General features: G+C 42.5%; 1 protein-coding gene across 1 annotated transcript; it reads left to right on the plus strand.

Moving 5' to 3' along the window:
* Positions 1-11,667: 11,667 nt before the first annotated feature.
* On the plus strand, positions 11,668-31,251 carry CRLF2 (cytokine receptor like factor 2). Its single transcript, XM_065400688.1, has 8 exons — positions 11,668-11,743; positions 18,556-18,667; positions 19,611-19,786; positions 21,110-21,249; positions 22,299-22,458; positions 25,095-25,209; positions 29,596-29,680; positions 30,994-31,251. Exons 1-8 carry the CDS (start codon positions 11,668-11,670, stop codon positions 31,249-31,251), a joined length of 1,122 nt encoding a protein of 373 aa, XP_065256760.1.
* The last annotated feature ends 40,838 nt before the right edge of the window (positions 31,252-72,089 follow it).

Genomic DNA, 72,089 nt, shown 5'->3' on the forward strand with positions numbered 1-72,089 from the left:
GAGCCCCCATGGGATGAGATAGGTGTGGAGAGGAAGAAAGAGAGGTTATTGCTGCTGTATCTTGTTCTATCACTTGTTCTTTCCCTTTGATAGCGGAAACACTGGCTGCCATTTTCACATTATGTATTTTCTCCTCTTAGGTTTTAGGATGTGGTGGAAGGTGCAGTGAAGATGGATTAAGTTAGTGCTGGTACAACATTTCTTCTCCCTGACTGCCGCTGATTTTTCACATTGTTTGGTTTCCTTTCATCTCCCACGTAGTCTGTCATACTTTCCCACAACTGTTTCCTACTCATGTTCTCTGCCACACAATCACAAAACAAAAATTATTATGAAGCTGTTCTGCCATAATTATATGGCTTGGTGATTTATCACCTAGTCCAGTTTAAACAGATCAGCCTCTATTCTGGGCAGCATTCCTTCTAACCCAGTGGATCTCAAACTTTTGTACTGGTGACCCCTTTCACACAGAAAGCCTCTGAGTGCGCCCCCTCTTATAAATGAAAAACACTTTTTACTAAATTTAACACCATTATAAATGCTGGAGGTGAAGCGGGGTTCGGGGCAAAGGCTGACAGCTCGCGACTCCCCATGTAAGAATCTCGCGACCCCCTGAGGGTTCCCGACTCCCAGTTTGAGAACCCCTGTTCTAACCCCTTTACATTGTTCCTTGCAAAAGTGAATAAAGTTCAGTCTCTCTTACAAGCCCTCCGCTGTGTCACATTCGGTCAGAAGGAAGCTACATCTTTTACAAAAACAGAGCAAGTGAAGCTATCTGAATTCATTATTCTGGAAGAGAATAGGGCAGAGAATTGGAAACTTTAAAACTGTATCAGAGTACTAGCAACTGATGTGAAAAAATCCTGCTTCAGCAAACAGAGCAACTGGATGACCCAATAGGTACTCTTAGGGCTTGTCTTCACTACCCGCCTGGATCGGCGGGTAGAAATCGATCTCTCGGGGATCGAATTATCGCGTCTAGTCGGGACGTGACAATCGATTCCCAAATTGATGCGCGTACTCCACCAGCCCAGGTAGGAGTAAGCGCCGTCGACAGGGGAGCCGCGGCGGTTGATTTGCCGCCGTCCTCACAGCGGGGTAAGTCGGATCGGATAAGTCGAATTCAGCTATGCTATTCACGTAGCTGAATTTGCGTATCTTAAATCGATCCCCCACCCCCAGTGTAGACCTAGCCTTGATCTCCAACATCAATGATTATATGATTAAAAGGTCATCATAAATACACGTATACAATTACTCCTTTGTCTCTCATAGGTTAATTCTTAAGAGGACCTTGTGGTTAAAACGACATTGTCAGATGTATTTAATATGTTGATTGTGCATTTTTATCTAGAGATAGAACTAAATTGCAACACTTTGGTCTGGATTTCAAATACCCCAAAGATGTATAGTGTTTGCTCAGCCAGTTTTAGACAAAGGGGACAGAAGCAGAATTTGTATCCAGACCTGCTCTCAGCAAATGTTGGTGAAACCCCCAAGCAAAGTGTGTTTCTCATCCTCCTCTAGTGATGGTCCATGTAGAGGATGACAACCTGTTACTGCTATCATTCTGCCATTAGCTCAGGTGTCAAAAGCCTATGTGGTAGATCTGAAGTTAGGAATGTCAGAATTGAGGTCTCTTTGTGTGTATGCATTCTGATACAGTCTATAATTACATGGTCACATACTATTTTTTCCATAGGATCCTATCTCATTCAGTACACAGGATGGACGTGCTCTGGGGCTGGAGCAGGGTAATGCAATAAAGGAGACTTGTCTGTAGGACCCTGTCTTTATTTGTTACAGAAAAGAGTGACTACAGCTATGCAAATAATTGTTTTTTTTGGCTCATTCCAGTTCATTAAAAAAAAAAAAATGTTATAGGGCACCCAAACCTGAATTTGTAAAAGATTTTCAGTGCACTGAAAAGTCAGACTTTGTTTGTTTGTTTTGGGTTTAAAAAATGTTTTGTTTCATTTTGTTTCCAGGCATTTTTAACTTTTCATTTTATAAAATCAACTAAAATTTCAGGCTAGATTCACAAAATCGAGGGGGATGTGTCCCACTTATAGCCAATAGCTCATCGGTTAGGACACTCACTGGGATATAGAAGACCTGCTGCAGAATGGGGATTGCAGTGAGTGGGCTATTGGATACAAAGGAGCACCACTGCCTGTGTTTTCTGAATCTAGCCTCACATTTCCCCCCATTTATTTTGACAAAACAATTGAGCAAAACCTGTATTAATTCTCAAAATATTTCAGTCAACCAAAGTCTGCATTTTTAGGTGGAAAAAAGTTATGGCTAGAGACAAGGGATTGTGGGAAGAGAAAGAATGTGCTTATAGTTAAGACAGTGAAATGCTTCCCTGGAGAACTGGATTCTATTCCTGTCTTTGCCACAGAGTTCCTGTGTGATGCTGGGCAATAGGGTAGCCAACCCTCCAGGATTGTCCTGGAGTCTCCAGCATGGTCGGCGAGTTCTATGGGCCCATGGTGCCTGGGCACCAGGAATATTCCTGGCCCGGGGCCCGGCTCCAGCAATGTTTGAGGCTGGGTCTCTCCCTTGGCCCTGCCTTCTGCCCCCACGCGTCCCCCGGGTGATTTCAAATGGCCCAGGGCCCCCACCCACCACAGGCAATGCAGCGGAGCTGAGCAACTTCCTGCCTGCACACTCCACGTGGCTGCCGGCCCCTCCCTGCGGCCCCTGGGTGGAGTGCGTCGGGTCTGTGTCCATGCGTGCTGCTCCCATCCCAAGCGCCCCTGTGGCCAATAGGAAGCTGCGGGGGCAGTGCCTGGGGGTAGCAGCACGCAGAGACCCCCAGCCCGCCCTGCCTAGGAGCCCCAGGTAAGTGCCGCACCCCCACACTCCCTCCCAGAGCCTGCACCCCTCACCCCCTCCTGCACCCCCACCCCCAGCACAGAGCCTGCACCCAGCACCCAAACTCCGTCCCAGAGCCTGCACAACCATCCCCTTCCCACATACCCCCTCCTGTCCCCAAACTCCCACCCAGAGCCTGCACTCCCAGCCCAGAATCTGCACCCAAACTCCGTCCCAGAGCCTGCATCCCTCACCTCCTCCCTCCCCCAAACTCTCCCAGAGCCTGCACCCCACCCCCTTCCCAAACACCCCCTCCTGCCTCCAAACTCCCTCCCAGAGCCTGCACCCCAGCCCTCCGCACTCATCCCCAGAGCCTGCACCCAAACTGCCTCCCAGAGCCTGCATCCCTCACCCCCTCCTACACACCCACCCCTGCCCCAGCCCAGGGCCTGCACCCCAGACCTCCTCCCCCCACGCAAACTCCCTCCCAGAGCCTTAGGCAGGTGGGGAGCGGAGTTTGGGGGGGGCCCTCTGGGCATTCTGGGCACCACCAAAATTTCTACAAACCTGCCACCCCTGGTCTTCAGGAATTAAAGATTAATCTTTAATAAAAGATTACGTCATGTGATGAAAATTCCAGGAATACGTCCAACCAAAATTGGCAACCCTACTGGGCAAGTCACTTAAACCAAAGACTTTACAGTTGGCCACTATGCGTTCCTCATTTTCTGTGTACCCAATTTGAGATAGCTGGCATCTGATTTGCAGAAGAGATGAGCACTCACAGCAGCCACTGAAATCAATGGGAGCTGAGTTTGAACATATAAAATGCAGTATAATGCTAATGACTCTCGAAAATCAGGTCCTAAACATCTTAGATTGGAAACCTAGAATAAGTGGATACTGTTGACCTTAATCTCTGTGTGCCTAAATTCCCATCTGTAAAATAGGGATTATACACCCCACTGCCCTCCCCTCAGAAGCGCATTGTGAAAATAAATTTATTAATGTTTTGAAGCATTCAGATATTGATGAATGCCATAGAAAAGCCCATGAGAAAATGAATAATTCTGTATTCAGAGCAGGGTTTGAACTGTGTGCAGGAAATAAAGCCTGGAGCCACACCTCGAATATTTTGTGTAAGCAAAATATGGAATAGCTGCTGATTAAGTGAACACTGCCCATCCTGTGAACGAGACAGGAGTCTTGTAGTTGGAAAAAATAGCATATGATCATGTAATTAAAGACTGTGTCATAAAGCATACATACAAGGGGGCTGAATTAAGGTTTCACAAGAACCTTAATTCGGGCTGTGACGGTACCTCCCATAAGGCTTTATGGAAATATGCTTAGAATGCGTTTTATGCTACATATTCCATGTAACATATCTCAGAGGTTCTGGGTCTGTGTTGGAGCAGATGGGAGTGTCTGGCTTAGCAAGACAGGGTTCTGGAGTCCTGAGCTGGCAGGGAAAGCAGGAGCAGAAGTAGTCTTGGCACATCAGGTGGCTGCTCCCAGGGGGTTTCTGTGATCCAACCCGTCTGCTCCAACACAGACCCAGGGTCTGAATTACTTGCCCCAAAGCTGCAGGTTTACCTGAAAGCAGCTAACAGAAGTGTGCTTGTCTCTAACACTCAGATGCCCAACTCCCAATGGGGTCTAAACCCAAATAAATCTGTTTTACCCTGTATAAAGTGTATGCAGGGTAAACTCATAAACTGTTCACCCTCTATAACACTGATAGAGAGATATGCACAGTTGTTTGCTCCCCCAGGTATTAATACATACTCTGAGTTAATTAATAAGAAAAAGTGATTTTATTAAATACAGAAAGTAGGATTTAAGTGGTTCCAAGTAGTAACAGACAGAACAAAGTAAGGCACCAAGCAAAATAAAATAAAATGCGCAAATCTATGTCTAATCAAAGTGAATACAGATAAGATCTTCACCAGTTCCAGAATGCTCCCCTTTACAGACTAATCTCCTTTTAGCCTGGGTCCAGCAATCACTCACACCCCTTGCAGTCACTGCCCTTTGTTTCAGATTCTTCCAAGTATCCTGGGGGGTGGAGATGTTCTCTCTTTAACCAGATGAAGACAACATGGAGGGGTCTCCCTGGGGTTTAAATAGACTTTCTCTTGTGGGTGGAGACCGCCTCCTCACTCCTATGCAAAGTTCAGCTCCAAGATGGAGTTTAGGAGTCACCTGGGCAAGTCACATGTCCATGCATGATGCACAGTTTTTACAGGTAGCATCCATTGTTTACATGCTACCTTGAACGTCCTCAGGTAGACTTCTTATGTGGATTGGAGCCTTCCAAGATCCATTGTCCTTTAAGTGTTTCTTGATTAGGTACTTAACTTCAACATTCCTTTCTCCAGGAACTGACCAAATGCTCTACTAAGGTTACTTAGAAATCAAGCCAGTACACAGCCAATATTCATAACTTCGAATACAAAAATGATACATGCATACAAATAGGATTAATAGATTCAGTAGATCATAACCTCTGAGATATGTTACATGGCATATGTAGCATAAAACGCATTCTAAGCATATTTCCATAAAGCCTTATGGGAGGTACCGTCACACGGGCATTTTCTAATTTTTGAGTGCTTGACTTTGCAACCTTAATAATGCTCTTGTCATTTAGTTTTTGTGTGTAATATAGTTTTACTTGCTCAGCATTGAGATAGTCATTGAATCCAGTGCAAACTGAGTGCGAAGTGGGCAGTTCAGAATGGCAGTATTTTATAGTCACTTGACTGCACAAGGTGCCGGGTGATGGAGACTCAGGCCATTATATCTGATATACATTGCTGCAGTCTCTTAGGGCACGTCTACACTTAAAAGGCTGCAGTGATGCAGCTGCACTGCGGCAACTGTGCTGCTGAAGCGCTTCAGTGATGACACTACTACCCCGACGGGAGAGCTTCTCCTGTCGGCGTAGTTAATTCACCTACACAAGAGATGGTAGTTATGTCAACGTGAGAGATAAGGGGTTAGGTTGGTATAATTGGGTTGTTCAGGGGTGTGGATTTTTCACCCCCCGAGTGACGTAGTTATACTGATGTAAGTCTGTAGTGTAGACCTGGCCTTACGTGCGTTCATAGACGTTCAGCTGTTGCTTGCAGTGATCATACTTGCTGACATAGAAGCAAACTGAGTCCGAACACTAGGGTGATGATAAATGCTCAACTACGAATGAAAGATCAAGTCAGAAAGTTCTGTAGTGTCATGCAGATTATAGTGATACGATGCAAGTGACTGAGAGGCAACAGGAAACTTCCAGTGGTCTACAGTGATAAATGTTTATGCTGTAATCACATGCAGAATCTACAACAGACAAAAATGATGCTTGACGGCAAGCTAAAAGTTAAATAGATAACATTCTTGCACACACATCAAAAATTAAAAATCATTTGCTCAAGAATAAACCCTGCATAGGGAAATCTGCAGGGATTTCTAAAGAACATAAAAATATAGAAATGTACATAAGAACGGCCATACTGGGTCAGACCAATGGTCTATCTAACCCAGTGGTGGGCAACCTGCAGCCCGTCAGGGTAATCCACTGGCGGGCCGCCAGACAGTTTGTTTACATTTGCACGGCCGCACGCAGCTCCCAGTGGCTGCAGTTCGTCGTTCCTGGCCAATAGGAGCTGCGGGAAGCGGCGCCCGTAAACTGCAGGTTGCCCACCACTGATCTAACCCAATATCTTGTCTTCCGACAATGGTGAATGCCAGATGCTTCAGAGGGAATAAACCAAACAGAGTAAGTAACTTAAACTGCAGCAAGGGAGGTCTAGGTTGGACATTAGGAAAAAGTTCCTAACTGTCAGGGTGGTTAAACACTGGAATAAATTGCCTAGGGAGGTTGTGGAATCTCCATCTCTGGAGATATTTAAGAGTAGGTTAGATAAATGTCTATCAGGGATGGTCTAGACAGTATTTGGTCCTGCCATGCGGGCAGGGGACTGGACTCGATGACCTCTCGAGGTCCCTTCCAGTCCTAGAATCTATGAATCTATGAATCATATATCCCCTCCCCTTTGTTGTCTCTTTTCCAAGCTGAACAGTCCCAGTCCTTTCAATCTCCGCTCATATAGAAGCTGTTCCATGCCCCTAATAATTTTTGTTGCCCATTTTCCATGTCTAATATATCTTTTTTGAGATGGCGCGACCAGAGCTGCATGCAGTATTCAAGGTGTGGACTGGAAGAGACCTTGAGAGTACATCTAATCCATCCCCCTTTGCCAAGGCAAGGCCGTGACTGGTGTTTGTCTAACCTGTTCTTAAAAACCTCAAAGGACGGGGATTCCACAACCTCTCTAGGTAACCAATTTCAATGCTTAGCCACCCTTATAATTAGAACATTTTGCCTAATCCCCCCACCTAAATCTCTTTGTTCAAGAGCAATTTCTTCTCTTCTCAAAAGTGATTACTTCTTGTTCTACCTTCAGTGGACATGGGGAACAATAGATCACCGTCCTCTGTATAACAACCTTTTAGATATTTGAGGTCTGTTATCATGTGCCCCCTCAGCCTTCTCTTCTTTAGACTAAACATACTCAGTACTTTCAACCTTTCCTCATGGCTCAGGTTTTCTAAACCTCTTACCATTATTGTTTCTTTTTGCTGGACTCTCTCCAATTTGTCCACATCTGTTTTAAAGTGTGTGCCTAGAATTGGACACAGTACCCCAGCTGTGGCCTCATCACTAGTGAGCAGAGCAGAACAAATACCTCCTGTGACTTACATATGACACTCCTATTAATACACACCAGAATGGCATTTGACCCTTTTGAAATGACATCACATGGTTGATGAGCAGATGTAAGACTGAGCCCTTCCACCCACGGCTTGAATCTGAATGTTGCCATTCTGCCCTTCTTCCCATGCACAATATTCGTTTTCAGTCATGGATTACTCCCATGGCTGGGCTGCAATGCAGGATTTACAGGGTCAAATTCTATGGCCTGTGCTATACAGGAGAACAGATTAGCTAGCCATAAGGGTCCCCTCTGAACTTAAAATCTGTGAAGGTGTACTAACTCATATTGTTTCCTCATTGTGCTCTGACTGGGCTGACTAACACTGACCAAACTCCTTAGTTCCTCTCTGTCTGAGCGCACAGAAAATATTGTCACAACAAGTCTTATTCACTTGATATTCACCAATGATATAGCTCCTGCTTTCCTGCCTCCACCCACTGCATCTCACCCATGCTTGGATGGGCACAGTCTTTACACATCTCTCAACAAAATGAGAATGCAAAGCTAGCACTGGTAGGGGCACTTTCTACATCAAAGGTGGTGGGGAATCACTGGGCGTTGGTGAGACGCAGACCATGTATCTGCACCAGGTGCACTACACTTTCTTAAGTGAGATTGGAAGCTTCTGGACGTTTCTGGAGCTTCTGGAGACATTGTGTTTATGCCACCTAGAGCTCTCACTCTGCCTGCAATGAGGGGTTGTGCCCTATAGGCACACTAGAGCCCTCAGGCCATATCATTCACAGAATAGTACGAACTGAAGGCCAGACTAGTGCAAATTGGCTCCATTGAGCTAAACTGATTTAAACTGATAAACTCATTGAGCAGCTGAGCATCAGACCTTACTATTCCCTACTAATGTGTCTTCCTCCACTTCGTACAGCACAGAGCACACTGAGAGTGCTGTGTTGGTAATAAAAATACAGTGCTCTGCACTGCAGACAGGAATGACCAGTGTGAACTTTCCGTTTGCATTTCCATCAGCTGTTCCATGGAATGTGTAGCAATGCAAAACAACAAAGAAGAAGAAGAAGAAGAAGTTATACACGGGCTATTGTTTATTTGGGTCCCTAGAAGAAGGAACAAGTAAATTGTCTGAGGCAATTTACTTTGCTGAGATATCCGATGATCAAAGGCCCTTTTCAAACTGAAGATGAGGTAGGGGAATAAAAAGGAGAGGAAGGAAGCTGGTGAGAGCAGCTGCAGATGCTGCAGGACGAGATAGGTGAGCAATTCTGAAAGCAGCTAATCCTGGGTGAAGAACACAATTGCTGGCAGAGGGCCAGGAGTTGCTTATTGGACCAGAACCAAAGATCATTGAACTCAAAGGGAATATTTCCATTGACTTAATGAATGCTGGGTCAGGCCCTAGGAGAGAAGGCACTGCTTGCTCTCTGGGTGATTCTTTAGCAGCTGTCACCCGGCAGCTTACAGCCTTGCTCAGTTCAGCCTCCTTCAGCATCCATGCCTATAAATGATTAACATGCTCTTGGTCTTTGCTCCCTTTGGGACTGAGGGAGGCTGTTTGGACCCTCCTCTCCATCCTGACATGGCTGTGACGGGTTGGATCACACAAACCCCCTTGGGAGCTGCCACCCAATGTACCAAGACTACCCCTGCTCCTGTTTTCCCTGCCAGCCCAGGACTCCAGCACCCTGTCTTGCCAGGCCAGACACTCCCGTCTGCTCCAACACAGACCCAGGGTCTGAATCACTTGTCCCAAAGCTGCAAGTTTACCTGAAAACAGCTCCCAGAAGTGTGCTTGTCTTTAGCACTCAGATGCCCAACTCCCAATGGGGTCTAAACCCAAATAAATCCGTTTTACCCTGCATAAAGTTTATGCAGGGCAAACTCATAAATTGTTCGCCCTCTATAACACTGATAGAGAGATATGCACAGTTGTTTGCTCCCCCAGGTATTAATACATACTCTGAGTAAATTACTAAATAAAAAGTGATTTTATTAAATACAGACAGTAGGATTTAAGTGGTTCCAAGTAGTAACAGACAGAACAAAGTAAGTCACCAAGCAAAATAAAATAAAATGCGCAAATCTATGTCTAATCAAACTAAATACAGATAATCTCACCCTCAGAGATGCTTCAGTAAGTTTTTCTCAGACTGGACACCTTCCAGGCCTGGGCACAATTCTTTCCCCTGGTACAACTCTTGTTCCAGCTCAGGTGATAGCTAGGGGATTCTTCATGATGGCTCCTCTCTCCCTTTGTTGTCTTCCACCCCTTTATATATCTTTTGCATAAAGCGGGAACCCTTTGTCCCTCTGCGTTTCCACCCCCCCTCACTAGAAAAGCACCAGGTTAAAGATGGATTCCAGTTCAGGTGACATGATCACATGTCACTGCAAGACTTCATTGCCCACTTGCCAGCACACACATATACAGGAAGACTAACAGGTAAACACAACCATCTGCAGACAATGGTCCTTGTTAATGGGAGTCATCAAGATTCCAAACCATCATTAATGGCCCACACTTTACATAATTACGATAGGCCCTCAGAGTTATATTTCATATTTCTAGTTTTAGATACAAGAGTGGTACATTTATACAAATGGGATGATCACACTCAGTAGATTATAAGCTTTGTAATGATACCTTACAAGAGACCTTTTGCATGAAGCATATTCCAGTTACATTATATTCACTTATCATATTTTTATAAAACTATTCCAGTTACATTATATTCACTTCTTATTATGTTTTTATAAAACCATATAGACTGCACAACGTCACAATGGGGATAGACATTGGGGATGTTAGGCTGGAGCAGAGGGTCCAAACTAACTTGGCTGTGGCATAGTCTCAGGGGCAAAGGGAGCAAAGACCAAGAGGGTGAGAGTGAGTTAATCATTTATACGTCCCCAAACAAAGTCCTAAACCTGAGCTACGCCTTGATTCACAGGTGGCTGCACTGCAGAACAGATCTCAGGGCTCACAGCATCTTAGTTCATGGACTGAAGATCATTTATCTGTGAAAAATATATAAAAACAGGTAATTATCAAGCTAACTGAAACGGTGGTTAACTCTTTCCCTGCTAGCTCCTGCAGCATCTCTGTGGAGTCAGTTTGTTTTACGCAGTCAGATTGTCGCCTAGGCATGCTCAAAGAGATCCCTTCCTTAGGGTTTGTCTGAGAACCCACTGAAATCAGTGGGAGTCTCTCTGTTGACTTTAAGTGGCTTTGGTTACAGTCCCCAATGTCTTAACATGGGGATTGGTTTCTGAAGTCAATGGAAGTCCCTGAATGAAGAAAAGGGGAATGTAGTAGCTTTGACTTAAAATATATCTTTTCCAAAGTATTTCTTTAGTAATTATGGGCTAGTGAGGGGAGTGCTAAAGAACCTTTTCCTTGTGTCTTCCTTCCTCCCCGGGCCTGGAATAACAGCAGCACCTGCCCTCTTTCCTACAGCTGCAGTCCAACTGAGATTTAGCCAATAGAAAGTGTGGCAAGAAAAAAAATCATCTTATGGCCCTTTTACAGCAACCAGGGGACCACTTAGCTGCAGAGAGGAAAACATACTGCATCCTCTTCGGGGCTATAGCGGCTGCTGTTCTTCCCCAGAATGCCGGAATATTCTGCCCCCTCTCCTTTGCTTACTCCTGGATCCTGCTCTCCCCCTGCTTGTGGAACTGTGGTCAGTAAGAGAGCCAGGTAACGGAGTGTGTCATCATGGTGCACTGGGTCCTGGAGTGCCTTCAGTGCTAAAAATACTCGTCCCCCAAAGCAGACCAGAGGCTGATAGGCATGATTAAGCCTTATACTAGTAATTATTATTATTCAATTACTATTATTCTTCTGCCTAACAGTGGTATCAGATAATGTGAATAACATAGGCAGGCATGTGAAGTGCTGCTGTCCTGTAGTAATATATATTTCATTCATACATTTGTATCTACATGAAAATTAATTTTTTGTTTCCTGTTGTCATTTCCTCTAGTTCCTTCCAGTCTCCGATATTAAGTGGTGAACTCCGGAGGTTAAGATTACTCATGAAGAAATGCTATCAAGGCTTCCAGTGGTAATCTGATCATAGACTAATGAAAATTTGCAAGTATGGGGTTAGTCCTTCAAGCCCATGCAGCAATCTTTATCTTGGGCAACCTGGTGGCTTCTCAACCACTTGCACAAAGTAAGTTGAACTTCCAGATATTAATTTTAAAACCTGATGTGCAGATTCACATTATTTATGTGGATGCTTTATTTGCTTCATGTTTTATCCAGTATAATACCTTTAAAAAAAAAAGGCCTGCTTTATCACTGGTGTAACGTCACAGTGACTTCAGTGGAGCTACACCAGGCATGAATTTGACCCCTGTTTCTTTACAAATCTATAGGGATATAACAGAAATATTTAAAATGGTTTCTTCCAGTTAACATTCAGGGAAGACCTTTGTAAATTTGTGTTTGAAAATAAGGGGAGGGCCTCCTAAAACTCTGAGGAGTGGTACACAGTGCCAAAGTTATAAATTATGCTAGCAGGGATCATGTAAAAAAAATAGAAGTGCAATCTTCTGGCCAGACATTCATATTAAAAAACAGAGATTAAAGTAAGACTTAAACAATTAATATTCTCTCATATTAAACAGTATGTGGGAAAATATGCAGCTATCCATTGACCTGTGGATACTGAAAAAGTATATAATTAATTATACATTTCCCAGGGGGAAAAACCTCACTTATTATTAATTCACAGTAACAGAATGGATATTTGGTAACCTGGACATTAGAATATCTATCTAAGACTTTAGTTATATTGCATAGTATCATTATTAGTCATGCTAAGAAATAAACAAATTGACTTAAAAATCCATAAAGAAAACCCACCCAGCACACATGGGTGATAATTTAACCTTCATTCTTGTTAACATTAAGTTACTGTTTTTCATTTCTGAATTGCATGAAAAAAATCATGGTTTAAGATTCTTCCAACAGTTTATCATTTTCTTTATAAATCTGTTCTATATTATATTATATGTCTGAAACATATCACTTATGGCAACTCAGTGACACACGGACTGATGTTCCAGTGCTAATTACCTGGTGTAGTTATTTACAAAGTGGATGTAACACTCTACTATTCACATATGTTAGATCCAATTTGAACAAACATAAATGACCTCACAAGATGCAAGGCTGTGGAGAATCAGCCTTGTAGTGCCTAGGTACTGCAGTGTCTACTGATCCTACCAATTGTTTGCCACTTCCACCTGCTATGAAGCCCAGTAGATGTAATAAGGAATACATCTCCCCCAGGCATATGCACTCTCTTTCTCTCCATCTCACTCCCTCTCATTTTTAAGACAGGGATTCATTTACCTTTTATTCTGAGTTATGCGAGCTCATTTCATGCTTTTCAGTGCTTACGCTGAGTAGCGCTATTTCCTACATGTAGTTCTACTGACTTAGATGAGATTACTGTCATGGATAAGTAATATTCAGTGCAAGTAGCGGCTGCAGGATCAGTTGCAGGGTATCATTCTCAAGTTGGTTCAATACAGGAGGCTAGGAGCTACTGCATGTGTGGTTGCTTATTAGGTTTTAATCAGTTTGGGGAAATCAGAAGTGGTTTTTCTTGTTTGTTCTGTTTTGTTGTTTTGGTGAGACTGCAACAGTTCCAGAACATTTGTGTTCCACTCTGTTATCTTTGTAGATATGTATTTTTTGTCTGTTCCATTACGTTTCGGCTTATTACGGTGTTCCTTTTGGTTCAATAATAAAGAAAAACATAACTTGTGCTTCGCAGTTCTGCTGCTTACCTAATTGCTCCGGGTTCTACTTGCATAAATTATTGAGGATGGTGGGCTCAACTAATAGTTACATTTTCTGCTTATTTTTCCTATCAGACGACTTACTGCACATGCAGAGATCACGTATTTCATGTATTTATGCTTCTACACACTTCGGTGCATTCAGTGCTCAACTGTGCTGATAAGACCCTGTCTTTGAGGGCCATGTGGTGCGCCATCAATCCTGTTGGAGTTCCAGCAAGAATTTTCCCGCAGAGAACAAAAGTAGAGTTCTCCCCAGAGCTGGAAGAGTTTGACCTTGCTGTGGCCCTTCCAGCAGTGCAGCAGGCTCCCGACTGAGTTCCTGGCCATGTCCACTGGCTGACACAGGAGGGCATGGATCCAGAACAGCTCTTCAGGGCAGGCACTGTCTCTTTGCTGTATGGTTGTACAGAGCCTAGCACAATGAGGCCTTGGCTTCCAGCCATGCTACAGTAACAAATAATTATAATGATAATAATGATTATTAATTAATAACCCTGCTTCTTCCCTGTCATTTTGGGTTGTCATGTGATCTCCCTGCCCTTGTGCAACTGTGGGGCAGTGGGCAAAACAGGGGGCTACAATTATTATGAAATGAGGCACCAGATTGGCTTGTAAAGATCCTGACTGTGTGGATAGTTCAGTGTTTGAGACCATCCCACTTTCCCTCCTTGGAATCATGAAGCCTATGAAAGGGGGAGAAAATATCCCGTTTTATCACTGTACCCTGTTCCCACCCCCCAAGTTAAAATTCTCTGACTTGACTCCCGTGAAAGCCACTTTCCACTGGCAGAAGATGGTTCTCCTTCCAAAAATGCAGTGTCTGCCCATAGAGGACAATAAGCATCCCTGCAGCAAAAGGGGCAGGAAGTGTGGTGCGTAAGAGGGGATTGTCAACATTCGGATAAGCTATGGAAAAGAATCCAAACTACTGGATGCTGATCTGAGTCAACCTTTTAAAATATTATATAATACATTTTCTTTATTTATATTATTATTTGTAAAGATGCACACAGTACTGTCCCAATACTTAAGGAGAGAGCATGGGTCCAGATCATCAAAGGTATTTTACTCCCATTAATTTCAGAGGGAGTCTGAGGATCTGGTCCCTGGTCCCTTCTCTGGAACACATATTGTATTGGAGAGGGCTGTGAAATGTATATGTAATACTAAAGCAAACCCCAAAAGTGCAGAGTCTGATGTTCATTTCCTCAACAGCAATGCATACTTTAATAATCAAATGATTTTAAAATGTATTTAAAATGATATAAGTCCTCTGTAACTGAATACATTCTTTTAAAATCTTTAACAGGTTATGTCATCACTTACCTCTTATGAAGTTCTTAGAAACCAGAGTACATCAGATGGTTCCTACCTCACCAGATGATTTATTATAACTCCCCACTCTCTTTCTATTAATTAATCACTGTTTATTGTTAATGTATTTACAAAGTGTGCACATCAGTGACCATGTTTGCTAGATGTCAAATAGAGATGTGAAAATCTCAGAATTCCAGTCCATAATATGCAGCTGGCCTATAGTTATGTGCAGAATAAGGCCATGATTCTGCAAAGATTCCTGCATGTGGTTAGCTTTACACAATGCACATAGTCCCACTGAAGACAAGAGGACTAAATGTAAAGTTAAGCATATGGGTAAATCTTTGCAGGCTCGGAATCAAAATGACAGTCTTTAAGGTCAAACAAAAAGCATATAAAGCCACAATATAAGGTCTTTATCCAGGGTTAGATTGAGCCTTTAAGGCACAGCCTATACTATAGGATAGTGTGGAGCTATCCTCCCACAGGAGAAGGACCAGGAGGCATGCTTCGTGGGAAGCAACTTACTCTGTCCTTTGTGACCAATCATCTCTATTGGCTTTTTCATGGAGGACAAGAACCCCTGGCCCCACCTCCTCTCCATCCCTTTCCATCCCCTCTGGGATGTCAGAAGGAAGTGATCACAGAGCCTGGGATTCTGCCTTGTGCTTATGAGGGATGTGTAAGGGTGGGTGGGTGTTCTCGCTAAATAGGAAGGATCTGACCCTCAGTTTCCCCAGCAGCCTTTATTTTCTTTTGAAAGGGAATCCAGAGGAGCCCAGGTGGCTTCCCTGATGTGTCCACTCAGAGTCTGCAGATCTTGAACAGTACATAGTTCCTGATGAGGGGCCTCTATGGGGTGGGGGGTTTATGGGGGAATTTGCCATTTAGGTTCCCCTTTGTACATGGAAGGGAAAGGCAGGATCTCAATCAAGGACTTCAGGATTTGGCCTTGAGGAAGGATTGGTTCAGGGGATCGATAATGGGATTACAGAACCTTTCACCTCTTAGTCACTGATTAGTATGGAGAGGAGGTCAGCAGTGATCAAATGCCCTTAGCATATGATGGCTGTGAGGTGTTCTAAGAAAAATAAGTTACATTTTCTGATCCCATTCTCACTGCACTTGTGTCCACATCCCAAAACTACCCCAGCATCACAATTAGCCCTAGAGCTGGCATCCTTGTTGGTAATCTCACCATTGAGACCAAGGATTAAATGCCAATCTGGCATCTTCCACAGGGATTAGTTATTCCTTGTTAAAAGCAATAAATTATAGACTTGTTCAAAAGGACAGGAATTGTGGTTTATTTTTTATGAGTATGTTGAGAGGTCCTTGTGATATGTACTAAAATGACGAGGAAACTTCCAGATATGTACTGACAGTCACCACAAATTTGAAGGGGAATTAACACAAAAAGGTTCACATCTGGCCACCCACAATATTTCTCAGGTATATATAAAGAAATTCAGACCAGGACTTCCCCTAAAAAAAGGACAGTGCTATATCTCACAGTTCCACAGGCCAATAGCTGGCTGAAAGACATTAAAGAAGTAATTCCCCTTGAGAAGGACACATATCCAGCAGACAGCATATGGGCTTCAAGGTACTCCAGAGTCATTTTGGATCCGACATACAAATGCTCCATGTGGATAGGAACACCTCTTTACTGCCTGCCATTATGTTTACCTATAACTCAGTGCATTCTGACATTGGAAAACTAAATGAGCATTGAATTTGACTTAGCCTTGAAAGTATGTGATTAAACAAGCATGCAGTGCAAACATTCACTATTTGTTTTTTATGATTCTAACACATGAAAGTTAACAATTCCTACTTGGTTTATATAATGAAAAATTGTCACAATAATATTAATCAAAATATTTATTTGCCTGCCTCTACAGGCTGTTGTGAAGACTAATGAGTTAACGTGTGTAAAGGGACTTCAAGATGTGTAGTGTTCTGTATACACTAATATAAAAATATTTCAATTTTTTAAAATTTAATAATATGGGATCTTTATTTAAAAGAAGAGATGTGATGGAAAAGTAAGGGAAAGCACACTATACATTTGTCTAACTATTCACAGATATAATTTATGCCCACTTTAAGGCCCTTTCACACTGCCAGAGATGTGTAAAGTGGCCTTTGTGTCAATAAGACTCAGGCCCAATCACCTGTATCCTGCAAGTGCAGAATTGTTCCCTATAGTAATTTTTCTTGTATTATGTGATACATATTTTTAAATGACTCTGAACTGGAACCGTTTATAAAGCTCATTTTTAGGAGTTTTGTTTCTGATATTCAACATAAATTTTCTTACTCTTGATTTCATTCCACTACCTATAGTTATGCTTCTTATATAACCCAGAAGAATTCCTCTGGTTCCTTGATATATGCACCCTTCAAATATTTGTAGCTGTTTATCTTGGCTGTTAGTCAAGCTCCGAGGAATATACTTGATATACCATTGTGGTATTCTAATCAAGCCTGAATAACTGGAAGCAGCATTGGCTTTGATCAGATGCCTAGAATCTGAGCAAGAGGGAAGTCTGGTAGTGGGGAGCAGGAGGATGGGAGCGGAAAGAGGATGTGAGGATAGTATGATGCTCTGAGGTGACCTGGCCATAAGGAGGTAGGGAGAAGTGGCCAGGTCCATTGGGAGAAACCATAAAATTTCTTTTTATCCACTGATCCAAATCTGGGACACTAGCCAAACTAATTCGGAAGGAGAGGGATAAAAAATGGCCAAATCAGTGATGCTGCATATACTATATGGAGGCAGTGCCTCTTTCTAATGATTCCACTTCAAGCAGGTATTTGAAACATTATTTGGCTGAAGCAAATATCAGAAAGTTGGCTAGATTTCCTCTGAAGATCTATTCAAAGCTGAATTTCAGTATAGCCCCACAAGTTATCCAAATTCAGATCTGATACTTCTCTCAGACTGCAACCAATCTGCAGTAAATCTATTGAAGACACTGGAGTTACACCTATTCAAAACTGGCGTGAGAGAAGAAATCAGGACCATTGTTCTTCTTTCCCAAATACTTAATAATTTTGTATTGCTACTCTCTGCATTCCTCCTAATCTGCTGACATCTTTCTGGTATTGAGCTGCACAGAACAAAATGAAATATTCCAGGGCAGTTATACTGGAGTTGTATAATGAGGGACTGACATCAACCTGCTCTGCTGTGTGATGTCTCTGCATATGTTTATGGGCCTATTGTGCTGCCACATGGCCTTGCAGACTCATATCTATTGTTGTACACTATTGGCTTGTCTACACTTGAAATGCTACAGAAGCACAGTTGCAGCATTGTAGACATTACCTACACAGACAGGGGGGTTCTCCCATCGGTGTAGGTAATCCACCTCCCTGAGAGGCTGTAACTATGTCAATGGAAGAATTCTTCTGTCAACCTAGCACTGTCTACACGGGGGGTTAGGTCAGACATCGCTCAGTGTGTGGATTTTTCACACCCCGAGCAATGCAGCTGGGCCGATCTACTTTTTTAGTGTAGACCAGGCCTAACAGTCCCTAGGTGTAGTTCATTCACTACTGTTCTCCAGGTTTCTCCTTCCAAATGTTTCAGATTATATTTCTGCAGAGGCCTTGTTTTGCACTTTTCCAATCTCAATGCCATTATTATTTTCCACCCATATTTCTAACCTCTCTAGGTCCTTTAGTCTTATTTCCCTGCCTTGCAAGTCTTCACATCACCTCTCATTTTTTCTGTCCTCTGTGACTGTGGAGTAATTAAATCGGAACTATTGGTCTCTTAACAAATGTGTGGTCATGTCCTTGATTTCTGGGGTTGAAATTGTTTTGTTTGTCATTGCAATGATAGGTTTGAAAGAAACCATCAAAATCACAGCAGTCAATTTCAATGGTGAACAGATGCAGATCACATGGGCAGCTAAAGACTATTTCCCTGACAGGACTGTGACTTTTTTTTACAGGTAAGTACTGGCAATGGCTATCCTCTTCCCCTTGGTTAATGGCTTTGCTTAGAGATTCTGAAAGTATGTCTACACTGCACTTAAATACCCATGGCCTGTGTCAGCTAACTTGGGCTCGTGGGGGTCTGGCAGCCCGTCTACACCACAATTTTACAATCCCGTAGCCCAAGCCCTGCGAGCCTGAGTCAGCTGACATAGCCACCTGCGGGTGTTTTAATTGCAACGCAAACCTACCCTTAGACATCTCACTCAGTCCAAGTTGTGTTTGAGCTACACCCGCAAATGAAAGAGAAGCTTATATTTGATTCAGATCAATATGCAGACTTGTTTATGTTCGCTCCACACCACAACCCTATTTTCCAAACTAATCATCAGATCTGCTGAATACTTAGCGGCATGCAGGTGGTTACACCCACAGTTTTGTCCATTCTTGTGATGCCCACCAGTGTGTCAGAACATTTGGAGCCATTGTTCACACACACTCACAGCTTTAGCTGATGTTTAATTAAGAGCTGTGTAGCAATCAGTTGATGCTGCAAATGGAAATGAAACATTTATAGTTGCTTTGGGTCAATGACAAGACAGCCAGTAGGAGGTTTACTCAATTGTTAGTGGGTATATGAGACAGCATTCCCAGTAGAATGGTGTAGAAATAGGACACTGTCTGACACAGCTGTTAAAGCAAACCCTTCCCTTCTTAGAAAAGACAATATTAAAGAAACCTCACAATCTCAAATTGTAATGAACAGATGTCTGAAAAGTCAATGGGAATTGGGTACTGGACTCCCCTTCTCCGCTTTGAAAATCCCATCTATAAATCTCCCATGCAAATATCATTTGGGAGAAGTATTTTAATAAGCTAAAGTGACAAAAAGCAGCTAACTCATTTCAATAGATAACAAAATAACTGCGTTAACTAATTTTATTTTGTTTTTACTTGTAGATTTGGCACAGCTCTTCAAAACAGAGCTTGGAAGCAATGCCCCAACTATATACTTGACCAAGGTTACAATTCTGGCTGTCTCTTTAAGACAGAGGGACCCACTCTTACCATCTCTTTTAAGGATAAGAATGGAAGTGAAGAGCTTTTCAATTATACGCTAAAATCTGATTTCTTTAGTAAGTGAGTGAGCAATGACATTACCAAATTCCTTGGTAATGCTAGAGCCTTCAATGATCTTCTTTTGTATTGAGTCTGAGATGAAGAGAGAGAACTATTTCAGAGTATAAAATATTATCAAGGAAGATGACGAATTAGTCAAGTGTATAAAATATTATCAGGAGGGACAAAATAGAATATTGTTCTCTGTTTGGGTATACTGAGGCTGCTTCTTCAACACTTACTTCAGTAGTCACATTGTCTTCACTGGGGCTACTTGTTTTGAATAAAGGCCCCCAAATTCAGATCGAAATCTGGATTTTGAACACTGAAAAAGTAGGTATGTTTGGATTTTGAAATATTTAGTATAGTTGACTATGTAAAACATGTAAACATACATGTAGCAACAACTGGAAGCCTTGGTTCCATTTTCATAGTGGAGGGGTAAATATATGATATCACAATGCCCAAATGACAACAGGTTACAGTGAGAAAGCACTGGAAGAGTAAGAGAAAGGCATTTCCATTTCTCTTACACTTTTATTGGTTTTATGTATGTAGCTGTGTCTTATGGGTTCAACATGTAATGATTATTATTGCAAAGAAATCTACAGAATAGTCGGAACTAATACTAAATGAAATAAAATAAAATAAAATAAACCAGCTATAGAACATCATTGAGCATGTCTTCTAAAGTTAGGATAGCTTCCCGGGAGGAAGGGTAGTTTTATGGCTAAGGCACTGGAGTGGCATTCAGGAACTCAGGTTTAATTCCCAGCTTTGTCACAAACATCCTGTGAGACATTGGGCAAGTCACTTTGGATCTCTGTGCCTGAGTCTTCCATCCCTAAAACAGAGATAATAGTGCTTCAGACCTCACAGGGGTGTTGTGAAAGTTCAGTAATATTTACCAGGTGCTCAGATACTACAGGAATGGGAGTGAAGTAGTTAGATTTCTTTGCAGGTGGTGTGGATCAAAAGAGAGGGTGCACTAAATGTACTTGAGGAAGGGGTGTTATGCTCCAATTCCCATGAAGATGCAACTTCCACTGCTAAGAGGTAAAAAACCAAATGGTTCAAAATATTGTGCCCATAACAGCTGACCATCTGTAAACAATGTGTCAATTTAGAACAGCACAAATGCATGATGCCATGGGTCTGAATTACATTTTGATGTACAGAAAACAGGCCAGCTGGAAAACTGAACCTTTTAGGAGCTCTGAACTGCATGACAGTCTAAAGAATTCCAGGAATGCTTGGGGGTGGGGGCGATGGTTTGAAATGAGTTGTAGTGATCCATTTTAAGAGGGTATTGTGTAATTTATATCTCTTTTTTTCCTCAGTAAAACCCAATCCGCCTGAAAATGTAACCTTCCATTGGAAAGGAGATACAGTTACTATAGAATGTAATAAACCAAAAACACCAGCAAGGTGCTTGGAGCTTGAACTTCAGTATAAAAGCAAGTATGACAAAGAATGGCAGGTGGGTAGAGTTTGCAATTCTCACTTAACATAGGAAAGAGAGGGACTGGCACCTCCACGGAACAGACAGCATAGGTTTTCCCAGCAGGCCCATCCCAGCCCATCCCAGCCCATTAACATACACTTGATGGGCTGGCAGCAGAATAAGGACTAGGCTTCACTGCAAAAAAAAGGTGCATTTTTTCCTTTGGGGTAACTAACACACATATGCTATCCTGAGGTAAACACATGCTGAAGGCCAGACACTTTAATTTAAAGAAAGGTAAAGTTGTCAAGCAAAACAGTCCTATACCTCCTTCAGGGATTGGCCTTGAGGAGTTTACCTCATGGTAAACTAAGTGGCTGGTCTTCACTGTATTTTTACCTCAGGATAGCTCAGAAGTGTTAGTTACCCCCAGTAAAAAACACATCATTTTTTGCAGTGAAGGCAAGCCCTAACATTTGCTAGACTACTGGATATCTAATGTGTGCTGAATGTCAGCATTCCAGTAAATGGCCACATTTCAAGGGAGTTACACTTCACTGCTTATGCACATGTCAAGAAGACATAGAGGAAAGGCAATATTTAAAGAATGGGAGCACGGAGGGGAGTCATAAATGGGAAATGAAGATGAAAAATGGGAAAAAGAAGAAAAACAACAGAGAACAGGAGATGGGAAAGAGACAATGTTCCAGGCATTTTATTTATCTAGAACATAAATACCAGCTTTACATTTCATTTCATGGAATTAATTCTTCCTAGGCTCATAACTAACATGTGTATGCTTTGTGGACCAAAGCTAATTCTGTTTGTTTCACTACAAATAATTATTGAGGCATAAATGTAACAAAGAACTATATGTTAACTTAACTGTAACATTGTTTAATGCTAGAAATGGGTCTGAATGAGGAAAATCCATCCAAGATCCACATCTCCTAAACTTTTTGGGGATGTTCTATTTGTGTCAGCCCATTTCTTATGTTTGTTATTACAATGATCTAGTATAATACTGTGAGAAGAAAAATATATGTTGGAACTAATCATTAATGATCAAATATCTTCCTGTCCAGTCTAGAAAATCTGCATGTTGCAAAGTTGAAGAGCAAGGGTTTGATCCTGAAAAGTGCTACTCCTTCCGAGTCAGATTGGAAAGAACATCCATTTGCAATAGAATTCCTTATGCCAGTGAATGGGCAGAGGTAACAGTTTGGAGAAATGGCAGCTTACTAGGTAAATGCTAAGCTACATTCATATTCTTAGCTGGAAATATAATCAGAGGAGGGGAGGCTGGGAGACGGGATGTCAGGTGGTGCATCAGGTTAATTCAAAGTAAAGATCTAGTCAACACTGGAACAACTGAGTCTAAAGCAGCACTGAGAATTCTGGCCTTTGCCCTGAAGTGCATCATTGATTTAAGACATTAATATGGAAGTGGAGAATTTCCCTCGAATCTGTCAAATACTTGGGAAGTGACACAGACAGTTGCTGCCATGTTTCAGGCTCTTCAGTGACTTCTGTGGGGAGGTCGTGACATCAAGCTTGCTACGAAGTTGTGGACCTACACAACCGTGGTTATACCGACTCTGTTGTACGGCAGTGAAACTTGATCACTGCTCCATATTAAGTGGCAGGACAAGATCCGAAATGAGAATATTTGAAACTGAAACCAACAGCCACCTCCATCAATGATGGTTTGGTTTCATTGGCTTTCTTGGTACAGAGATATTAATAGGGTGGAATATCAAGGAATTACGAAGTATGTTTATCTAGGAATGCTGCTACACAGCTGACAATCGTCTGGTCACCAAAAGCTTTGGTGACACAATAAATTTGCCAGCAATAGACATAAACTGAATATCTAGCCAGACCACCTAAAGGACCAGGTAGAGATTGATGTGGGTGGTGCTCAATCTGCAAGGAGAATACCTCCCTTTGCAATTTGCCATCATGATGATGGATGGATGAGGTTAATTCATAGCCCTTTGAAACATAATTTGATTCATGAGTGCAAATTGGGGTTGGTGGCCTGATCCTTCAATTCATATCTATGTTGCTGTAGCTGTCCCAAGCAAGTACTGATTTGGCCAGTAACAAATAGGCTTTGTATTACAGTAGCACCTAGATACCCGAAATGAAATTAGTTTCCAATTGTGCTAGGCCCTGTACAATTTCCCTTTAAAGTGGGAAGTTTGTCACTGCACGATTTCAGAATTACAGTGACACTGATAATTATACACAAAGCTGATTCATGGATTGTTCAAAAGTTGTGTGCAATTTTTCAATGACAGAGATAAATAAGGAAAAGATGCTGCCTCTGCCATTGAGATCTCATATGTATGATTTAATGTTTTGTTCTAGATAATACCTTTTCCTTTTTACCACAGTTTTATCTACCTTGTCTGGTCAGTCTGTAAGATATATATGCTGCTGACATACCTGTTTGATAGAACTCTTTAGGTTTCCTTGCTGTTATTTATTTATTTAGATTTATAAATGCAAAATTCCCATCCATAGCTCTGGGAATTTAGCTAGAGTTCATACATCCAATAATCACTATAATTATGAGATAATACAAAGAATATAGTGCAATATAGTAATAGAATAAAATAGAATACCACAATAACCGCCAATAAAATTAAAATTGAAATACCCACAGCCAATTAAGACTCAATGCCTTTAACCATCAGTCAACCATTCCCTACATCCTCCGAAAACAGAAGGGCTTTTCAGCATGTCTGGATGGTTAACAGATCCAGGTTCTGGCAGGCCAAAGGTGGAAGTATAAGAGTCGAGTGGCCTTCACAGAAAATGCCACACCAGCAATCCCATCATGTTCAAAATGAGAGAACTCTACCAGTGTAGGCTGAGAGAAGGTGTCTCCCAAGTAGCCAGCTCACTTTTAAGGATTTGTAAGTTAAAATCAACACTTGGTATTCCACCTACAAAGTAACAGGCAGACAGTGCTTCCCCCCACCCCTCCCCGCCACTTGGGGCAGCAGAAAACCTGGAGCCGGCCCTGGATCTAACAAGACCCCTAGTGCCATTCTGTGCCTCGTTCTTCTAAGTACAGTCTCAAAGACAGACCACATTAAGTTACAGGACACTTTTCATCAGCTTTAGTAGGTTTGGATGATCCCTTATCGCTTTGCTGGAAAGCAATACTCCCAATGAGTACCATGAACCAGTAGAGAGAATTGCTGTAGTTACATAAACACAGGCAGTCACTCAGTCCCCACACCTTCATATCAGATCTCCACAAGGTGCCATCCACTAGGCTTTATAGGAACTGAGTCTCCCAGACCTGCAGAAGAGCTCTGTGTAAGCTGAAAAGCTTGCCTCTGGTTTTGTCTACACTACCACTTTTGTCAGTAAAACTTTTGTTGGCACCCCCCCCGACATAAGTTTCACCGGCAAAAGTGCTGATGTGGACAGCGTTATGCTGGCAGGAGAGGCTGTCCTGCTGACGTAGGTAACACCACTCCTTGGGGGTGGCTTAATTATGCCGGCAGGAGAGCTCTCCCTTCGGCATAGAGCGGCTACATGGGAGACCTTACAGCAGCACAACTATAGTGGTACAGCTGTGCTGATGTAAGGTCCGTACCGTAGACATAGCCTCTCTCACCAACAGAAGTTGGTCCAATAAAAGATATTACCTCACCCACCTTGTCTCTCTAACACCACCAGAAGGCATTTCATTGCAAGGATGAAGGAACTGTGCTTTTCTTTTGCAGAGTTAGATTAGTTTGTCTTGTTTCTTCCTTAACATTGCTATTGTTTTAAAGAGAACATCTGCAATAGGTACATTTATAAATTTACATTTATAGAAACATGACATTTTAAAATATTATTTTTGTGATTACGCCTAGATTCATGTGCTGATGATATAAAGCCTCTGTCAGACAATGTGATCCTTTTAATTTCTGTGCTGGCAGTCCTTCTAGTAATATTCCTCCTTCAGATTTTTGTGTGCAAATGCCAAAGGTAAGTGTTACTGGTCCCTACTGATATTTGTGTCATGATAATACAACATATGTAAAAAATGTGCATATTTTGATTCTCTCCTTCTCCCACCATCCATTGTTGTTTGTCCTCTTAAAGTGCAAATTCTTGAGGCCAGGGATTGCGTGTTCCTTGTGGTTGTGTCCTATGCCTCGCACATTGTAGGTGATACTGGAAAACAAAGAATAAGTAAATATGCTCCCCAACCTAATATGCTCCCACTGGTCTTTATGATGCCATGGAATCATTGCCCAACCAAAGAATCTCTGGCACCTTCAGCCTACAGTCTACAGACTGCAGACCCAGTCATTCACTCTTAGTTTCCTGCTGCCATCCCTGTACAGAGCACGTCTCTGGAGTGCCTATAATCAGAGATCCCGACTCTCACCACCATAGAAGCAGGGAACTCTGCAGCTGCAGACACATACTTTCTACTAGAGGAGCTAAGAACAGAAGGTGAGAATTTCCTTCTACCTGAAGAGTGACAGTTGGAAGGATGATGGAGTGGCAGGGTGAGAAAGGCAGGGTAACAAAGAAGAAAGTATGACAAAAGTAAAGGGGAGGAGTGCAAAAGATGTGAAAGGGGAAGATAGGAGAGGTGGTGGTGGAACAGATGAGCAAGAAAAGGAGGCAGGTAAAAGATGAAAAGGTGTAAAGGATGATTACATGGGAGGGCTTCAAATAGTGGTAGAGGAGCAGGGGATAGGAGAGGTGAAGTGAGTGGCAGTCTCCTGATCTGTTTAATGGCCTTAACAAGACTACCATAACCCTCAGTGATGTTGTGAAGATTCTGTCAGTAGTACCTGGAAAGCACTTTGGGCCCCTTGGATGGAAATAGTATTATTGTAATAATCCATACTTACATTACTGCTTGAATGACAAATGTGGGATCAAAGCCCCAAGACATCTGCATTTGCTTTTCTCTTTCTTTTATAAATTGTAAAGATAGTTTAAAAATAGCATCTCCTGGCTGGGGTTTATAAAACATTGGCACTAGATTCTTCTTACCAACTCCCTCACTTGCCTTCCTGCCCCATCCGATCTATTACAAATGAAATGTGAGAAACAAAAGCTGAAACTTTGTGGCACCGAAGTGCACGTTGGAAGCAACATAATCGTAACAGCTGTGAGCACTCAAAAGAAAATCCATTTTATGAGCATTCTGTCTTGTTAACAGTCTTTCGGGCTTGCAATTCCAAGGAGAATTTAGGCTGTTTCTGTTAATTTTTTGAGCTACAGTACTAAATATTAAAAGGGTGCATGTTGCAAGAGTGATAGCTATTATGGAACTTGAATCGTGTTTAAAGAAGCTGCAGTTGAGAATATTCATTATTGTTTGTATATTTCTATTGTATAACCATTATGCATGGCAATTAGCAACTTAAATTAAGACAGGCACAATATAAAGGGACAAATATAGGGCAGGGATGCATGAGGGGAGGGTGGTGGAGAAAAGAAATATATATATATATATATATATATATATATATATATATATATATATATATGGTCTATGTGACCATAGACTAAAATTCTCCTTGAAGAAGTGTGCTTTGTGAAGTAACTCAGCCTATGTCTACACTGCAATCAAAGGTGTGATTTGCAGCTCAGGTAGGTATACTCATGCTAGCTTTAATCTAACTAGGTTGCTAAAAATAGCAGTGTAGACCCAGCAGCGTGGGCTTCAGCACAGGCTGTAGAAGCCTCCAGAATCCTGAATGTATACTCGTATTGCTAGCCCATGGTAGGGTGTGTATTGCCAGGTCTTCACTGCTATTTTAGCTCTACTAGCTAGATTAAAGCTAGCAGGGATATGCCTACCTGAGCTGCAATCACACCATTGATTGCAGTGGAGACATACCCCATGGCCTCACCTACTTAAGAAAGGTGCATTGGTTTAACTAAACACATTTAGTTAAACTGGGGCAAAGCCCAGTATGGAAATTTTTATTTTGATCTAGCTCAAATGAGTTAGAAATCAGTTTAAGCTAAACCAAAATAAGCCACCCTTAAACTCAAATAAGAGCATCCATACAAGGGTTTGCATTGGTTTATGCAATTTTTTTTAAAACGGATATTAAGTTAAATGAATACAACTTTCTTGTGTTGACAAAGCAGTAGAACAGGAAAGAGTGGAAGCATGGCAGGTGGGCCTGGGAAAGGGCCTCTGGGCATGAAGGCTACATGAAAGAAAACGTGTTTGTCCTAGTGCAGGGGTTCCCAAACTTGGTTCACGGCTTGTTCAGGGTAAGCCCCTGATGGGCCATGAGACGCTTTGTTTACCTAAACGTCCACAGGTACGGCCGCTTGCAGCATCCAGTGGCTGGGAATGGCGAACTGCGGTCACTGGAAGCTGCGAGCGGCCGTATCTGCGGACACTCAGGTAAACAAAGCATCTCGCAGCCCGCCAGGGGCTTACCCTGAACAAGCCACGAACCAAGTTTGGGAACTTCTGTCCTAGTACAATGGGGTCCTGATCCATAACTGGGGCTCCCAGGCACTACAGTAATACAAATAACAATAATACAGCTAATGGCTACATTTTGGAAGGCTTGACCTTAAAGGGTCACATCTGCCCATTTGATATAACACAAACTATCTCTTTCCAAACATCAATAGGACCTAAAAATAAACTAGAGAGACAGTCTCTCCCAGCTGAATTTCTGCCAACCTTCCAACAATGTGTGAGTTGTGGGAGGGCTCTAGCCCTTGAAAGCTAAGGGTTTGTCTACACTAGCACTTTTGTTGGTAAAACTTTTGTTGGTCAGGGGTGTGAAAAAACATACCCCTGACTGACATAAGTTTCACCGACAGAAGCTCTCCCGCCGACTCATTGGGGGGTGGTTTAATTATGCCGGCAGGAGAGCTCTCTCCTGTAGGCATAGAGTGGCTACACGGGAGACCTTACAGTCGGCAGCTGCAGCGATACAGCTGTGTCATTGTAAGGTCTGTAATGTAGACATAGCCTCAGTCTTTCCCAGAGTAACTATGAAATTCCATACAGTGGCCTTGCAGCACCTCTTGATTTGTACTTGAAGCTTCTCAGATTCCAAATGTAGAATCCCGTCTGAACACTGGCTGCCAGGAAGGAGCTACTTTTAATTCCCATGCTATTGCTGGATTTGACTTCAAGATCAGACTACTTGGCACTCAATTACTTACCTGATAATGAAGTCAGCTTTAGAACATAACATAAGAACATAAGAAAGGCCGTACCGGGTCAGACCAAAGGTCCATCTAGCCCAGTATCCTGTCTACCGACAGTGGCCAATGCCAGGTGCCCCAGAGGGAGTGGACCAACAGGCAATGATCAAGTGATCTCTCTCCTGCCATCCATCTCCATCCTCTGACGAACAGAGGCTAGGGACACCATTCCTTACCCATCCTGGCTAATAGCCATTAATGGACTTAACCACCATGAATTTATTCAGTTCTCTTTTAAACGCTCTTATAGTCTTTAAACGCTGCACTTTAATGGCTGCTGAGGAGCTGGAAGTCAACACCTTAATTCAGGCTTCTAGATATGCTGCACCGAGAACTTCCTTTTCTCGTACTTCCCCAGACTTTTCTTCCTTTCATTTTCAGGGACCACTAGGGTGATTATGAGGGTGCAGAGGTGACTCTTCCAGTCCTATGAGGCCTACGGCCAGGACTAGAGTAGTTTTCCAGAGGAAATTAAAAAAGAGTTTTTCAGTGCAAAATGCTATCTGTTCCACTTTATTTACTGCTCCTATTTAGAGCCCAAATTAAATCTTTAAAACCAACTGTTTTTTCCTATTAGCGATAAGCTGACTTTCACTCCTTTGTTTCTCTGTCAACTGCCTGCTTCAGTACTAGACAAGATCAAAGCACCAGTGATCTTGGCATCAGTCTCTGTTGCACTGATGAGCAAAGTCAGCCCATACAAGATGATGCCAATGTTAAGATTTATAGTTTGCATGTCTGTGCTCATCATTTTAGATCTACAGTACACTTATTACAGCTCTACAAAAGCTGCCAACTGCCAAAACCACAGAATTAGCTTTTTTTTCTCTCTGAAAAATCCCATGCTGTTGAACCACAGTTACATTATTGGAGATAAGTTACTGGAAAGCCCACGGATGTTATAGGCCCAGAATTGCTTCTCCTCTGCACTCTGTTTATGCTACTCTGAATAGCAGAAAAGCAGAAACAGGCCTCAGTTCTGTAGCAGGCATACAGCCACTATGACTGGCTCCTACACCACAACTCCAGAAGGGAGGGGACATGGCCAGATATGCTGTGCTCAGGTAATTCCCAGTCAGTGGATAGTTCCTTTGGGATAGTTACCAGCTGGCAGAGTTTAGAGCAGCTGAATGCTTACCGTACTTTGTTTTGTTCTATTTACAGATTTCAGAAGTCAGTCATGCCTGTTATACCAGACCCAAAGCATATATTTTCTGATCTCTTTAATGATCATAATGGAAACTTCCAGGTAAATATCCAAGCACTCTTGAACTTCCTTGGTGAGGTTGCATTCATTCCAACACAACAGTCCTACTTTGCACATAATTTAAAAAATGCAGCCTACCTTTGTGGTCTCTTTTGAAGTTTAAACTAAGTGCTCTCTGATCCAAAAGCAGCCTCTCACTCTACTACTTGACCACCTGGTCTTACAGAAGAATGATTATTATTACTTATTTGCACTATAGTAGCACATAGGGACCCCAATCATAGAAGAGGACTCAATGTGCTAAAGACTGTACAAAGACAGTTCCTGCCCAGGGGAGTTTGCAGTGAAAGTAGAAGAGAAGATATGTGGAAACATACAGACAGACAGGGTAAGACTGAAGCAATGGTGGCCAGCATGAAAAGCAGAGATCACAGCATGCCAAATTACTGTACAATCTGCTTTCCAGACCTCCTGTCACAAAAGGCCACAAGCCTTTGTCCTTTACAAAACTAACCACGGTTTCCCAACTTGCCTGATTTACCACTATGCCCTCCAATCCTTTAGCACACAGCTTGCTGTGAAACAGCAAATCTTCAGACAACCTGACAGAGGAACGAACTTTGTGTTTGCTTCCAAATTAAGTTGAAATGTATATAGCTTACATGAAGAGCATTTTTATTTGAATACTCTTGAATCTGCCCAGCACCTTACCATCTAGACTATGCTATAGCTGAAAACAGCCTGGCAAAATAATTAGGAATATTCACTAACTGATGCATAATAGCTACTGGGCCACCGTTACAATGGTGATGAAAATGAAAACCAATAATAATGTTTTACTTGTGAGTCAAAAATGTACTTGCCCAAGGTAAGTTTGAAAAGATACAAAATAATAATAATTAATAATACAATGCAAAATAATAATAAAGGGCCTGATCCTTAATCAGGCAAATCTCCCACTGAAGTCAATTTGAGTTTTGATTGAGGTAGGACTTGGCTTAAAGGATTTGCAAAACCATGACAAATGGAGGGGGGGAGGGAGGTAATGTATTAATCTAGTGTATTTTGAAGGCACCTATCACTTAAGTGCTATATAATAATTAAATCCAACACTTGAAGGTGTCCTTAGTGGTAATTTTCTTGAAGTTTTCCTTGTTCTTTGTGTGCATTCATGTTTTTTGCTTTTGTCTTATTTCCTGCTTGCCTGCTATTTCCTTCTTTCCAACATGACATCCCCCAATTGTGTAGGTCCTGGGGTCATGCCATTACTGGAGCAATGGTGAAGGTCACTGTAGCCTATGCTTGCTTCAAATGAAATTAGGGTGTTTGCTGACACCAACATTTCATTCTCCTAGGAATGGATTGACAAAACTGACAATGCAATGGGCCAAACCAAGATGGAATGTGTAGAACATGAGTGCATCATTGAGGAGAGAACTGAGCAGGAAGATGAGAAGGAAGCTAGTGAAAAGCTTTGTGAATTGTCAAACATGAATGAAAGAGATTATCTGAGTTCTGCTCATAACACTTGCCTGCCACCACCAGCCAGTGATACAGTTTCTTTCAGGAGTTTTAAGTTTTGTATGAATGAAGACATGTATGTCATCTTATGAAACTATATAATGCAGTAGGAACGTATGGTGTCCGGAAAAGGTACACAGGATCCTGATGAGTTTAAAGGAGCATCTAAGTACAGTAAAAAGTTAGGATCAGGCTTGCCTAGCATAACATAGAAAGCTATCCAATCTGGATCTGGATTGCAACTTTCCCAGAATTTAGCGACAACCTATGCAGGCCCATTAGAGAAACAAGAGGGCATGGCAATTCAGGTGTATTTGGTTTAGGGGCTCTAGTTTGGGCCCATCTCTATGGCTAAACCGAGCCCCGTCCTGCATGGTGAGCGTTCAAAGAGCCCTGCTCACTCACTACACACCTTTTAAGAGCTGGGCACAAACACAGTCCTTGATCTGAGGGAGTGCACGTACTATGTGCAGTTAATGAAAACAATAGCACTAGCCTCCCTGAGTGGGCAGAAAATGTAATAGTTAGGGCAGCGCCATCGACCTGCCTTCTCCTTCTCACCCGGTAGCAGAAGATGGTGGAGTACATGTGACACCTTTCCAAAGGGGATGGCAGGAGCTGTGCACTCTCTGCTCTCCAGATGTCATCCTTCCTGCCGCAAGCACAATGCTTCCAGCAGCTCTCATGGATGGGGTAAACATTTGCACTGCACCTAATGGAGCTAGGATCTGAAAAAAAACATAATCTGCCCCCAGGAATATGATAGTGAGGATGTACAGAATCACACTGGGTCCTGATCCTGCAATGAGCTCCGTTTGGGCAGCCCTTTCAAATGTATTAGGGGGTCCATGCAGGCACAGAAGTCTGTGCATGTGGATCTTATTGCAAGATCAGGCTCATGGCATCTAGTCATGTCCATGTCCTTAAGGTTTTCTCTTCATATAGTAGACACATTCTTGTAGACAAATGGGATAATTCACCCTTAATGCTGGATTGATTTGACTGAGAAAGTCTCATCTTTGCTCGATATTTTAAATCTTCTTTTAGCATGTTCAGCAACTGTAGATTTTATTAATGACTTGCTGTTCATATATCAGCCTTTTATTGTATGTGTTCCAACTTCAGCTAAAGTATGTCATATTTTTGTTCTCTAACCTCATTTTGTTAGATAGCAGACTCGGGAAAACCCACTTGATTCATCCAAACTGTGTTTTGTATATCTTCCTACATCATTTAATGTGCATGCTTCTTGAAAGCAAACATTGTAGTCAAACATCTAGGATGAAATTCATCCCTGGCATAAGTCGATTTAAGGCAAAGTAGGTACACCAAGGATTAATATGTCGGTCTAGCTTCTCAGTTAGTGTAAGTTGACATTACTGTATGGAAATGGAGCTGGTCAGAAAAACCACTGATGAAGTCATTTTCTGAGAGACAGTGAAGTGCCTTTGAAACAGAAATGCTTTATGAACTAATGTTGATTTTACCGAAATTTCATTGTGGAGAAAAATGAAAAATAAAAACAAACAAAGAAAAAGAAAAAGAAAAGTCGCCACAATGTCAAAATGGCATGTTGACTTTTTTCAGGAAAATAAATCAATTTTTAAATTTTGAAATGACTTTTCATTTTGAATGTGTAATGTATTATATTATATATTATAATATAAAATAAAAAGTCAAAATAGAAACAAAACATTTTGATCAATTGAAACAATTTGTTGTTTTTGGACCTTTGTGAATAAGTTATACGTTTGGGAGTTTGTTCTGATTCAGAATGAAGCCAAATTTTTAAATCTCAAAATTCTTTTCAAAACAGAATTTCTGTCTTCCACATGCATCTAGACACATGTATTCAAAGCTGTTAAAAATATTGATTAAAGAAATAAAAAAGATGTTTTCTTACAAGTGTTGAAGTTGATTCTTATGGTTACATGTGATCAGGCGTTAGTCATTCTGTGGTGTCTGAGGAACTAGCCCAAAATGTGTCACATATACAGTTTGGGAGGGGAAGTGAGAAAATGTACTATACCAATTAAGAGGTGTGACATTTAATAACTGAAATATAGATGGTTCAGTGATTTCAGAAAATCACTTGACTGCTATCGTAGCCAAATTATTGCCACATCAGCTGTTCGAGATATGCAACTTACGATGCTAAGACTGTCTGAGGTACTTCAAATATTATTACAAACCCAAATATACTTCTGAGGACAATTTCTTTTCCATGATGTTGTTATATGAGTAACTGAATCAGATCCCATTTCTGCCCCCCTGTATGTAGTGGGAAAAACAAAAAACAACAGCATGTTGCGATAACCTTCCAAGTTCTTCCTATGGTCATCCCACAACTTAAGGTACAGATTTGAGTATCTTAGACTCATAGACTTTAAGGCCAGATGATCCTCTAGTCTGACCTGTTGAACAATGCAGGCCACAGACCCTCACCCACCACTTCTGTAATAGACCCATAACCTCTGGCTGAGTTACTGAAGTCCTCACATCATGATTTAAAGACTTCAAGTTACAGAGAATCCATCATTTACACTAGTTTAAACCTGCAAGTGACCCGTGCTCCATGCTGCAGAGGAAGGCAGAAAAACCCCAGGGTCTCTGCCAATCTGACCCAGGGGAAAATTCCTTCCCAACCCCAAATATAGTGATCAGTTTGTCCTGGGGCATTTTGGCAACACCCAACAACCAGGCACCTGGGAAAGAAATTTTCTGTAGTAACTCAGAGTCCTCCCTATCTAGTGTCCCATCACTGGCCGTTGGAGATATTTTCTGCTAGCAAATGCAGATTAGCTACATGCCATTGTAGGCAGTCTCATCATCTTATCATAATTTATTTTCTTAAAGACGCATACAAGGGAATTTAAGAGACTTTAACATTAATTTAAAAATGTGGTATTCTTTTACACAGCAGATTAAAGAATGATTGTTTTAAGAGTTCTTTTGTTAGACTCCCCAGTTCCAACTGACTTCATATTTTAAAACCAAATTTCTCAAAAGTGATTAATAATTTGGGGGGTTTGAATTTTTGGGTGCCCGACTTGAGATACCTAAAAGGGGTCTGATGTCATGTGGGTGGGTGCTTAGCACCCTCTGAGCATTCAGCCCTGCCAGGTGTCTGAAGCTGGGCCCTCCTCCACACACTGGAGGTAGCTAAAATCACTTGAAAATGTAGGCATGGAAATCTGGAATCCACTTTTTATATTTTATTCTTCTCTTGTGTTGGGGAGAGGATTGCCAACTTTTGGACTGAACAAAACCAAACACCCTTGCCCCCACCCTTCTCCAAGGCCCTGCCCCGCTCACTCCATCCCCCCTCCCTCCATCGCTCGCTCTCCCCCACCCTCACTCACACGCTCATTTTCACCGGGCTGGGGACGGTTCGGGAGGGTCCCTTTTCTACTGGCTGTTTGGTTGAAAATTGGACACCTGGTAATCCTAGTTGGGGACTAGAAGGCCATTTTGTGCAGTTTATTATGTGGACACTTTCAGGGCTTTGAGTTTTTCTTCCCTTTTTTGCAAACAAACAACTTTCTTTGTAGCAGTACACATTTTTATGCTTTCTCATACTGGAATTCACACAGGCACAGTAGTCTGTTTGCATGGATCATAATTCAGGGCTGGGGCCTAATGCTATGTAAGGGGCTACCCCAGACTACCCCATCTGATTTTCTTATCCGCACACCTGCTGGTCTTTTCAGTACAAGTGGTTTGTCACCTCAGGGTAATTTATAGCCCATTACAGCAAGATTTTTTTTTTTTTTTAATTTAAATCAAGGGATTACAAGCAGTAGGGCTGCCACTTTAACTAGTGCAGTGACGTCCCTTATTCCTAGTCATTTGTGTGACACACATTTGTTTTCCCTTGCCCTAGTTCCATCCATGCAGAGCGCACTTAGCCAAGCCCATCCCTTTGGTGGTGCTATGATGCCGTGCTGCCCACAGCATACCAGGCCCTGGCTTTTGTCAAAGCAACTTGTATAATATGATTAGGTGGCTAAAAAAAGATGTTGCACAATTCTCTACCTGAATTGCACAGATCCACAGGCCTGACCATTTTCCTGCCATCATCCCACTCTTTCTCTTGATTCTTTATCAATTTACCTTCTTCCTCCAGGCCTGTTTATTTCTTTTTGAACGCCTTTCTGAGTGGAAAACAGTGGGTTCATTGCCCCTGCTCTTGCACTGAGTGACAGATAAGGAGAAAGAGATTCTTTGTGATTCAGGACAAAAAGGACACCTGGAGCCCCACTCAGGGATGGGAGGACAGACAGTGCTGTCTGGTGGGGAGCACATGGAAACCTACAGGAGGCGGCAGCCCAGCAGGAGTAAAGCTGTATTCCTGAGCCAGTCAGGAGTCCCAGAAGGTTCACACCTTCTGCCAGTCTAAAAAAGATCCTCCCAAGCCTCCGACAGTGCCATTAAACATTGTGCATTGGTTACAATTCCACTTTGTGGTGCATTTTTCAGATTTTGAGCCTGGAAGTTGTCAAATGAAGTTGTAACCCAGTGGTTCTCAAACTTTAGTAACCCAAGGACCCTCATTTTGATTTAAAATTTTTCACGGACCACCAAGCTGCCCTGCTCAGCCCCAGGCCTCGCTCCCAGCCCCAGGCTCTTCCCCCTCCCTCTCAGCACCTCCTGCATGCTGGGGAACAGCTGTTTCGCAGCATGCAGGAGGCACTGGGAGGGAGCAGGAGGAGTTGAGGGAGGAAGGGGGAGGAGTTGATCAGTGGGGCCCGCTGACCCCCTGGAATACTCTTGCAGACCCTAGTTTGAGAAACTCTGTTGTAACCAATTAGCTTTACTGCCCAGTGCCTATGCTGTGGCAGAACTCTGTGCTGCATTGTAGCATAAATCAGAAGGCCTTGTGATGTGCCGTGCTGCCAGCCCTGGCCTACTATTTTAGATATTTTCTGAAGCAGTGACAGAGTATGACTAGCAAGAGCTGAAGCCTCTCCTTATAACTTCATTTCCCGGTGGGCCATTTCCTAACATTTTGTTGTCACTTTCCCTTCTGCCTGCAGCAGTGAAAGGATCAGTCACCTACTATCTTTGCTGATCATTTGACTGGACGGTTAAATGACCATTGAGATAAAATATCAGAGTGGGTTTGGAGAGATTTGCACACCCCTAGTTATGTGAGAGCAAATTAAATAAGCAGTCAGAAAAAGGCATTTTCAACTCCCCACAGTGAGAAGGAGGGTAACATAGCAACTTTTCCATCGCCCTTTTATTTATTCAAAAGTTATCATGTTCTTCAAAGGAATGAGTCCCTCAGATAGTGCATCTTGTTCCTAATTATATCTCATAGAAAGAGAAGAACTGTATATCATGCAGCTGAACAGACTAATTGAACTGTATTTTCACAACAAACAGGCAAACTGTATATTTGTGTCTCATGAAATGTATGCATTAGATATACCTATACTGAGCCAATTTGCATTCATATAGGTAGTATCTATATTGTTTGCTTTGTTTTTGATGTATGATTTCCAGTGAAAGGAAGGGTGGGAGGAAACCACACAGCTCTTTTTATTGGAACCTGGTTTGCAGCTTTTATTTTCACTCATTTTTTGTGTTTAGTTGTGGCTATGTTAGTGCTGTATAATTTCCTCAAAATTTATAAGTTTATTTATATGGCAAATACATATGTCTGAGCAGAACTTGCTTGCTTCTTTTGCAATGAAACAAACAAAAGCATTGTTAACAATGCACTGATGTAGTCCTTCTGCCAGATGTTGTTAGTGCCAAGAAGGTCTGGGTTCAAATGTCTGAAGGAAGGAGTCTTCTAAAATTAACAAATGCACTGGCTCAAGCCCCTCCTGGGAAAACTAAATACCTCCCCTGGGCCACCTTAATAGGCTTCTCTCAAGGCCTGAGTTTGTGTATAAAAATGATATATGGGGAAAAGGAACAAACCATTAAGGAAATACAACAACAATAAATCAACCATATGTTTATATAAATATAAGTACACACCCTGAATTTCTTGGGCATCTGCCCCTACAGTATCTTTGCCTCAGTTTCCCCATCTACCAGTGTGAACATCCGATGAACAAATGCCCCTTTAATACCTCATTCCCCACCCCCTGACTTTTCCCCTCTGGTGCTACCCACTCATCGTTTATTTGTTTAGTGAAGTTCCAGAGCCTGTGAATTCACTCGGGGCAGGTCCATCTTCAACCACTAGGAGGAAGCGTTGCCTGGCTTCCATGAAGAGACACCTTACTGCCACCTCTGAGTTGTCTCTCCCCATGCTGTCACCGCTAACCACAATACTGCCATGTCTACACCAGCTGAGCTCAGTCCTAAGGCTGAGGTGGGAAGGGATAGCTCAGTGGTTTGAGCATTGGCCTGCTAAACCCAGGGTTGTGAGTTCAATCCTTGAGGGGGCCACTTAGGGATCTGGGGCAAAATCAGTACTTGGTCCTGCTAGTGAAGGCAGGTGGCTGGACTTGATGATCTTTCAAGTTCTAGGAGATAGGATATCTCCATTTATTATTATTAAGGCATCACCAACCCCCTCCCGACCACTGGGGTGAATTCAGTTCTGTGAATGGAGGGCAAAGAGGGGCCATCACTGGAGTTCACTCAGACCTGTTATTGTCCTCTGGAGTTTCAGGGGAGAGCTACTATAATCTCTGACCATGACACCAGTTCCAAGTTCCAAGGCTTCACCATATAATCCATAGTCAATAACATATAACACTACTGAGAAGGGTTCCTCCCACAAGAAATTCAGTCCTCCCTACAAAACAAAAGCTTTCTTCCTTACACATGTCAAGCTCTACTGCCCAATGTACATGGCAAACTTTGGTTTGGTGATTCCCTCTGTTAGGTCATATTATGTACAGTTCTGCTGCCTTTTAGAGACACAATAAATATAGCATTTCATTACCCCTATATCCAAAACTTAAAGAATTTTAACCAAAACAACCAAAAGGTACACACTGGCAAAAAAGGAGGCACTCATGCAAATGAGGTCTGTTGATTCTCTCTTTCCGCAGTTCACCAATAGATGGTGTCAGAGAGGTCCTTCCCCAAGATCCTGCCGATCACTGGGCTACACTAATAAAAGCTTTTAAAGCCAATTTTTAAACCATTTATTGGTTGCAGCTTTCATTTCTACAGTAACTGTTTGCACTCATACAACACAAATCTCCTTATCCCACTGCTGCTCTTCCTGAATCAGAAGTGAACTGTGGCAAGCAAGGATGGAAGTAGCGAAGGGTTCTACATGTATGGCTAAAGATACTCACATGCATAAGTATATGAAGGGTTACGGTGGGTTTCACAGGAGGGATTTAAGCACCCAGCTGCCATTTTAAGAACCTAAATCCAAATTTTAAATACTCAAAACCCACACTCAATTGCTGCTGCCTAACTCTGTAGCCACTCCTTAGGCATCTGAGGCTCCACTGGTAAAGTCCTCTACATTTCTGTCAGTAGCATGTGCACAGCCCTTTCAGTTCTGATGCCAATGAGCAGCTTGGCACCTAACTCATGCCTAAGTCCCTACAGGATTCACAAACTAGGCATTCCCCCACTCAGCAGGCCCAATCTGGTAGACATTCTCAACTGCCTCCTTAGAGCACATCTGCCAGATTGAGTCCTGCATGCTGGGGCAGGGGGCAGCTCTATGTATTTTGCCGCCCCAAGCACGGCAGTCAGGCGGCTTTCGGCGGCACGCCTCGGGGAGGTCTGGCTGGTAACGCGGATTCAGCGGCATGCCTGCGGGAGGTCCGCCGGTCCCGCGGCTTCGGCGTACCTGCTGCCGAATTGCCGCCGAAGCTGCGGGACCGGCGGACCTCCCGCAGGCATGCCCCCGAAAGCCGCCTGCCTGCCGCCCTCACAGCGACCGGCAGGCCGCCCTCTGTGGCTTGCTGCTCCAGGCACGCGCTTGGTGCGCTGGTGCCTGGAGCCGCCCCTGCCTGCATGGAACCAGGGGGAGGAGGTAGTAGTGCCTCCCATATAACCTTTAGCCCAGTTGTAGTGGTTGGAGCCCTTACCCACAATGTGGGAACCCAAGTTCAACCCCCCTCCTCCACCCGATGTGGAGCAGGGAGTTGAACCTGCATCTTCCACGAGAGTGCCCTAACCACTGGAGCAGGTACTTCTCAATGTCTCCTGTTGGAGCTGCTGTCCTTTGTATAACTCATTAAATATTCATTAGTGCAGAGGTTTGAACTTGGGTCCCCACCTTTTCAGGTGAATGCGCTAACCACTGAGCCATAGAGTTGTTCTCACTCTCTTTTGTCCAGCAACTATTACATATTTCATACAAAGTGGAAAAGTTTCAACAGGAGAGATTCTGAACTCATTTTGCAGAGGTGCAATGGAGAATCAGGCTCTGTGTCACTGAGTTACCACAGATGGTATGTACCTTACAGCTAGTACAGTGCAGAGCTGATTTATAGAAAATGATAAGCTTCTATAGTAATCTGAAACCATGATTTTTTCTCTTGAAAACCAGTAGCTAATAGATGGTTATTTTGCAATGTGGTGAATTAACAAGAATAATCATCCCCACACATTGATTTTACAATTGATTCCTGTGTTTTTTGCGCTTATTTCTTAGCATGACTTATAGTGACACAAGGCAAAATAACTAAGTATCAGACATTTTCTATTATTACCAAATACCCAACCGATGCTGCTCTGAATTAGTAGTGAGTGGTGAGGCTTTACCTTTACCTGGTACAATGGATAACTTTCCTCACACTGCTCTACCTTCCTTTCTTTCCTTCTATCTTTTCTCATATAAGTACGCCCAGGAATTAAAACCATTATTTGGCAGGACTGGCTCCCTGCTCTGTGCTGCCCTATAAAGACCTCAGATGAAAAGTACCACTGGAGTGCTGGGTTTGTGGCTATAGCTTAGCAGCTCTGTTCTTAGGCAGTATTCACAACTTCCTGGCAAAAAAGATGCATTGCCAGCTAAAGGGAAGAGGGGAAAGGAGATTAAAGGAAGCCTAGGACATAGAAATGGGCTTCTGCCTCTCTGGGTCTGAAGCCTCTTAACACAAAAAGCAAACAACCCATCTACTGCCCTACCTGATGGAAAGAAAGCACTTCAGGAAATTTTCCCCACTGTGGCTTATCACAGAGAATTGGGCTAAATGTCATCACATAGTGCCACTATTGTTTAGAAAAGCTGCATGTTGGATTCTCCACGCAGCAAGCTCAAAATGTATTCCCATGGTGTCTGCCATCTGTCATATCCTGTGTTAGAGCGAAGCCCCACTAGCTGGAAAATGGAGACAAGACTCTTTCCGTGCACCAACAGGAGTAAACACCCCTCGGATCTAAGTGTGATGGGGTAAATCAGCAGACCTATCTTCTTATATGGCCCCCATCACCACACTATCTGAGAAACTCATAACATTAATTCGTTAAGCCTTACAACATCCCTTTTAACCATTATTGGAGAACCAAAGCACAGAGAGACTAAGGACAAGATTCACAAAAGGATTTAGGCACTTAATTGCCACCACAGGCACTCAAATCCAAAATTTAGATCCTCAACTCCCTGCTCAGCTGCTGCCAAACTTTGGAGGCAATTCAAGTCCCTAAGCATTTAAGTTTCTGCCAATCAAGTCCCCAATGGCATCTAAAAATCTGCCAGTGAGCATATGCATAGCAGCATCAGCCTAGGAGCCCATCTCATGCCTAAACCCCCGCAGGATCCTCACAGTAGGCATTCCCTTGTTTATCTCCGCTGTGGGACCCAATCTGGCGGGTGTTCGCAGAAGCTGCTAACTGTACCAGGCCCCCAAAAACAATGTCCGAGAAGGTGGATGCGGTGCCCTTTTTATAACCTTTAGCCCACGTGTCAGGGCACTCACCTGGGATGTGGGACTCCTAGGTTCAATGCCTCCCTCTGCCTGATGGGGAGAAGGGATTGGAACATGGGTCTCCCACATGCCAGCTGAATGCCCCAACTACGGGGCTAAAGTTTATAAGTAGGGGAGGGGGCACCTCCTCCTCCTTCTTTTGTTTGTGAGAAAGGACTTAGGTACCTAACTCCAGGAGAGGGTTCACAGTACAAATCCCAAGCAGAGGGAGGGACCTCCCTCTGGCCCCAACTTAGTCACCTAACTCCCTTTGAGGGGCAGGACTTAGGACCAATCTCTCGCCTTGGCATTTCCTACTGGCTAGCTTAGGTTGCTCCTGGCTCAGCTTGTTTGTTTTTGCAGTTCCTTTTTTAGGTGCCTAATTCTCCCCAGGCACTCTATAGGGAGCCTGGGCATCTAACTCGGGGCTGTGGATTGCACCAGGAGCCAGGACCCCTAAAGTTAGGTGCTGCAATGCTGAATCTAAGCCCCCATTGTGTATCTAACCCTAAAAGTAGAGTTTTCAAAAGCACCCACGTGATTTAGGAGCCTAAGTCCTGTTTTCAAAAGTTATTTAGGCACTGAAGAGTGTACATCTCATTAACTTCCATGTTCTTTACAGGGCTGAGCAGATTGTCAACTCTCAAAAAGTCCTATTATTAGTGGATCACAAATACCACTTCAGCCGCACCTCTGCAGCCTCCTACCTGAATACCAAGCTTACCCGACCCTGTTTACTTTATGAGAAACAACAGACAGAACAGCACAAGACAACATAGCAGCAGGTCAGAGTGCAACCTGCCATAAAAGAACACTACAATAAAAAGCCACTGACAACACATGCCTTTGTTCCTTATCATATTCTGCTAATGCTGTTGTTAATAAAAAAGTTGATGCTTGTGTTTTTTTTTTTCACTTCAGAATACTTGAACTGCAGCACAAAGTACAGTGGTAAACACTAGCACAAAGAGTCTAGCAGATGTTCATGATTATCTCTCATGGCATCTATGCGTGCAACCATCTTGAAAGAAACTCTCTTGCATGCTACTTTGCAGGAGGTTTCAGATCACAATCAGAAATGAAAATGATCCGAAAGCCCATCTGTTGATGGATATTTCCTCATCAGAAAGGTCTGTTAAAGCTGAGCACACTGACAGGCAGACATGGGTAGCGTGGGTAATATGTTGTCTATTAAAGATGAGAGGTAAAACAAGTATCTTTGTGTTTTCCATTAATTTTAGCTAAATCCTTGACTGAAAGGTCATTCTCCAGTTTAGGCTGAAATCAGCCAAAAAGTTGTTTTCAAAGGCCACTACCCAGTAAAACACCCTGGGTTACAGTCTGCTTCTGCTCCTACTGAAATCAATAGGACTTCTCTAATCATGAGTGCACTCCAGGGAGGTTTGGAGAAAGTGAGCACCCCTATGTATCAATATTAGCCAAAGAGCAGGTTTTACTTTGAAACAATATAAGCCAGTTTCCCCGCACACCAACCAATTTGATATGAAAGTATCATTTAAAACAAATGTAAGGTTCAAGAGAAACCCCTCCCTCCTACATTAACAGGCTCAGGTGTATGTCAGGGAAGAATTTGCCTGCACTTCCCGGCATTCCACTGGGCAACCTACACCATTTGACAGCTGTTGAATGCTGAAGGAAACTCCAGTTGGTGTTTGTTCTGTTTCTAGATATTTTGATGTGGCTCTTTGAAGCTCAGAAACCAAAGGAGTTGAAAGACAGAGAACTTACATAACCTTTTGAACAAATGTTGCATATGCAATAACAGGGAAATTCATAGAAAAATTAAATGCCTCTTTCAAGAAGGAAGAGCATTCTTACTTGCAGGACACATTTCTTCAATGATTAAAAACCTCACTTAAAGCAGCTACTACCTGACTTTGTTATGAACTTAGCTACACATTAACTGAGCCAAAGAGTCTCAAAATTTAGACTCAATATTATACAGGCATCCTCCATAATCATTAGTACAATTACTTAAACTGCATTCTGAACATCCAGCACTGTCTAAGGAAGGCATTTAAGCATCATTCCTATAGAATAACAAAGCAGAAACTAAAAAAAAGAAAATTAAAGGGTATATAATAAGATTACATGTTCCTTTTTGTTTTTCTTTCGCAAAGAAAACTCAGTTTCTTTGGGTTTCAGAGACATGTGGCCTCATTTAGCTGGATGGGGAACATGCTGCCTAAAGACAAACAAATTATTTTGCAAAAATTTAATTTAAAAGTGAGTGGGAATTGTGTGAAAGATTATTCGGATATTTAATACCCAGCTTGCACTGGTGTAAATGATGGCACCAGTTGTAGGACAAAAGAGAATCAGGCCTATTGTAATAATATCCACCTCTTATATAAAGTGTAATAGTAGTAGATTATCTTCTTGAAGCTATGACTTTAGTCTGAAGGTTTTGCCGTACGTGAAGTAAGGTGAAACAACAGAATAACAATTTCACTGATGCTATTCACATAACTCTCATTTCAGCATCAGTGCCATGTCAGCTTTTGCATAGGTTTATAACTTCGTCTTCTGAAGAATGAAAATAAGTCTAGGCAGAAGGTTTGCAAACAAAATCAGCCTGAAGAGCAAAACTATTTAGCAATTTTAGGGGGGAAATATCCCTTTAGATATGTCTAGGCTGTCAGACCACACACAAACACAAATAAATCTTAGTAGTATCAGATGTGTTTCTGTACTCATACTACTCAAGTAATACAGGTCAAGTGCCTCTAGGTATTTTGGAAAAAGAAACCATTATAAAAATGCCCCAGGTTAATTTGCTTAGAAATTCAGCTTACTGCATCTGCACATTCATTTTTTAAATTAAAAAAAAAATCTTCTAAGGACTCTTAGACTCACAGAACACAAGCATACATGTTGCAACCAAAACGTCTATGGAAATGTAAGAGGCGCTGAGTATTTGGGGACATGAAAGAGCCCAGTAGGTCTGAAGGAGCCTAATCACAAGTCAAAAATTAATTTTTCATGAAGTCCTTAAAGGTGAATGGGAAAGTTGGTTGTTTCTTTTAAGTTATGAACTGTTTTAAATCTCAAATCATTAGCAGATTTACAAATTACATTGCATCAAGTAGAAAATTATTTCCTCCTTTGTTTCCTTACAAGGACCAGGTTTTAGGATTTTGTATTTCTCCTACTAGAGTTGAGGACATCAAAAGTCACTCAGAGTCTGACCCTTTAGAACTTTACTCATACAAGTAATCCTCACTCATGTAAATAGTGCCATTGACTTTACTCATGTCTTCAGCGCAAGAATTATGCCTGGTCAAGGTTTGGCAGGAGTCATTCACTATGCCAGAGCATTTCCCTGCACTGGTGTAGCATCTGATCTTGCAATCCTTATTCAAGCTAAATTCTCATTGATATAAATGGGAGTTTCACCTGAGAAAGAGCTGCAGACTTGGATCCAAATGAATTAGAGAAGCACATTACAAATGCTTTCCTTAGATGAATATTTAAACATCTAAGCCTAAATCATTTTCTATGTAGATTATCCTCACATAGGATAGTACAAACTCTCCATCACACGAGTTAAAGATCCCAAGAAACAAAGAAAAAGAAGAGAGACCTCTTCCTTGTTATTCTTGTGTGGCATACAGAGATGTCCTAAATGCCCAATGCTCCATCTGTGTGTAAATGTCTCTGTGTATGTATGTGTGTTTCATGGCAATTTTAATTATCTTTCAAGGCAGACACTAAACCCCAGTCTATTGTTTAATTAGTAAAAGATTCCCCAGGTAGAAAGAAGTGTTCATTCTAAAGTTGCTAGAATATGATTTAATGATCTAAAGATCAACTCTGTGTAAGCCTGCCATAAAGGCTGTGAGTGGAGAGGCAGAAAAATAAGTACAGTAAGTACAGTGAAATAGAAGTTTCCTCAGTGGGACTTAAGGGGAAGTGCTAATGTAATAAAGAAGCCATTCTAAGAGCTGTGTTTCCTTGGGACCAGCCAGGGAGATCACTACCAGCTTTTGGCAGTGTCCCTTGGTTGAGACTCTTAACTCTCCTGGGTCAAAGTAATTCTTCCAGGAATTCTATAATTATCTTAATTAGTTGTTGTGTTAATTGCACATACTGATAAGTTGAACCATTGATTTATTTCAGTTGTAACCTTGATTTGATCAATGCATTATGTTAATTTTATTTCTGATTGAGACTTCAAACTGATTGTTTTTGTTCCATCTTTAATTGATTTAGGAAAGTTATAGTACATTCAGTTTGTAAAATGTTTATTTAGTTGTATGTTTGCTTGCTTATGCTTTTAAATAAAATCTATCAAAAACACTCTGGACTGATTTATCCATCATAAATATAGTGTGGCTGAAAAACCTAAAGGTATATAAGGGCCACTCACCTGTCCTTGAAGTAAACCCTTATTATCACTAGATGGGCATGGTTTAAATATCCCAAGTGGCATTCCTCAACCTCACAGGATTCTATGTTATTGTTAAAATTTATTATAATTATTTAGATGGTGCTTTAGGTGTAAGCTTTAACAAATTTGAAATAAGATACAAAAAATATATGAGCAAAGAGGGTCCTATTGTGCAACTGTCTCATACTCATGAGCACACCCACAAGTAGTCCTACTGGGGGACATACAGTATCAGTGGGACTACTTGCATGAGTAAATACTGACAAATGTTGGTAAGGGTTGCAGTTAGCAATGTTGGTAAGAGTTGGGACCTGCAATTCCTCCCCTAAAAAGCTTAGGGGTTGAGCAGGTACAATTGGCTCAGATCCTTTTCTGAGTTGCCATTGTGGCTTCTAGCCTCAGGGTGGGAGGGCACCTCAGCAAAGCAACTGCCAACCCAAAGATCACCCCTTTTTGTTATGAATGAAACAGGCATATTTGGGGTTGAGATGGGGGTTAAAGATGATCTCACTGGCTTCCCTCAACATCCTAAAAGAGGCCCTGATTTAGAAGACTATTGGGGAGTGAGTGGTGTCCTGAAAAGAAACTTAGGAAAACAGGAATTGCCAGAATGGATGAGGCCAGTGGTCTGTCTAGGCCAGTATTCTCTCACAGTGACCGATGACATATATTTCAGAAGGTATAAAACCTTCTCAATGGACAATGAAGCAATAGCAAGAACCTGGGGGAAGTTCTCCCTAACCCAAGGTAGTCAGTGTTTGGCTTATGTCCTTAAGAATAAAGGTTAACATCCCTTGTATAATTTTATTCTGTTTAATGACCATAAACTAGTAAATGAGCTAATGAGCTGCCTACTGATGATTAAATAGTGCAATGCACTGTTAGCCTGAGCTAAAATCCTTTGCAGTCAGTGAGAAGGCTCCCATTGACTTCAATAGGTCTTTGAACTGGGATCTATAATACCTCTGTTTTAACCCCATTAAATAAGACCAGCATTGATTGTATGTTCCATCTTGTCACTAACTATAAGAATCACTGATAGGGTTCAGGGCAAATAGTCTTTGAGTCTATTGAGGCAAGCCACACCCTAATGCCCCCAGAAATCTCTTCATAGGCAATATTTACGGTGGTATGAAAAGCTTCTCTGTTCCCACAGTTTTCAGGGCTGGGCATGGGGGTAGAGCTCTGTGTGGGAGCTTTGGGGCTAAGGATAAGAGACCAGCCCTGCCATTAAGTCCTGCCTTCAGGTATGACCCTATAGCACAGAGAGGCAGGGAAAGAAGGAGTTGGATGAAAAACTGTTGCTGGGACCCTGGCAGAGGAGAAGCCCTGGGGCAGCAGGAGGTTGGGGAGTTGAGGAAGTGTGCTACTGGGGCCCAGGTAGAGACGTCCCAGGGCAGCAGAAGGCAGAGAAGTGTGGCTGCAGTGTCAAGACAGTATAGGAAATGGCTAAGGGAACTGCCATCTCAGGGGTGAGGAGAGGATAAGTACAGTCTCCCTCTGGGCAGCCATGGAGCGGTGTGCATATTTGTGTGCATTAAAGGCTGACAACCTAAATTATCACACATGCATTGACAGAGGAATAGTGGGGAGTTAAAAATGCAAAATACAGTTAAAAATATGGTTAGATTAAAAAAAAAAAAACCTCATGATTTTTTAGGCCTTATAGTTTTTGAGAGTCTGACTCATTATTTTTGATCTCTTGAGGTTGCCATCCTGTGTTTAATCATTTTGGACTGAAGTTATTAGCAGACTCTCCAATAAATGCCTAGCTATAAAAGTGTCCAAGAATATAGCTGTCAACGGCTCCTGTTGCATCTTTTGCTCTTTACAGAACAAGAATAACATGAAGGAACCACCTGGGTACAATTCGGTCCCAAATAAACATGTTTCCTAAACATACACAAACTTGCAAGGTCTGGCTACATACTGACTGGTTTTTGGCGGCTTCTAATGCAGAATGCAGTGAGCACCACTAGAGGGCTCACAAACCATTTAAAAAGCATACTGTCTTATTCCTATACACAATAGCTACCCATTAAAAAGAATTGGTAGACTTTAAAATGTTACCTGAACTCACAGGAAACCAAAGAGTCTGGCAACAGGAAATTTTAAACCTCTCCCAAGCCGCCCAACCAGGAGGAGAAAGACCCATATTACAAATGACACTCTATGTATATATCCCAGCAATCAAATAATAGGAGTTTCTCGGTAACCATACACATTCTGTGGCACATTTCCCCTTTACTGCATTCCCTCCTTCAAAATATTTCCTGGTGGTCCATCTGAAGGTAGGATATGTTCTCTCTCACATACATAAAAGCCAACCCCAATTCTCAGCAAACAGTTTCCATGTGAATATAGGGTTTGCTCAAGTGGGATACTTGAGGAAATTTAAAACAAGTTTTGATGTTCCAATAAGATAATTTCAGACCACACGGGCAATTGCCCCTATGAAAATATTAAATACAGACTCCTTTGATCTCACACAATAAGACGACATTATAACCATTTAATACAAGATTACATAGATAAAAGTAAATGGAAACATATCAAATATGATTTTTTTAAAGTAGGTTGAGAGGTTGCATGTTATGTTTTACTTGTATCATGTGAGGCACATCTTCTTCTGGCCTGACAGGTTATATGCCATTGTGGGTCTTATTTATTCATTTAAAAATGTTTTTATCTGAATAAATTTTCCTTTCAAAGCTTTTACATCTCTACACATATTTTTTAAAGATGGGCACCTACAGTTAGAGTCGAAGTCCATATTTAGGCACCTAAAATCAGGACTTACACAACAGACCTCGAACATCTTGTAACTTGAACAAAAATGTGCAGAAAAGAAAAGAAAATGCAAATAGATAGCACAAGAATACTGGTTTCTTACAGAAGCAGAGGCAGATAATCAGGCATGCACTATGTATAAGTTAATTATTAGTGTTAATTTAGTACATGGCTACACTGTAAGTAACTTGCAGCAAGTCCTGAGCATGAAAGCTTGGGAAGGGACTTTCAACTAGCAAAAGCAGAACTATCCCATGGGATTCATAGATTCATAGATTCTAGGACTGGAAGGGACCTCGAGAGGTCATCGAGTCCAGTCCCCTGCCCGCATGGCAGGACCAAATACAGTCTAGACCATCCCTGATAGACATTTATCTAACCTACTCTTAAATATCTCCAGAGATGGAGATTCCACAACCTCCCGTCCAGGGATGCCCTCTAGGGATGCCTGGAGCAAGGGCACACTGTGCTGTGGGAGAATTTGCTGAGGAGCAGGATGTTGTTAGCATAACTGACTGGACTGGTGCAGCTGCCACATAACTTTTCAGGACAAACAAAAGTCAGGAGAAATTATTGTCTATAAATGTCTTGGAGAATCCAATCTTGAGGGGAATTGGGATTTTACTGAGACCTAATATGTAATACAACTTCTAATGACACTGTCCTAACATACAAGATGCTTAGCAAACCCCAAAAGCGAGAATGGAGAGCCTTCCCCATATGGGGCTGGGTAAGCAGGAAATGAAGTTAGGAATAAAATACCTATAGAGCAATGTGCACATGGGCATATTAATATTCAAATTAGAGGTGGACTAAGTTGTAGTTTAGATTTAAATTTTATTGTCTCCCAAATTCAGGTTCTAGGTTAATGAGTCATCTCAAAAATGGAGGTGAGGGTCAGTTGTGAAATCTGGATTTAGATTTGAATGTGGCTTCTAAACCTTCATAAAGTTGGATCAAGGGTTTTGGTTTGGGCCCATCTCTAATTATAATCTAGCCATTTTGTTGCAGAGAATCACTAGAATTCTCTCTCTTAGCATAGGAAGACAATTTCTACTCACAACTTTAAATAAAGCCAAACAGAGGAAATTATTATAATTAACAGCAAATTACTGGCATGGGACAGCATAGACCCCCAACCTGAAGATGTTTCTGAGATGACTATTTTTACTATTTGAGTAACGTGAAACTGAAAACAGAGTTCTGGGTAAAAATAAAAACTGAAATTAAAAATTTTCAAAGTGGGAACAAATAGCATGTCATCAACAGACAGGAGATAGACCTCAGCATCTGATTGCCAGAAGATGGTACTGGAGGAAAGGGAGAGGATTATTTGATAATTGCCCTGTTCTGTTCATTTCCTCTGAAATACCTGGCACAAATTAGATGGCAGAATGACAGGATGCTGGGCTAGATGGACCATATTAATCTGACCTAGTATGGCCGTTCTTATGTTCTCACGAGAAAGGCAAATGAGTACTTTATAATATTCAAAATATATGGCTCCCAAGTATGTCACTATACCGTGTCATTTCTCAGCCATGCCGTGGACTTAACTAAAAAGATAAAAGACAAGATCAAATGTTCTTTCTCCTTCTTCGGTGCCCAGTGGAGCTCTGGCTGTACATACAAAATAGTGCAAATGGCTTTATAACCTTTGAGTTACATTAATATAGACAGTGCAGTTAGCAACACTGCTAGTTAAGGTTGCCTGTCACTTTCCATTATAAGACCCTGTTTTCAGTTGCTTATAACTCTGCCAAACTGAAACTGTTTGGGATGAAATTTTCTATGCTGGGTGTCAGCTTAAGGCTGGTTTTTTTTTTTTTTTTTTTTTTTAATTCAGCTAAAATGCTTCAGACATTTATGAGACTAAGGCTAGGGGAAAATATACTAACTACACTAAACTTGCCCATGTGAAAAAAATTCTTACCTTAAGAAGATCTACCACCTCCATGCTTTGATACAAGGCCTCAAAATTTAGCACCAGACTCACCCTCATGTCAGGGACGTGTCTTTTTTCTGTCCATGTGAAAATTTGCCAAAATTTGGCCCAGTTATAAGAACTGAAAATTATCTCAGTTCACATATGCTGACTTGTTAGCATGGCAACTAAATTCTCCAAAGATTCTGTCTGCACTGACCATGTGCCATCCTCTCACAGCTCCTACATGCTGACCAAACAGCATGGATCATCTCCATAGAGCAGCTGAGCATACTCCATCGCAGGGGCTGAGCAAAACTTTAACTGCTATTGTTCTTCCTGACTGCTGCAGGCCAAGGTGGCATAAGGCACCAGAACTGACAGAAGGGAGCCTTTCTCTCTTGTCTGCTCAGTACATCCTGCTGGCACTCAGGAAGCATCGCAGAGAAGGAGGAGACACACTGATCTGAATGCAGGAGGGGGAAATTTGGGGAGGCAGTGGGGATAGGGATCTGGAAGGGAGGCAATTAGAAGCAGGAGCAAGAACAGTGGACAAGAGCAGAGATGGTCAGAAGATGGAGAGGACAGTTAGGAACAAGGATGGAGAGAAGGACAGGACCCATGGAAGGTGGGGAGGATAGGCACAGATGGGGGGAGCAGGGTCAGGATCTGTGACAGGATGATAGAAAGAGCAGGAAGACAGGGACCGGAACTGGGTAAGGGTGCTGAAGTAGAAGGGGAAAGGGAGAGGTGGGAGGAGACAGGGGCATAAAGGTCTGTAACCACTAGAGAACACTCCCCTCCAGAACCTGGAACAGAGCCCATTATTCCAGAGTCTCAGCATTCCTTCTGTCTAGCAAATAACTATGAAACTCCCTGGGAAATTGTGTGCCTCCATCCCCCCCAGTGGCAGGTCCAAACAAAAAATAAGTTTTCTTCTGCTACCATTTAGTCCTTATTTCAAGTGCTAGAGGGTTGTATTGTGGTTCTAATGTCCTCAAGATGGCAGGGGGAGGAGGAGGGAGGAAGAGAACAAGGAGGGTTCACCTTTTCTGTTGGTTTTTTTTAAGTCAGAAATTACATTCCAAAAAACTGTGTTAAAAGAATGTTAAGGTTGCAAAGGCAATCGCTCATGGTTAGGAAATGCCAGAATTAAAGGTGCCTGTGCAAGCTTAATTCTGCCCCCGCGTGTGTATGCATTATGCTATAATCTTTAATTACATGATCACATACTTTTCCCCCCACAGGACTCCTGCCTCATTCAGTGCACAGAATAGATGGTGCTCAGGGAATGAATCAGGCTTGTGCAGTGAATGAAGCTGTTGTCTATAGGACCCCAGCCTCACTTCTTGCAGAAGTTTGAAGGTGTATAATGAATGAGACAGGAAATTTCAGGAAAAGAAAGAATGGTCATGTGGTTAAGGCAGTTGAATGCTGCCCTGAAGAACTCTGCCACAGAGTTCCTTTGTGATTCTGAGCAAGTCACATAAATCATAGTTCTCAGAGGTGGCCATTGTATGTTCCTCTTTTTCTGGTTGCCAAACTTGGGACACTTGTAGTCTGATTTGCAGAAGTGCTGAGCACTTGAATCACAGCTACAACTGCAGTTAATGGGAAGTGTGCTTTGAACATATAAAGTACTATGTAATGCTAAGTATACTGAAAAACCAGGCCATAGGTTTCTCTGATTGGGTGCCCAAAATTAGTTGACATAAAAGAGCGGCCATATTGGGTCAGACCAAAGGTCCATCTAGCCCAGTATCCCGTCTTCCGACAGTGGCCTATGCCAGGTGCCCCAGAGGCAATGAACAAAACAGGGAATCATCAAGTGATCCATCCCCTGTCACCCATTCCCAGCTTCTGGCAAACAGAGGCTAGGAACACCATCCCTGCCCATCCTGGCTATGAGCCACTGATAGACCTATCCTCCATGAACTTATTTAGTTCTTTTTTGAACCCTGTTATAGGCTTGGCCTTCACAACATCCTCTGGCAAAGAGTTCCACAGGTTGACTGTGCGTTGTATGAAAAAATACTTCCTTTTGTTTGTTTTAAACCTGCTGCCTATTAATTTCATTTGGTGACCTCTAGTTCTTGTATTATGAGAAGGAGTAAATAACACTTTCTTATTTACTTTCTACTTATTTTATAGACCTCTATCATATCCCCCCTTAGTCATCTCTTTTCCAAGCTGAAAAGTTCCAGTCTTATTAATCTCTCCTCATACAGAAGCTGTTCCAGACCCGTAATCATTTTTGTTGCGCTTTTCTGAACCTTTTCCAATTCCAATATATCTTTTTTTGAGATGAGGTGACCACATCTGCATGCAGTATTCAAGATGTGGGCGTACCATGGATTTATATAGAGGCAATATGATATTTTCTATCCCTTACTTAATGATTCCCAACATTCTGACTGCCGCTGCACACTGAGTGGATGTTTTCAGAGAACTATCCACAATGACTCCAAGATCTCTTTCTTGAGTGGCAACAGGTAATTTAGACCCCATAATTGTATATGTATAGTTGGGATTATGTTTTCCAATGTGCATTACTCTGCATTCATCAACATTGAATTTCATCTGCCACTTTGTTGTCCAGTCACCCAGTTTTGAGAGATCCTTTTGTAGCTCTTCACAGTCTGCCTAGGACTTATCTTGAGTAGTTTTGTATCATCTGAAAATTTTGCCACCTCACTGTTTACCCCTTTTTCCAGATCATTTATGAATATGTTGAATAGGACTTGTCCCAGTACAGACCCCTGGGGGGCACCACTATTTACCTCTCTCCATTCTGAAAACTGACCATTTATTCCTAGCCTTTGTTTCCTATCATTTAACCAGTTATCAATCCATGAGAGGACCTTCCCTCTTATCCCATGACAGCTTAATTTGCTTAAGAGCCTTTGGTGAGGGATCTTGTCAAAGGCTTTCTGAAAATCTAAGTACACTATATCCACTGGATCCCCCTTGTCCACATGCTTGTTGACCCCCTCAAAGAATTCTAGCAGATTGGAGAGGCATGATTTCCCTTTACAAAAACCATACTGACTCTTCCCCAACAAATTATGTTCATCTATACGTCTGACAATTTTGTTCTTTACTATAGTTTCAGCCAGTTTGCCTGGTACTGAAGTCAGGCTTACCGGCCTGTAATTGCCAATTTTGGCTTTAATCTCTGTGCCTCAGTTCCCCATGTATACAATAGGGGAAATAATAGCCTTCACTTTACGAGGGGTGTTGTGAAGATACATTCATTAATGTCTGTAATGCAGTAAAACAGTACAATGAGAGCGCCACAGGAAAGCTCATGAGGAAATTAATAATTCTATATTCAGTGCAAGTTTCGGATGGTATGCAATAAATAAGGCCTGGGACCACATACTGAAAGATGATGATAAAAATAATAGGCCACCTTAATTCTGACATATCCTAACTTCTGAGTGCTTGGCTTTGTAAGCTTATCATTCTTTTAACAGAGGTTTTGGGGATGTTGTGACATTCCCCTCTGGTGTTATCTGGACCATTGATCAGTTAGATCACCCCAATCCTTGTCTCTGGGAGCCAGCCTTACCCTGCTCTGCTGTGAGACCCCCCACTCCTGGGCTGTTCACACTCAGCCTCTGGCATGTAATCTGCTCCTTGGATTGTGCAATCGAATGACACTAGCCAATATCTCCGGTCCCAGACACAATCCTAGGAACCTCCATATTGCAGTGTCCAGTTATGCCCGCTGGATGCTACAAGCTTTTATGAGTTTGTCAATTTAACAAAGAAATTGATATGTACCAGGCTTGTTATCCCAAGAGGAGACTCTACCATGCTTCAAACCAAACACACTGCTTGAGGTAGAATAAACAAACAGGTTTATTAACTATGAAGATAGATTTTAAGTGATTATACGTCAAAACATAACAAGTCAGATTTGGTCAAATGAAGTAAAAGCAAAACGCATTCTAAGCTGATCTTAACACTTTCAATTCCCTTAAAAATTTAGATGCTTCTCACCACAGGCTGGCTGGTTGCTCTTCAGCCAGGCTCTCCCCTTTGATCAGCACTTCAATCACTTGGTGTGGTGTCTGTAGATGTAGGTGGAAGAGAGAGAAAGAACATGGCAAATGTCTTTCCCTTTTATCATGTCCTTTCTTCCCTCTTGTCTTTGCCCCCCCCCCCTTCAGAGTCAGGTAAGCATTACCTCATCACAGTCCCAAAGTGGCAAAAGGAAGGGGGTGACTCACTCGAAGTCCAACAGATTCTTTTGTTGCTGCCTAGGCCAGCGTCCTTTCTTCCTGTGAGGCTGGGCTGGGTTTGTCCCATACCTGCCCTGATGAGGTGTGAACTGCCTCTCTGCTCTTGGAGAGTTTTTGCCTGGGATTATTTTAAGCCATGAGGATACATTTTCAGCCTCATAACTAATACATGAAATTATAACCTATAACATTACTATAATAACAATTACTATAACATCACTATAACAACAATGCTCAGTGCATCATGAGCCTTCCGAAGACACCCGACATGACAAACTTTGCATTGGATATCACACAATCATTTTACAAGGATGAACATAGGGGTGCTGGGTGTTCCCCCGAAGTACAGAGCATCACAGATGTAATTATATGTAATATGAAAAAATGCTATGTTAGAAGAATGTTAAGGATGCAAAGTCCAGCACTCAGAAGATAGGAAATTACAATTGCCCTTTCAACACTATTTCTATGATAGTCTTGCCTGGCATCACCTAGAGGGTCCCTGGTAGAGTCAGGAGTAGAACCTCAGTTTAGCGTTTTAAGCACAAGTAAACACCATTCTCTTCTTGAATTCCCCTGTCTCATTCATTGTCTATCTTGTACATTGAATGAAGCAAGGGTCCTGTAGCACAAGTAGTATTTAGAGACAATATCTTTACATTTCCTTTGGGGTTGTGAGCATACTAAATTCAGTTTGCACATAGAAAACTCTATAGTGCTTGATCATGCTCAGTGTAGTGGGTTTGCAGAGAGCTCTCCAGCACTGAAGCATGCACAGTGCACATGGATAGTTCAGAGATTTTAGCAGCAGGCTTCTGAAAAGTTCTCCTGAGCATATTGAAATGTAAATATACAAAGACCTATAACTTTGCCAAATCTGAGTGAATTTTCTTGGGGACAATAAAAAAGGCCCTCCCTAGGCCTAGTAATATACCCTTAGTAAATTTCATGTCCCTGCTTCAAAATATGGAGGTGCTACAGCTCTTCAAAGAAACAGTTGTAATTTTTGTTTAACATGGGCAAAACACCCCATTTTTCTCTAACCTTGTTCTCAGAAATGGCAGAACCATTTTGCTGAAACTTTGCAAAAATCCAGACTGATGGGGGTGAGCAGTTAAAATTTGGCAAAGCCACAAGTCACTGGAAACAGGGGCTTATAATGGAAAGAGTTGGGCAATCTTGTAATGTGAAAGTTATGTAAGCTCCACAGATCCTTTGAGATCTCTTATATACTGATCACCAGTATATCTTTCACTAATACAATTTAGCTATTTTGTCAGTGACTCATTTTGTCAGTGGTTGATTTGCTGCCAGTCATCTTTACAGAGTCCTTCCTACCCAGCATGACTGCTCAGCAGCAGCTACCTGAAATTGTCAAAGGACGTGATCCAAAGCTCATTGTAATCAATAGAAAAACTGCCATTGACATCAATGGGCTTCAGATCAGGCCCACAATTGGCAAGCTTCCAGCTAGAGATGAATGCATTCATAGATCTTAATGCCAGAAGAGACCACTGATTATGACCATCTTTGTCTGATCTCCTCTACAACTCCAGCCCAGGAGCCTCATCCAATAATTTATGCATCATGCCAATAACCTCTGTCTGAACGATAGCATGTCTTTTACTTTTAAAAAGATGGCAGGCAGGAGTAGGAGCTAAAGGTGGGAGGAGTATGAGCTATAGGTCAGAGTAATGGCAGAAATGTATTCTGAATAATTAATTCATCCTGGCAACAGTTCTTTGGTTTTCAAACAGCTCCCCCTAGTGTCACTGTGCATAACTTTCTTATTGAAACTCACTGGGACTTAGGCATTTGGGGGTCCCAAAAGGTATTTAGGTGCCTAAAGATGCAGAGAGGCACCTAGAGGGATTTTCAAAAGTGCCTAAGCAGGTTAACTCCCATAGATGCTTTTGAAAATCCTGCTAGCCACCTCTCTGTGTCTTTAGGTGCCTAAATACCTTTGAAAATCTAGCCCTTGGGAGCCTAAGTCCCATTTGAAAATAGGATTTAGACCCCCTACCTCACTTAGTTATTTTGGAAAATTTTACCCCTATTCTATTCTAGCCTAAGTTTTTATACTGCTGAGGAATGTAATTATTTTGCTGGCAATCTAATGTAGCTCATTCTAGAAAAATCCCTTTACATGATTTACATCACTGCCTGGGTGGACATGGATATACTCTTGAATAAAGAAAATATGCACAATTGCATTTCATCCTGTAACTTATTCACTTAATCATAAAACTGAATAACGCGTACCCAGCCCATGCTGGAAAACAATACCATTATTTTATGTATTAGTATTCACATACTGAGAGCGCTCAGCACTTTGGCCAACACTGGCCTTTGTCAACATAGATTTAAGACTATATAAGTGTGACAAAGGCAGGGTGGGCTAAAATGCTGATAGCTTGCAAAATGGGATGCCAGTATGCAAACTAAATATGTTGTTTATGCTGTGTGAAATATACATTTTTTATTGAGTTTCCTGATTAAGCACATCAGCTCAGATTAAATTGCACTTTAGTGTGCAGAGTGGTGTTCCCCCCCTCAGAATATGAGGACTTCTGTTTTACATGATGTTTCGCCCTATAAGACATAAATAAATCTATTGAACAATTCTTTACTGAGTGGCATGTTTGCTCTGAATAAAGCCATTTTCTAATTTGCAGTGGGGATAGTGATTATTTTTTCCTTTGTCAAGAGGTTACACGATGACTGTCAGTGAGTTTTAGTTGAAAAAATGTTCATTCAGCAATGGGCAAATAAGACAAAACTTCTGTTGTGCGTATGTAACCATGTAATTAGCTGAGTCCCTGCACTCAGTGAAACTGAATCACAACAGCAAGCTAAAACTAGCGTTTGTGATGGATGATGTGACAAAAAATCAAGCTAAATAACAGGTCTGTTCAGAAGAAATTAGGCTCCAGCGTTAGTGTTTATTAGGCTCAGACCAGTGTCTCTGATCCCAGTAAAAGACCCCTGTTACTTCAGGTGGAATTAGTTTCTGTTACTTTAGGGAGGGATCAGAAGTGCTAATTGTAATAGATGTCACCAAGGAACCCTGGTCTGATGAGGGTAAGAGGTTAGAGAAATGGCTTAGAACTTGGCATGCTTACAAATGCTATAAGATACAGCTAGAAAGAAAAAATTACTGGCAGCTTTTGGGTTGCTCTCCCTAGAAGAACCAATTCGATAAATACTAAAATCTGATCAGCTAGCCTGGTGACCTTCGGGGCAGGTTGGCTCAGAAAGGGGAAAGCCAAGGCTAAGAGCATGGAGCAAGTGATCAGATGGACTCACTGATATTATTTGTGAAGCAAACGTGGAATTTCAGTCTCTTATTGTTGTTATTACAAAGCGCCCTAAGCTATAATTTTCTATTCAATTGACTTTATCTGTTGCTTGGGGAATCTGGTTTGGTTCTGTTGTGGATTTCTTCTCAATGTTATGGCCATGTTGGTACTGCTGTTTGAAGGGCCTCTTCCTTAAGATGTTTGATTCCCAATGGAACTGCCTTCTGAATCTGTTTGGAACTCTAGTGTTGTGAACAGGGTTTGAAGTGCAACACCTGTGCTCTAGAAATGCAGCTGTATTTCTCAAGATCGTTGCACTCCCCATCAATCACTGAATAGTTGGCAAAAATGCCAACTATTATTCGATACTAATAAGGTGGAGTTATTGCAATTGGCTCCTCAGTTGGAAAGTTGCTGTGCTTTTCCATTGGAAAGGGGCTTTTATTTGCTTCTCAAAATTACACAATTGCTGCCAAGAAAACAGGATGCAAAGCAGGTACCAAGGATGAGCAAATTGGTGGATTCAGATGATATATATATTTGGGGGTCCTGATATCCGGAATCTATCCATCCCTCCAAGGTGACCAATGTATCCAAACATCCCCTTCATCTTTCTGCTGTTCTGCTTTATCTGATCTGCAGGTGCAAGGACTTTCTGTCTCCTGGTCCTCTAAGGCTCGGAAATAGGTGGCACCAGCTGTCGTCTTCTTGCTAAATATCTATATGCCCTTTGGGCTTGAAGGCCTGGTGTTGGGATATGTAGTAGCTTGCATGGAATACAGAGGGATAAAACAGAATATGTGCTCTCCCAACAACACACAGGAAAAAGGGGAGCACCTGGCTGATTGGTGGCAGCTTAAGTGTTGTTGGGCAGGAAAGCAGTACTTGGAAAGCTCTTAGTCCCATTCTGCTGCTGTCAGACACTGCTGACAGAAGCAGGCAGGGATGGGGACCGATTATCAAATGTGCTACAGGAACTCAATGCTATTCAATGGAATTCATCTTGCAGGACAGGAGGAATGTTAAGGCTCCAGAACTGTTCGTGAAAAGCTAACAGAGAAGGTGATGGATGGGATGGATTGGTGGGATAAGACAGGATTGCAGGTATATTATTCAGCCATTTTTGGTAAATTCAGGAAATGTTTTATCCAGGTCACCCATCCTCACTGAGTACTATACCTGCTTGTGTGATGCTCCTTCCCCCAATAGGGAATGAGTAATTCTTATATGTGAAATAATAATAGAATCCTGAAGGATCCCACAGTAATTTTTAACCATTTACCAAGAACTAAAACCTATTCATTTCTAGGGTGGAATTCAACAGCTATTCTGCATCAGCATCAGCAACAGTATGCAACAGTCTTCTTTTTAAGAACAGGAGTAAAGATTAACTGGGAATTTTAGGGAGGCATAAAGTGCCATGATGTATTTTACTGACCACAAATAGTCAGGGCCAAACTCAGTTTGATGTTTCATTCAGAAGATGGTTGTAAATGGGTGGTGTCCCCACTCTGCTGTCAAACACAGCACATTAACAATGAGTTATTATCCAAACCTCAGCTTCGTTCCTGCGACTTTCCTTTATTCTGAAGTAACAACAAACATAACCTGAGCAGGCTGCACATCGCTTCTCCCTGTATGGCCTCCTGTCCTGCCTCTTGCTCTCATCCTTTTACACGTCTGGCTGCCAGGGTGACTCAGCAAAATATCCTTGCACCTCCATGCCATGGCTTAAAACCGGACAGCTAAAAGCCACAGCTAGCTGCACAATATTCCCTGTTATAAAGCTGGGGTGTTAGTTCAATGTTGGTTCAAAGAGAACAATAATAGCGCTGAGGATTTGCTGAGATGTTTCTCATCCTCATACTGACCTGGCTGCATGGTTAGTTTATTAAATCAGATGTGATCAGTGTGCAAAGGAGATAAGGCTGCAGGAACAGTCACAAACTTTGGGCAGGCTCACACAAACAATACACTGCAGTGAATTTACCTCTTAAAGTAGAAGCTAAATTCTTGATAATCATGCCATTATGATACTTGCTATCTTTTCCCTTCTGCTATAAGAACAGCAAGGTTAAATAAAATAACAACAGCAACCCCCCACCCCCAAAGGAACTAGGGTCAGCGTGGCTTTCCTACCTAATTTCTTTATTTAATTTCCTATCCATTTACAGAAGAAAGAGAAAATGCACAAGGTTTTGCAGCATACAGAGTCACACACAAATATTCTCATTATGTATGCAGTTCTTAATTGGTTTATAGCACAATATGAAACCAGACTGCAATGGTGTATGTACACGTTCTCTACCAAATTGATCGGTACCATATAAGAAATACCTGAGACTATCAAACTCATACAATCTAGACACTTAGGGTATGTCTACACCACAATAAAACACCCACAACTGGCCAAGTCAGCTGACTTGGGCTCAGGATGCGAGGCTATCCAATTGCAGTGTAGATGTTCAGACTTGGGCTGGAGCCTGGGCTCTGGGATCCTGTCTACACTGCAGTTTTATAGCCCTACTGCCACAGGCGCCGGAGCCTTCTCAAAAGTGAGGGGCGGCTCCACCCCCACTCTCCTCTTCCCCCTGAGCCCACTGCCCAAGGGGACCCAGCCTACCCACAGCTGCTCGCGTGGCTCCGGCCAGGGGGCGGGTTTCGGAGCCGCAGCCCAGCCATGATAAGAGCTGGGCAGGCAGCTTTGAGGAGCCATAGTGGACTCTCAACCTGTCAGGGGTGCAGAAGGCCTGAGGAGAGCAGCCCCTGGCCCATGTCCCCACCCCGTGGGCCCCCCGCCCAGGGCAGGTGGAGGGTCCGCGTGGCTCCCCACAGCTGCCCGCGTGACTTTTACCATGGTTGGACTGTGGCTCCAAGCCTCCCCATCCAGAGCTGGGTTGTGGAGAGCCACATGGGCAGCTGTGGGGAGCCGGCGTGGAGTTGCGGACCCTCCACCTTGATCTGCCCTGGCCAGGAGGGAAGTCTGGGGGGTGGGTGCCCAGGCATGGGGCTGCTCTCAGTCCCCCTGCACTGTGGGCGGCATGGGGCTGCTCTCAGTCCCCCTGCACTGTGGGCGGGTGGAGGGTCTGCACAGCTCCCTACCACAACTTCCTGGGCTTCCCGGCTGGGCTCCACACTGGCCTGGCCGGGGGGCGGGAGAGGGGGGGCGTGTGGACTCTCGGGGGGGGGAGGGAAGTGGAGGCGAAGGGGGCAGGGTCCACTCTGGCACCATTTTCAAATAGTGGGAGGGCCCTGCCCTCCCCCCCCCCCAGTTCTGAGCAGCCCGAGCCCTGTGAGCCCGAGCCAGTTGACCTGGGCCAGCTGCAGGTGTTTTATTGCAGTGTTGACATACCCACAGAACGACATTCTGCTCTGACTTTAACTCCATGCAGCCCTGCGACTTCAGTGGGACTGCCCCAGATATAAACTGGGAAAGATTATGGACAGCAGATTTCATTGCAGATGCACAGGTGGAATTAAAGGCAGAATTTGTCTGACGGTATCTTTGGAATCCAGGCATTTACTAACGTGGTCACACACTTATCAGTCACTTCACATGGGGATCCCTTTAGGAAGAAGGAAAACTATGACCAGTTTTTTCCAAAACTGAGTGCCTAAAGTTAGACTCTGAAAACGTAGGTACCTGATTATAACTGGCATGATTTCAAAGAATCTGAGCACTTCTAGCTCCCATTGAGTTTGGTGGGATTTGTGGGTATTCTGCACTTCTGAAAATCAGGCTTTTGTTTAGGTGCTTTAGGTTTAAAAATATTGCCTAAAACTTCCACTTCCCTCTTCCTTTTAAGAAGGGATTTCAATCACATCTCATCACATTGTCTACACTGTATTGCCTGGTGTATTAATCATTCATATGCAGTCCTAAAGCCTTAAAATTTCACCTCTCCTTCAGATTGCCAACTTGTGTAAATCAACAGTTCTTTGACTGAGAATTTGGCCCATTCTTCCTGTAAAAAAGAAACATCTTCCTACAGGATGGCTATATTACTGTACAGTGTTGCCTTCTCAGCCATTCATTTCTTCCATTCTCTCCACAAGGTCTTTTTATTGTCCCAGTGTCTTAACAGTAACTATACAATAGATGCATATAGTCTAAGGCCAGAAGGGACCAGTTTGTGATCATCTAGGCTGACCTCTGGCATAAACAAGCCACAGAATTTCACCCAGTAATTCCTGCATCGAGCCCAATAACTTGTGACTCCATAAGAACGGATCCGATTTCCCTACTTACCCACCAAAGGGCAAATTCTGGAGTAACCTTAATTTTAAGCACCAATATTCTACTAGCCATGCTGAATACATATTTTCTTATATACCTGGCTTTAGGGCATTCCCATAACATGTGTAATGAATTTCCTCTCTGTCCACAATCAGCCTCATCAACTTGCATTGCCTAATTCCTTCATGTTCCCTTTCATAAAACGACTGTATGCCTTGTGAATCACTTCATATTTCCAAACTTAGAAAAAAGACCTTTCAGGGCTTATAGTTACTCTCCTGCATTATTTTTATGCGTATTTCAGTATCTGGTTCAACTGATTTTGTTTTGTCTTATGACCATACTGCTAAATTTGGCATTAGATTTTAATAACTGTGCAGTGCTTTGAGACCATGCTGAAAGGTATTTTATCAATTTAAGTTACTATTTTCTTATTACATTACCCCAAGGTTCGTCTCATTGTAGCAAAGCCCCGCTCAGTTTTTGTGGAGTCATCACTTTTCCCTCTCTGTTCATTCCCCTGCCTCTTTCCCTGACTTTTTTCCTTTTGGTTGGGAGAGGCCAAATACACAGTTCCCGCTGAAGTACAGTCCTATCTGATAGGATTAACGCAGACGTGGGCAAACTATGGCCCGCGAGCCACATCTGGCACATCTGGCGGGACCTTCCTGCCCAGCACCTGAGCTCCCGGCCGGGGAGCCTAGTCCCCGGCCCCTCCCCCGCTGTCCTCCCTCCCCCGCAGCCACGCTGCTGCGCGGGCCGCACTCTGGCCCGTCACTCCCGCTGGGCAGCGTGGGGAGCACAGCTGGCTCTGGCTGGGTGTCGCAGCTGCGAGCTCCTGCTGCTGGTAAGGGGGTGGGAAGCGGGGGGGGGGGGGGGTCGAGTAAGGGAGCAGGAGGTCCTGGGGGCAGTCAGGGAGGAGGGGGCGGTTGGATGGGGCAGAGGTTCTGGGGGGCGGTCAGGGGATGGGGAACAGGGAGGGTTGGGAGTGGGAGTCCCGAGAGGCATGTCAGGGGGCAGAGATGTGGATAGGGGTCGGGAGGGAGGGGGGTTGGCTGGGTTGGAGGGATTGCTCAGTGGTTTGAGCATTGGCCTCCTAATCCCAGGGTTGTGAATTCAATCCTTGAGGGGTCCCTTCTAGTTCTATGAGATAGGATAGATTGGAGTTCTGCGGGGGGCAGGATGCAGGAGGGTGTAGATAGGGGACAGGGGCCAGGCTGTTTGGGGAGGCACAGCCTTCCCTACCCAGCCCTCCATACAGTTGTGCAACCCTGATGTGGCCCTTGGGCCAAAAAGTTTGCCCACCCCTGGATTAACATGAACAGTAAATTCACTGATGCCATTTGCCCCAGAAGCCAAATGTATCATATATCACATCTGCATTTACCTAGTCTCTAGGGGAAAGGAGTATGATACACATAAACTTCCACAGTGTGGAATTTGGGGTTAGGTTCAGAAAAGTATCCAAAACATATATAAACTTTCCAAATTTAGGAGTGGTCCCCCCGCATCCCAGTACAATCTGTCACCCCCAACAGGAGCCAGCTTGTCATGTATGCTGTTAACATCATGTGGTGGAGGACTGGGTGCAGACATCTTTGGGGGGAGAAGTGGAAAGTCTGGTGGTATTGGAAATCTTTGTAATATCATCAGGAGAGAGAGAGAGTAGGGGTGTCCAGGTCCAACTGAAGGTCCTACTACTAATCTTTAAAGCCCTTAATGGTATGGAACTAGGCTATATCAAAGGTCACCTCTCTGCCTACAAACCACCAATACAATTGCTCTCATTGAGACAGCCTTTCAATATGAAGGTGAAACATTCAGAAGCAAGAGCATTTTCTGTGCTGATTCTTAGCCCATGGAGTGAACACCTGGTCAGATAAGACCAGAATGAGCTCTGTATGTCTGGAGTCCAACCCACGTCTTTTCCTAACAACCTACCTTCATAAAAAATCCTAAAGAATGAACATAAAGAAGCATGAGGAGAGAGAAGGGAAAATAGAAAATGAAGAAAGAAGAAAGGGAATATGGAGTAAAAAAAATCTGAGTAAAATAATGAACCAAAGCCAAGGAGACCCAAAAAAGTTCCATACAAAGTGGAAATTGGTCAAATTACGAAGGATGAATATAAACTAACAACACAAGCACACAGGGACAAAACTAGAAAGGCCAAGGCACAAAATGAGATTAAACTAGCTAGAGACATAAAGAACAAGAAACAAAAAAACATTCTACAAATACATTAGAAGGTAGAGGATGACTGGTAGTCCCATTACTCAGTGAGGGGGCAAAGACAATGACAGAAAATATGGAAATGGCAAAATTGCTAAATGATTTTTTTGTTTCAGTTTTCACCAAAAAGGTTTTTTAGCGATTGGACATCTCACAGAGCGCACACCAGTGAAAGTGAGGTAGGGTCTGAGGCTAAATTAGGGAAAGAACAAGTTAAAAATTACTTAGGCTTGATGTACACTACACAGTTATGTTAACGTAAGCTTCCTTGTATTGACCTAGCTGTGGAAGTGTCTTTAATTAAATTTGGCTCCTGCCAATGTAAGTGCCTCTCTACTCCAACGTAATAATACTACCTCCCCGAGTGGCATAGTCGTGGCTGAGGTAATTAGGTCTACAATGTCTACCATAGGTGCCAACTCCATGAGTGGTCCAGGGCTGGAGCACCCCCGGGAAAAGAATGGTGGGTGCTGAGTATCCACCGGCAGCCCCCCTATCATCTGCCCTCCATCCCACCAGCGCCTCCCGCCTGCCACGGGTCCCGCGGATCAACGCTTCCCCTGCTTCTCACGCCTCCTGCCTGCCACAAATAGCCGTTTTGCGGCATGCAGGGAGGCTGGGAGTGAGGGGGGAGGAGTGAGGTTATGGTGCACTCAGGGGAGGGGGCGGAACTGGGTGGGAAGAAGGGGGCGGGGATGGAGCAGAGGCAGGAAGAGGCAGGGCGTCGGTGGGGCGTTGAGGGAAGGAGTGGAGGGAGGGCAGAGCCTGGGGCAGAGCCGGGGGTCGAGCACCCCCTGGCACTTTGAAAAGTCGGCGCCTATGCTGTCTACACTGCATTGCTTACATTTACTGTTACTGGCTTTCAGGAGCTGTCCTACAATGCTCCACACTGACAATACAATCAATACAAGAACTTCTGGCCGACACAGTGAGCCATGTGTGCACACACACAAGCAATTAATAACTGCAATGGCTGTATGCCAATGTAAGTCAACATAATTTTGTAATGTAGACATGGCCTAAGACAAGTTAGATGCCTTCAAGTCAGCAGGGCCTGATGAAATACATCCTAGAATACTCAAGCAGCTGACTGGAGAGATATCTGAACCTTTAGTGATTATCTTTGAAAATGCATGGAAGATGGAAGAGATTCCAGAGGACTGGAGGAAGGCAAATATAGTGCCAATCTATAAAAAGGGGAATAATGACAACCCAGAGAATTACAGACCAATCAACTTAACTTCAATACCCATCAAGATAATGGAGCAAATAATCAAGCAATCAATTGCAAACACCTAGAAGATAATATGGTGATAAGTAACAGTTAGCATGGATTTGTCAAGAATAAATCATGTCATACCAACCTAATAGCTTTCTTTGAGAGAGTAACAAGCCTTGTGGATGGGGGGGAAGCAGTAGATGTAGTATATCTTGACTTTGGTAAGGCTTGTGATACTGTCTCACATGACATTCTCATAAGCAAACTAGTGAAATACAGACTATATGGAGCTACTATAAGGTGGGTGCCTAGCTGGTTGGAAAACTGTTCCCAGAGAGTAGTTATCAGTTGTTCACAGTCAAGAAGGAAGGGCATATCAAGTGGGGTCCCGTAGGAATCAGTTCTGGGTCTGGTTTTCTGTTCAGTATCTTCATAGATGATCTAGATAATGGCATAGAGCAGTGTTTCCCAAACTTGGGATACCGCTTGTTTAGGGAAAGCCCCTGGTGGGCTGGGCCGGGCCAATTTGTTTACCTGCCGCGTCCGCAGGTTCGGCCGATCATGGCTCCCACTGGCCGCAGTTCACTGCTCCAGGCCAATGGGGGCTGCGGGAAGCGGCGCGGGCCAAGGGATGTGCTGGCCGCCACTTCCCACAGCTGCAGTTGGCCTGGAGTGGCGAACTGCAGCCAGTGGGAGCCGCGATCGGCCGAACCTGCGGACACAGCAGGTAAACAAACCGGCCCAGACCGCCAGGGGCTTTCCCTACACAAGCGGCGTCCCAAGTTTGGGAAACACTGGCATAGAGAATACATTTATAAAGTTTGCGGATGATACCAACCTGGGAGGTGTTGCAAGTGCTTTAGAGGATAGGATTAAATTTCAAAATGCTAGAGACAAACTGGAGACATGGTCTGAAATAAATAGGGTGAAATTCAATAAGGACAAATGCAAAATGGGAAATGACTGCCTAGAAAGGAGTACTGTGGAAAGGGATCTGGGGATTATAGTGGATCACAAGCTAAGTATGAGTTAAGAGTGTAACACTTGCAAAAAAAATGAACATTATTCTGGGATGTATTAGCAGGAGTGTTGAAGCAAGACACGAGAAGTAATTCTTCTGCTTTACTCTATGCTGATAAGGTCTCAGCTGGAGTATTGTGTCCAGTTCTGGGCACTTGGTTTCAGGAAAAATGTGGACAAATTGGAGAAAATCCAGAGGAAAGCAACAAAAATGATTAAATATCTAGAAAACATGACCTATGAGGAAAAATTGAAAAAAAAATGGGTTTGTTTAGTCTGGAAAAGAGAAGACTGAGAGGGCACATGATAAGTTTTCAAGTCCATAAGAGATTGTTATCTATATCTGGGGGGGAGGCATAGCTTAGTGGTTTGAGCATTGGCCTACTAAACCCAGGGTTGTGAGTTAAATTCTTGAGGGGGCCACTTAAGGATCTGGGGCAAAATCAGTACTTGGTCCTGCTAGTGAAGGCAAGGGGCTGGACTCAATGACCTTTCAAGGTCCCTTCCAATTCTAGGAGATAGGATATCTCCATTAATTTTTTTTAAAGAGGGTGACAATTGTTCCTTTTAATCTCCGAGGAAAGGACAAGAAGCAATGGGCTTAAATTGCAGCAAGGGCGGTTTCGGTTGGACATTAGGAAAATCTTCCTGTCAGGGTGGTTAAGCACTGGAATAAATTGCCTAGGGAGGTTGTGGAATCTCTGTCATTGGAGATTTTAAAGAACAGGTTAGACAATCACCTGTCAGGGATAGTCTAGTTATTATGTCGTCCTGCCTTGAGAGCAGGGGACTGGACTAGATGACCTACGGAGGTAACTTCCAGTCCTGCACGTCTATGATTCTATGATTGACATCCTATATATACCCTACCATGTAATATATATTTGGTCACATTCATTCCCTATGTAATTCCAGTGAAGTCAATAAAGTTACACCAGGAATAAATTTGGCCCATAGATCTTGAATGTCCTCTCATTTACACCAGTGTAAATATGAAATAACTCAAAACATCAATAGCATTGATTCTATTAATGTACTGTAGAATTCTCTGAATATGTAAACAAAATAATAGATGAAGGAGAACAGGTAAACAGAATTTATTTGGATTTTCAAAAGCATTTGACTAAATTCCTCACAAGAGGCAGTTTAGGAAACCATGTTGTCTTGCAATGAGGAGTAAAGTATATCATGGATCAGAAACTGGCTAAGTGACAGGAAACAAAGAGTAGAAATAAATGTTCAATGTTCAACATTGTGAAAGACTAAGATTGGTGTACTCCGAGGTTCTGGTCTATAGAACCAGTGTTCTATATAATTACAATTATTAGTAATCCGGAAAGGGGGCTGAAGAGTGAGATGATAAAATTTGCAGATGGCATAATTATTACATTAGTCAAGACTGAAGCATCTGGTTCTCTGTTAGAGACAGGATGTGGCCTAGAAAGACCACTGGTCCGATCTGATACAACTATTCCTATATTACTTTGTTCTGTCTGTCTTAGGTTATACTGCTGTCCATCATCACAGTATCTGAGCATGTTCCAATCAGTTGCAATAACAAAGTCCCTAGCAGACTTCACAAAGTCTCTGGTTATTCTCCCAGTTGGGCATCAAAACTCTGGTATGGATAGTGGGGTTATTTTTTAGAAAGAGGGGTTTCATACCGGGTTGGAAATAAAATGGGGTATTTTTATTGTGATTACCACTTGTAGTGGAAAAGCTTTCTCAAAGATGAAGGTTTTGCAACTTTTCCAGTCTTTGGATTCTCCTGATCTTGCCTGACAGATTGTTCCAGAGTCACATCCCCCAACAAAGAAAGCTTTGTCCCCAGCTCTCACATGCTTCATCCTCGGCACATTGTTCAAAGACAAATAGAAAAGGAGAGTTGCTGGGACGTCTCTCAGTCTGGAGGAAGCTGGAAAGACCTTTCTTCTCATATTCTAGCATCTGTGGATCTAGTCCCAGCCAGAAAGTAGAAGTAATAAAGTTGTGGATGAATTTCAGAACCTCAAAAAAGGTGCATTTTAATTTTGGTTTTAAAACTGGGCAAACACATGAGTGTGGAAAGACACATATTATATCCAAACCAATTTTCCTCTTCTCACATCAAAAGTAACTGCTGTAACCCAGAGACCAGCCAAACTGTGGACATATTTTCACTGCTTGCTGGTCTAACACAAAGTTGGATAATAATTAGCAGAAATATTGCTTACTTATTTTCTGCATTTTAAAGACAACTTCATCTTTGGCATGGCATATGCACAGAATAACTTAAATCCCAGGATGGCACATAGTACTGAAACCTGGGTTTGTCAGTTTCTTTTTTGTTGCCTTCAACAAACCACTACTTAAATCACACTGCCCTTAAGAAATGCTGATCTGCAGAATATTACCAGATGGGTCTGTTGCCTTCTGAAGAAAGGGGGAAATGAAAGAGTCTCATGTTTAACAGCATATGAAAGAAGAAATACAATGTGTAAACTTTCCACTGACGGACATAATAGTGTTCTCACTTTTAAAGAAAAACAGTACTTCCTAGCAGGAGGCCTGCAAGAAATTTAACAATTACCCAAGATTTAGTTATACAGCATGACATTTTCAAACATGTGCAGAGACTGTTATTTTTTGTAATTAAATTAATTTAAATAATAAATAAAGTAATTAAAATACATGTGGACTGTATACTCCCTAGGGTTGGAACTATGTGAGGAGAAGTGATGCATATTCAATGCGAAGTTTAATGAATAAGAAAATGCAGAATCCTGGAAATCTGGTAATGTGCAATGTATTTTTGCCACAAAACCCCCTGTTGCTTTTGAGAGTAAAGGAGGGGCCAATTTGTGAATCAGGCTTTAAATCATTCACATGTCTAGTTTCCTAGAAAGGAAATGTTGCTGGTGTTTAGGGTTTTTTCAGTAAAACATGTGGTTACCCAAATGTTTCCCTACAATAGCCCTAGTGAAAAGAGATAGGAAATTGAATCTGTAAGTTTGTAATAGCAATATTTACTTTACCCTCATCCATATATTACAGACTATAGGAAATCATTACTTGTCTCTTTGTTATAAGGCTAACCGTCATTACAATTTTGGGTTGAGATTTTCAATAGTGACTAGTAATTTTGGGGGGCCTTACTCTGAGACACCTTAAAGGGGCTTGCTTTTCTGAAGGTAGGTGCTCAGCATTTTCCCAAAGTTGGGATCCTGTAAGATATTTTTCAAGATGGTGGCCAAAAATCGCAGCCTGCAAAAATCAATAGTCATTACTGAAAATTTTGGTCTCTATCAATTTAACTGAACCTCAAGTATGGAGCCTGGACTTGTGCCTCCACAATACACTTTCTGTTAGTGCCAGATTTTGTTCCCCAAAGGTGTTTTTCCACTGGGGTGAATGGGAAACAACAGTTACCTCAGCTGAACTATCACTTAATATTGGCAGGGCAGAACATGTGGCACTGTTGCAATTCGGGCCACATCATGTAAATTACCACGTAGCCTAAACAGCAAGGCTGTGCACTGGATTTCTTCACTGGGGCTGGAAGGAGAGAATCCTCCTTCCTAGGCTACAGAGACATTTTGCCTAGCTTCTAAGCTGCCAGTGCCTCCATTCCACAAGGGCCAATAGCTGGTGGATCCACATAAGAGCAGAATCACTGGCCCATCCTCTCCTTCCCCAACACTCCTGCCCTGTTACTAATGCCCTCCAGGTAACAGTGGACGAGGGAGCCTCCATGCTTTTTAAACCAGTCTCGTATTTTTGGGGGGACCTCCCTCATTAGTTTTTAACAGTTGACCATACAAATGTCTAATAGAGGAGCATTTAATACTGCCCTTCTTGTGGATGTTTGCAATGACTGTTTAGTTAGCTGTTTTCTTGTAGACAAGGAGCCTTTAGCTCAGATGGGACAGATGGGTGCTTTTGGTAATGAAGGTTTTGGAAGTTATCCTCACTGATGACTGTGGTGTATGTACATGTATATGGCCACTATGTATTATAATTAGCTATTATCAGCATTTATACTCCAGAATAATTCTAAAGAAAATTATTACAGTGCAGCAAAGTGGCAGCATCCTGAATGCTTTACATTAAAAAGTCTATCGACAGGAATACCTCATTAGACACACATTCTTTTCCACCGCTGACATGCCAACTATTAAGACTTACAAATTATGCAGTTTCTTACTAAATAACAATAATACATGATAATGGCCATTATTAGTTTGTATAGAATTTTGTAATTTTTCATCATGAAATGAATTACATACATGAAAATCACTATTTCTTAACATCGTCATTAACATTATTTTATATGATCTTTCATCCAAAGATCCAAAAGTTTTCACAAACTTTTTTCACGAACTGATTACAAACTATATATATATATATATATATATATACACACACATATACGCACAGGCACATGCACCAGACAGAGGGATATTGTCACCCTTGCCTGAAATATAGCCACCTTTGAGCTTTTTTGCTGACATTTTCATTTCATCCCAGTAACTGCCAGAAGGTGGCAGCAGATCTCTGCCTCATTTTCTTTCTAAGGGGAGTCTTTTTTTCACAATAGCTAAGAAAGAAAAGAAAGAAAGAATTTGATCAGTCATCTGACAAGTACATAACTTTAATGTATCGAGGACATTATAGCTGAGTTTTAACCCCACAAGCAAATGTTAAAAGGCTGAATCTCACATCTCTTCCTTATAACAATATCATTATTTCAATAGCATTTGGGCCTCAGCAAAAATCAGGAGAATCTGCAGAGGACTAAAAATAATTCTTCATCAAGATTAGCAGGCAGGATTGATGATTATTCAGCTATAGGGCCAGATTGTGCTTGGCCCTGGGTGAGTCCCCAAACTTGGCTGAAGGCTTGTACAGAGACTGGTCGCAAACTGTAGTGTTTGCTCTCCCTGAGCACAAGAACTTTCTAGACTAAGTGGCAGTAGAGCTGAGCCAGCATGGGGGACAGCACATTCTGCACCCTTTCGTGTGGCGGAAGAGCACCACTCAGTTGTGTTCTCTCTAGAGCCTAAGTAGGAATTTCAGCCAGAATTTCTGCATGGATCTCCTGTTTTATTGGGAGAGGAAATGTTCTCCAGTTCCCCTTTATTCTTTAAAACCTCTCATGGGATCTTTTAATTTTCACCATGACAGCCACTAGAAAACCTCAGTTTAATACCTCATCCTCAGGGCAAGGCTTCCCATTGTGCAGCACCCCCAATTGCTGCACTCCAGTGCCAAAACTGCACAAAAACCTCGGGCCAAATGCAGCCCTGTTGCAAGCAGGAGCAACTCCACTGATCTCAGTGGAATCACAACCCACTTATATCAGGTTTGAGTTTGGCATTTGGAGATAAACTCACACCCTTTGGAGCCAGAGGTGATAGTGCCACCAGAGCTAAGAGAGACACCCTAACATAAGGAGGAAGAGGACTGCACCATTTAAACCTGTCATAAATTTAGATAAATTCCATGTGTCTATCCATGCAAAGCAACCCACAAAATAACCTCGATCATCAACAGCAACAAAGAAAGAAAAGTCATCATTTTCCAGTTCAATTTTCTGTTCCCTCCCTTCGTCTGCCACATTGCCCCTTTTCATTAAATCTTTTCCACAGCCTTTTGATCTGTAGATGCTTCATACAAGTTACAACTACTTCAGCCTGTGAACCAACAGCACAGAAGGTACACTGTTAG

This window comes from Emys orbicularis, chromosome 1 (assembly GCF_028017835.1).
Source record: "Emys orbicularis isolate rEmyOrb1 chromosome 1, rEmyOrb1.hap1, whole genome shotgun sequence".
NCBI lineage: Eukaryota > Metazoa > Chordata > Testudines > Emydidae > Emys > Emys orbicularis.

Coding starts and splice junctions, on each gene's coding strand:
- CRLF2 (XM_065400688.1), top strand. CDS start 11,668: ATGGGGTTAGTCCTTCAAGCCCATGCAGCAATCTTTATCTTGGGCAAC. Junction 22,459..25,094: donor GAGAAATGGCAGCTTACTAG/GTAAATGCTAAG, acceptor GATTACGCCTAG/ATTCATGTGCTGATGATATA. Junction 25,210..29,595: donor TTTGTGTGCAAATGCCAAAG/GTAAGTGTTACT, acceptor TTCTATTTACAG/ATTTCAGAAGTCAGTCATGC.